The sequence below is a fragment of the Euprymna scolopes genome, chromosome 27 (genome assembly GCF_053919585.1).
Source record: "Euprymna scolopes isolate OS-2025 chromosome 27, ASM5391958v1, whole genome shotgun sequence".
NCBI lineage: Eukaryota > Metazoa > Mollusca > Cephalopoda > Sepiida > Sepiolidae > Euprymna > Euprymna scolopes.
The window spans coordinates 70,357,975-70,427,974 of NC_136508.1; the positions used below are offsets into that span (position 1 = coordinate 70,357,975).

Sequence of the window (70,000 nt, forward strand, 5' to 3'; positions counted from 1 at the left end):
TGTTATCAAAGGCAAGATAAGTTACTTTTCTACCTAACTGGATATCTTTTTTGTGTTTTTATTCAATGTAATATATTTATTAAGCTCGAAAAACATACAGTGTTTACCGATGTGTTGGAAAATTCAAGATGGCGTCTCACACCCTCTTTAACACCGTAAGTTTGGGAAAAGGTGTTATAAATAAGAAACTATACAAAATACTATTAAAAACCCGCCGAATATATGTCAACCTATGTCACAGTAACATATATTGAGCGAGTTTTTAACAGTATTTTAACCGGTTTTTTATTTATTACACCTTTTTCCAAACTTACCGTGTTAAAGAGAGAATCGGCCGCCATCTTGAATTTTCCAATACATCGGTAAACACTGTATGCTTTTCGAGCTGAATAAACATGTTAAATTGAATAAAAACACGAAAAATTTGCTTTTGATAACATTTATTTGTTATATATTTGTTTTTTTGCAACTTATTCGAATCTATGTGTACAGTAATACAAACCCGAAATGAATTTAAGACCACGAGTGAAATGAGAAAAAGAAGTCAGCGGGGTTGGTTGCCATAACAACGTGACGGTAGTGAACGTGTGTGTGTGCGTGTGTGCGCGTATTTCGTGTAGTTTAGTTTCGTATAATAGTTTCGTATTTTTTTAATTTGTTAATAACAAGTTATTAAAAAATTAAACCCTTCCAAGATGGACAATAAATAAAGCCATAATATTTTATGGTAAAGGTAAGAACGTAGAAACGATTGTTTTTTAGGAGATGTGATTATTGGATTAACCAATCAGAAATCGTCTGTGGCACACACACATCTCTGTTTTTATAGATATATAGAAGATAGATATAGATATAGATATAGATATAGATAGATAGAAGATAGAAGATAGATTAAATGTTAAATAGATTTTGTAAATAGTACAGTTGAAATGATTAGAATATTTCCAATATGTAATAAGGTCGAGGTAATTAGTTAAAGAGATTTAATATAATGTGATATGCAAATGAGCATAAGTCATTCGATATGGGGGTGGTTTGTAGAATAGTATATAAAGAAATTAGGCAAATATTCTTATGTCTCCTATAACAGAAACATCCTAAAATGGGTTCTAATGTTTCTCTACCAGGAGAGATCTACCCTCTTACCTCCTTTATATTTCGTTGATGGTGGAGAGCTGTACACACAGACAGAAACACACGAACCCTATTACTTTATAAAAATATATATATATATATATATATATATATATATATATATAGTAATCTACATAAATTACTGTTTCGCTGTATCACAGCTCATCAGTACGGCTAGACAGGCAACTACCTCAAGCCAGGATTTAAACCCGACCGCCCGTACGACAGTCAAGGCTGCTAACCATTACTCTAATTGGCTGCTGCTGTGCGGACTGTGAATTAACAGTATTTTGACATCGTCCGAAACACCTAAGATCGATTTGTTTACACAAAGAGCATCGCTTAATACGCTAATGGTAATTCGTGTATCATTCCCCAATATGCTCAACTCAAGATGAGGAGCATTTTAGTCATGCACATGCAGTACTGTTTCTCTGTATCAAAGCTCATCAGTGAGGCTAGACAGGCAACTACCTCAAGCCAGGATATATATATATATATATATATATATATATATATATATATATATATATATATATATAACTACTTTATTTACTCACATAAATTAATATACGAAAGTATAGATTTATGCGTACACTTTAAGTATTTACTTCAAAAGTGCTCAATACGTAGGTAGAGCTAGTTAGTAATTTATATATATAATATATATATATATATATATATATATATAATTGAGGAGAGAGAATAAATGCTGTCAATTCTCCTTCAGTTTATCTCTGGTCTCTTGTCAGAATCATGGAGATGTTAAGAACGAATTTCGTTTCTATCACAATAACTACTAAGAATATTTTGTAGCGTATTTTTCCCGCTGTTTAGTTTCATCTTCGCATTCAAAAAAAGTTTTACTTTTTCCATTTTTCTTATTTTCTTCCTCCCACGCGACATGCCATTTAAAATCTTTTCCTGGCGTTACAATGCACACATGGCGGCGACTTACTCGCATGGAGGTCGTTGATTGGGGGAAATCCCGATACAACCAGAGTTATCTAGAGACAATTAGACGCCACTTACACCTGGGAGACGGGACATTAGCACCTGGTGATTAAACGATAAGTGGGTCATCAAGCCATTCCCCTGACATTATTAGTTTACCCTCATTCATCCATAACTGTGCTTTCTAAAGTGATCGGAAGTGGACCTAGTTTGTTACAATAGCTTATCGACAAATCATTGAATTTAAACGACATCCGTACATACGTGAGTCACTCCTTGAATATATGAAGTGTCGCAAGAAAATGTGTTTCCCACGTGTATTCGCATACGAATCGGTAAGAGATTAGGTTATTGTCACAGCTTAAGGTCATCCACTTGGCTTAACTTTATCTTCATTCATTCGTCACTATATATATTTTTTTAAGTGAGAGGAAGTTTTAAAACCGCTTATTGGCGGGGGTGTTTTCGATTAATTTACCTTGACACATGCGGCAGATCATCGAATTTCCATGACATTAGTACTTATGTGTGTGTGGGGGGGACTCCTTTGATATATTAAACTGTGTAAGAAAAACATTACCCATGTATATTTGGATATATAATCCGCAACTGACAAGGGTCCTCCCATAGTTTCAGATCATTTGTTCCGCTTAAAACGAGTGTTTTATGTTTAAAAAAAAAAAAAAACAAAAAAAACAAAAAAAAACAACAAAAAGAAAAACAATATGTTAGTCATATCACTTGCGATGAGAATAAATATCAGTTAAATACGAGGCACCTTAATTAAGTTTCCAGACTTTTAATGTACAGGCATTTATATGTGTCGTAGACTCTTGAAAAGACAGTCTGTTATTGCTATAAATCATGAGATGACTGAGCAACTTTTATGATTTCAGGTTCAATGAACATCTACAGCAGAAATTAGAATACACCCTACTAAAGCCTGATTGTCACATCTGGTGAATTTAAAAACATATAATATGGACCTGAAAACACCGTAGAAGAACGATATGCAATGAAATTCTGTTTTAAACGCGAAGAAAATGTCGTAGAAACGTATGAAATGTTTCGGATTGCTTTTGGACCATCTTGCATTAATCATTAGTTTTTGAGTAGCATAAGAGTTTCAAAAAAAGGAAGAGAGTCTGTGAGGGATGATAAGAGGTGTGGGAGTAGTAATAACGTCAGAACACCAGAGTTGATTGGTCAAATAAAGACTTTCATGGATACGTACCGTCGTGTGTCTATAGAGACAATAAATGCACAGTTTGATGTCAATGTGCTAACCGAACACACGAGGAACTGAAAATGCAGAAGATTTGAGCGAAGTTCGTCGTAAGGGCGCTCAGAGATGATCAGAAAGAAAAACGTTGTGATTGGTATCAAGAATGTTCCTCTCTCTCTCTGTTTATAGTATAGACGTCGCTCCCTGTAACTTTTGGTTATTCCTTAAACTGAAGGAAAACCTTAGAGACCGTCAATATAAGACAAGTGATGAGATGAAAGAGGCTGTGATGAGGGTCACTGACACACTTACCCAAGAAGACTTGAATGTGTCTTTCCAGAAGTTGTTGGAACGGTACGACAGGTGCCTTGTAGTTGAAGGACATTACTTCGAAGGGCACTAGAGATTCATGGGTGTAATATCAAATAAAATGCCCATACGAAAAAAACTGTGGGAACTTATTTACGGTTACATCGTAATTTAAATGAAATCATGTGACGTCGATGCGCAATTTTACTGATATATTTTTTGTGGATAATTAATATTCACTAGAATTTACTTTTGTTTAAAATAATCTCTTGCTATATATATATATATATATATATATATATATATATATATATATATATATATATATAAAGCTGAATATCTGTGTGTGTGTTTGTGTGTCTGTCTGGTCACGAATAGGCTCTTATATGGTTGACTATTTTAAAAAACTGATTACATATAATGACAGAAGATGTATCGAGACAGAGGAATGGGTATGTTTGATCTGGCAGAACGGTGGTTCATTAAAATTGTGGGATCTGCGTTCACGCCTGGTCCACAAAGTATGGAAAAAAATTAAAAAAAAACGTTTACAAGTGTTTTTGATATACATGTACATAACAATATTTTAATAAGTATGTTTTATCTTAAATAGGGATTGTATGATAAAATTGTGGGGTCCGGGTTCGCGCCTGGCCTCCACCAAATGGAAATAGGCACAAACTTTAATGAAGACTTTTCATATCTATCTGCGTAAGTATACTTTGATAATTATGTTTCAGTTTGAAGAAATATGGTATAATAAAATTATGGGGTGTTCGTTCGCACCTGACCTCCATAAAATGGAAATATGTCACAAAGTTTAACAAGGTTTTTTTAATATAGATCCACAGAATATTGTGATAAGTATTTCAGTGTGATCAGGTATGGTATAATAAATTATGGGGGGTTATCTATTTTATTTTTACTTTCATCATATTTTGCATTGGTTTTGGTACCCCTAAATTCAACCCAAATTTACAAACCTTCCTTTTCATAACCCATCATACTTTCATAAATCAGTCCATTTTCTGTAGGCTGTTTTTGAACCCAGTCAACGACGGGTACTTTTGCTAGTATATATAAATATATATATATATATATATATATATATATATATATATATAAAGGAGAGGGAAAGATATATATATATATATATATATATATATATATAGAGAGAGAGAGAGACAGAACGAAAGAGTGTGTGAGTGAGACAGAGAGAATGAATAGGGTGAAATAAGTACTTTTACTTTACTAGTAATGTCTTAGAATACAAAGTCGACGATGATGTTGTGTACGATCCTTTCGCAGACCATTACTAACTATTTTTATTTTCCTATGCTTATGCATATATATATATATATATATATATATATATATATATATATATATATATATATATGAATGAAAATAATTGAAATAGTATTCCGACAAAATAGAGAAATGAAAAGGAACAAACCGTGTTATGTATTCATTAAAGTGTCATCTTTATTTTGAGAGGAAGTCTCGAAATAAAGACGAAACGTTGATGAGCATATAGCACGGTTTGTTCCTTTTGATTTCTCTCTCTCTCTCTCTCTCTCTCTCTCTCTCTATATATATATATATATATACATATATATATGTATATGTATATGTATACATATATATATATATATATATATATATATATATATATATATATATATATATATATATATATATATATAATTGTCTTCTCCAGCTTCTTTTATTGATGTTTTTGTATAAACATAAACATTTTTACTTATTTTACATTATATATATATACTGTTTTAGTAATATATGTTTTTTTCAATTATATTTCACATTTTGTACATCCAATTCCTTTTGTTTAGAAGCTCAATGTATGTTAAATATAAAAACAGAGCATATATAATAAAAGAATAACAGTGTAGTTATATTTCTGAGATTAAAATATATATTTTCAGTCATTTTCTATTTGTTTCAGGTTTAGATGACATGCTTTCTCGTGATGTCTCTCCCATAATAAACGCCATGGTTGACGGTCTGCTCTCCACAAACCCTAAACCTGTGTACTACATAGGCTCGTCTATTATCTTTCCTCTATCTCGACCTGCCCGGCATACTCTGTGAGCAAGTTCTGTATGTTCTGGCTGACTGGTTCGTGTTCAAACCCGTTTGTTTAGAATCGTAAAACACGATTATGTCTGTGAAATATTTCCCTGTTCATTGTCCATCAAATTGTTTAATGCCCCCTTTTTGTTGAAGAGGTGATATTGTTGGTATTGTAATATCAGCTCCTGTGACCTGTAACACTTGAACGTTCCTCTGAAAGAGGACGTGTTTATATAGTCGAATCAATGGTGAATTGTGTTCAGATTCTATAAAAATAGAAAATTACTATTAAATATCTAATACGTTCAAAAATGAATGTACATCGTAGCTGATCTACATTATATGAGAGGAACTTTATCCGTGTGTGTATATGTGTGTGAGTTCGTTTCCTATGGAATACTAAACAGCTGGACACATTTATTTTGAAATCTCATACAAATGTATTTTATATGCCTGGCAGTGTTTTAAGGAACAGGCGATTGTGACTAAAGTCAACTCCTTATACAACCTAACATCATACGAGCATTGAAGAAGAATTTTGACAGCACAAACAGAAATTCTCAGCACATATAATCAACAGCAGGTTCTTTGATATGACAAGATGCGCCCGAAATGAATGTTTCTCTTTAGAGAACACCTGAACCATGATATTGTTACTTGCATTTCACACTTTAATTCGGATTATTGTATAAAAATCATTTTATAAAATCAACAGTACGTTCTCTACAGTGCAATACAGACTACAATGTATTGTGGACTAAGTAACTGCAGGGAGGATTTAAAAAATGGGTGATTTTTACCGATCTTCGATGTGAGTGTGAAACATTTATTGATCCTCATTTATTTCCGGGCAACGTCGAACCTCCCTGCTAGTAAATGTATAAGAACGTTTTACATAGTTTTGTAAATATTGGCATCTTTGGTTGAATTAGACTGACAAGGACAATGTAATCTATTTTTAGTAGTTTTTGTGTACTCTAATGAGTTTCTGTTTAGTTGCCTCCCAGAGCAGAGTTAGACACAAGGTCGGGTTTTAATGTGGGGAAAATTCAGCTCCCCAAAAAGGGGGACTCTGATCTATTTCATAAGATCGCCAGCTTTCGAATAACTGTGAATGCTTTCTCACTTATAAAACCCTTTCTCTCTGACAGGCTTATAAGAGTAGTCGTTGATGAGCAGAAATCAGGCACTCACTGTATTAACGCTGATGTCCCTCAGAGTTCCATCTTGGATCCAACTCTATTCCTGATCTTTATCAATGATCTCTCAAATCACATTTTTAGTTAATTGGTAAATATCTGTAAATGACACATAATCTATGGCGACACTTCAAAGGTCTACAATGACAAAGATCTTTATGATTCTCTCTCTTCTAACATTGAGAACGTAGTGCAATGGGAAAAGTGTGGTTGGTTAATGTCAATGCATTGAAAACCAGCTTATCCCTTTACTAATAATCGTTCTGATCGCCACCACACCCCACTTGAAATGAATGACTCTAATTTTGAGGGTGGGGGGCTTATCTTGTCAAGCTTCTGGGATTGACCTTCACTCCTGATCTGAAATGGAACACATTGTCAAGATCGCGAGGAAGATGGTTGGATCACTCTACCGCTCCAGTAAGTATCTCACTGTCGATGCGCTCTTCTATCTGTATAAAAGCCAGATGCGTCCTACAATGGAGTACTCTTACCACATCTTGGCAGGATCTGCTCGGCATGCCCTGTCCTGCTTGATAGAGTTCAACACCGGCTTTGAAACCTAGTGGGTGATGCCTTTTTCCTCCTTGAAACCTCTTTCCCACAAAAGGGACGTCGCGAGTTTGTCTCTGCTCTATCGCTATTTTCATAGTGTGCTCAACTGAACTTAATCTATGCCCCCCCCCCTTTGCCAAACATTCATAAAAAATACTTGATTAGCTAAAACGACTATATATGATTGCCCCAGTCTCTATATTTGCCTAAATGTGAACGCAGATTTCATGAACAAACCTTTCCCAGAACTGCCCGGCTTTGAAATACTGTTCCGCTGGTATGCTTCCCTGCTAAATAGAACACGGTAGCTTTCAAATATAATGTAAACAAGTTCATTTTAAGTCGTCCTTATAAATAATCAAATTCAACTCAATTTACATCATTAAGGAGTATTTCACTACCACCTTATATTCATTAACCTTTACCCTCGAGTGGCCGTTGGGCTTTGATAAGTGGTGACTCCAAAGTAAAAAAAAAAAAAACTCACCGGCCATAATGTTATACGTATTCTGACCCAGAGCACAACAATCCCCCTTTATCCGAAATATCGCCCACTTAATGTGAGGACTACAAGAAAAATAGAGAAAACAAGAGTTAAACCCGAGGTTCACTTGTTCTCTCGATAAGCACTTTCTTTATCATCTTATAACGCCTCATCTATACATGTGGCGTGACCATTACTCATCCGGGAATCAGTTGTTCGGTCCCCAACTAACAGAGGTAAAACACAAATATATTTATTTTATAAAAAATGAATACAAATGCGGTATTCATAAGTCAACCTTGTCTGGTATAAGGCCAATCCAATATTTTACACATGTTCATTTTTCTAGGTATTGAAGAAAATTACGAAAATGTCAAATGTTTGTCTTATGTTTGAGTCCAGCAAAGGTGCTAAGAAAACGATACCCGGATTTAAAAAGATCTGACTTTATAATTTATCGTCAGGATTTGACTGCGTTTTTGTGCGTTAAACTAAAACAATTGTTCATAGTTTCCATCCTAATAAAAAAAGCCAAACAAAGAAGATATCGTATTTGTAAAGAAAAAAGTAACAAATAAACGTATCGATGTTTATTTTCATATTAAATTGTTGTATTTAAGTTTTTGGAAAACTTGTAATTCTGTCTTTATTTTTTTGCAAAACATTTCTCTTATGGGAAGTAATAAAATGTGGAGTGAAAATTATCTGCTATTCACTTTTCTCTTCTTACTAGTCTCTGTCGTCACTCAGGTCGGTAAGTGCAAAATATTATTAAATTTCAACCAAACTACAATCAGATCGCGTTACATGTAGACCTACTGCCAAAATAAATTATGTAGGTTTATTAAACATGCACATACTGAAACAAATTCCTCAAACCAGTGCACTATCTTGAAAACAAGCGGAATACAAAGACTCTACTGACGTCACTACTCTTCAAAAATAAATCTCATATGACTCAAAACGATGATATAAAATTTTGAATAAAAAAAAAAAATCTGTATCTGGCAGCAACGTACATTCAATACATTGCCTCACTAAGAGTTAGTCTATGACTTTTATAAATCGAAATTTTCCATCAAATCAAAGGATTAAATTTCATCATATACTCCAGGCCCGTGACGTAGTGCATAGAGGCCTAGCGTTTTTACGGGTCCAGGTGAGCATTGTCTGAAGATAGCGGTTTTTATGCTACCCAGAGCAGGCCAGAGGATTATTTGGACAAAACGTGGTGAAACAACAACATAAACCATAGAAGGCAGTAATTACTGGGGATACTGAGTTACAAGACTCAATATTCCTATCCCGTCGCGGTTAACCGCCTGAAAAAGGCCAGAGGATAAGTTGGCTGAAACAACAATAATCATGGAGATCAGGATAACAGTCCGCAAAAAATGAATACACAAATTCTGAAGACTCATCTCCAGGGATTCTAAAAAATAAAACAATTGCAACACCTTTTCTGATGTAATTTGCTAGGACCCCTTTTGTCTGGAAACTTCGGCTCAGATCGTCTGTTTCTTCTCAGAGGGTCGTTACATTAAATCCTGTATGCTGAAAGCAAATACCGAAGCCGCAGACAGAAAGAAAAACAGACACGTGAAATTCTATTCTACGAGAATTAATTCACGAACTTATGTACAATGTTTTTACAAATATCGTCCAGTTCTCAGTAAGTTTTCAAAAGTTCCAATCTCTCTTCACAGACAGCGTCAGACGGGTGGAGGAGGGGAGGGGTCACGTCTCAGGGAGCGGCGTGATTACTTCGAGTTTCTCGCACAAACTCTCGCTGGAACTGCTTCGAAACTCCTTCAGAAACTGACTAATTTCGCATAAATATGAGTGTGTGTGGTCGGGTAGGAAGTTTCTCCAGCCAATCAGATCACGCCACGAAATCGGACCCCCACCCCAGGCTTTGCGGGTGTGCAATTCAGCCTGCGATCTGAGATTCAAGTCAATATTAAATTCTCATGACCTCTGAGGTCATACTGTCAGTCGGACATCTGGCTTTGAGTTCGTCAAGGCCAGATAGTGTTATGTTATTGTTCTAAGTTCCGTGTCATCAATTTTAAATGCAAAATATATCTGACTTACAAACAATATCTATTTTGACAATGAAATAAAATATATATTTATATCCCTTACTTTAAGTCTTCGGGATATCTACTATTACCTGGGATCGATTAAAGCTATCTTAGCATACCCGTCTCCCCAATGAGGGTCAATTCACTCCCTCAGGTCGATTACGTGACACAATAATGCATTAATAAATAATATATAATATACTCTCGATAGTTTAAAAGCCAGACTGTGTGATCACTAAAATAATATCTGATACAGTTAAAATAAAAACATTTCCTGCATCAGAATAATTAAACAAATTATTTTTTAATAATCTTTAAAAGTCACGGCACATGATTTAATTTGAAATTTATCAATTTACAGGGTGGATTTTATAAACAATATAAAGTAAAGTATTTAAATTGAACTCAAAATAAATTTTAAAATGATTTGTTTTCTGTCATGCACATTTTGTTGAACTTCAAAAATAAATTTATCTATTGTTTAGCAACATTTGATGTGTGGCGTTCTCACGTGCTCAGGTCAGTAACTGACCTCTAACCTCATCAGAAACTGTGGCTCGTGACGTCAACCGGGAGAGCTTCACAATGGTTCTCTGCGTCTCTGTGTTGAATTCTGATGAAAAGCAAACATAAAGCTCTTTTGCATGCACGCCAGGAAAAATGACAGACAACTCAGGGTTTTCTAGTGACGAAAAGTTAATTTAATAAAAGTTACAGATTTTTTTTTACATATGTACATCGTTCAGTTCACCAAAACATTTTAAGTCTCACAAATCTATTCTTCGTCCCCTGGGTGGCGGTCACGATGAATAGAGGATCGGGTGCAGGTTTTGGGAGCGTATTTCTTCTCGAAAATCGGCCTCAATCTGCTCCCAACTGTCTGGGCGCTTGTTTACATATTTAGGCACGGGTTGGGGTCTGGCGGTTTGCCAGACCAACCGAAATTCACGACGTAACGAGGGGAATTCCCCAGCCATTTTGCGTGTGTGCAATTCAGCAACCCGTTCGCAGTTCTGAAATCTGAGACCAAAAATGAAATCCTTTTCACACGATCGCAAGGGGTCAAACCTGTCATTCAGAGAGCCAATGTCTGAACGGGTCTGGCTTCATGTCAACATTACTCTGAAATTTCCGGTCCCTTTGTTTTCAAACAATAAAATTTATGTTTATTCTAAGTACAAGTATATCGCTTTTGATAGGTCACCCGCCGCTGTCCGGGATTCAATTAACGTTCAACAGACAATCTTAGCACATCTTAGCATATTTACTCGGCCTCCCTCAGGGGCTACGGGGTCTCAACCTCCTCAATGACGGTGACGTCACAGATGTAGATAAAAACTGCAACTGGAATATTTTTAAAAGTGCAACAGAATGTACATGACATAAAATAAAGCTATGGTAAGTTTTAGATTCAATTTATATTAAATTAAATTATTTTTAAGTAATCAATGAAAAATTAAAACTGAGGAGGGTTGTTTGGCATTACTAAAAGCAAGTTACTAGGTGCCCACCTAGAATAAAAATTATTTTTTACAGTGAGTTGTGAAAAAAAAATTAAAACTCAGGAGGCTTTCAGAGCATTACTGAAAGCAGTAAATAAAAGTAAGGAAGCCTCCACTGCACATATAAAACAAGCTTCTAACCCACTTAGAAGATAAATTATTTTTTTTAGGTAAGAACCGAAAAAATAAAAAAAAAACTACTGAAATCATTAAAGAAAAGCAGGCTGCTAGAACACTATTAAAGCCAATTTTTTACACACAACCCCTCCTAGAAGAGAAATTATATTTGTAAGTGAGTAGTGAAAAACTAATTTAGGAGACCTGGAAAGCTGTATTAGTCACACTAATTAAAATCAATAAGGCTCCAAGAGAACTTCTAAGACCACGTTTCTAACCGCCAGTACTATAAGAAAATCTATATTTTAAGTAAGCAGTGAAAAGAAAAAAAACTAGCAGGCCTCCAGAGCTCTATTGAATGCACGCATTAAAATTAAAGAAAGTATCGGGAGCACTACTAAAGCCGAGCTATAACTCGACCTTCCTTAAAGAAAATAAAAGGATAAAAGCTAATATTTGGTTAAAGTTAATCTGTAAATTGAAACTTTTAGATTTAAAATTTCTATAGTCCTCTTAAAAATAAAATAAATATATATTTATTAACAGAAGTTCAAAGAGGATCATTTCAGATGCCACTTGAGGATAAGGATTAATGAGTGTACAGTAGTCAATGGGAAACTGTCGTTAGTAGTAGCAATTTGGTACATTGGATTACTTAAGACAACGGCTTATCAAGAACTTGTTCATGTTGGACTTGAAAACAACCATTTTATAGTCAGTTGGAAAGCAGGGAAACGGAACAAAGTTCCACGGACATGCAGTTCTAAGAAACAAGCTTTGTTCATGAAATCTACGTTTAGGTTTAGGCATAGATAAAGTGTAGAGGAAATTATTGATAGTGGTTTTAAATAGACGAGTGTTTTTCGTGAAAGTAAGCTCAGGGGGACTATAGATTGGAGCGCAGACGAACACTTGCCATAAAAATAACGATAAAGCAAAGACAGGCTCGCGACATCTGTGGGGAAAGAGGTTGCAGGGAAGAGAAAAAGGCATCCCCACTAGGTTGGAAAGTTTATTTTGAACTCTATCAGTTATTTTCTTGTTTTAGAGTGATTTATCTTGCTTTTGGTAACAGTAAGACATTGCTTTAATTTGTAAGAAAAACACTTTGAAGTAAATAAAAACGCGTAAAACGTCTCCACGTCAGTCAAAAATATTTTATCTTTCATTTGATACGTAAGTACGTTATATTTTTTCATCTGAAATAAGTAGGTTTAAATGGGCACCAATCTACACAAACACCCTATTTTACTATCAATTATTTTACTATTGGATTATTTTTCGTGATATTTTGGAATTTATACTTATGTCGATATGACATGTAAGTGCATTAATATTCTTTCACCTGAAATACGTTGGTTTAAAAGATCACCTATTTTTTCTACTGGATCAAACATCCCCCCCTTAAAATATAAGAAACGGATGATAGTATCCTTGTAAAGCGAAAGCGGATATTGGATCAGATAGACAGAAGGAATAAAAACAGTTCGTGTCCTGGCGCTTTGGCGTGGGGAACATACAAATAAAAGCCAATCTAGTTTACGATATGATTTAAGCTGATACATTAATACATTATTTTTACCAAACAATTTTTACTATTTATTTATTCATTATAATTTCTCATGTGGATGATTTCCTGATATGTGTTTTGTTGGCAAACTTACTAACAACAAGGAGTTTGGCTGTCAATCTAAACATTTTCAAATCCACCCGGAGTGAGCAATTTTAGTTTATTGATTAAAGAAACAAAAATACTATTTACAAAATTGAATTTATTTCGTAAAAAAACGTGAATTATAGTTGTATGTAAAACATACCAGTCATCTTAATAATTTACTTTGTGAAATCTAATCGAGTTGCAAGGCATGTTCGGATCTACAAAGACTGGTATATATAGTTATAGTAAAAGATAATACCAATCTTTTATTTCTGGATGCAGCCATTTTTATCTTAAAATATTTCGCCCTATAATAAATATATGTCAAATGAGTTATTAGATAAAACGATGTAGATTATAAAGTCAGTAAACATGAAATACAATGATTTCAGTGATCACTTGGGCTGATAAGGAAAATAGTTTTGTAGAATTTGATAATAACGTTTCAACAATTTCATATGTTATATCACATTGCATCTTTATTTTTTCAACGTTGTTTTTTTTTTTTCATTAACGTGAACATTTTTTTATTAACTGTTTCATAGGATATGAAAAAGACATCCAGTAAATCAAAGACATTGAAAGATCACTTACAATAGGTTTTGTAGTTCGGCATGTATATCAATAAAAAGATCGAGACTCCGTAATACGATCAAACCGAACTAATTCGACAAACATTTGACTCTTGATTGACACAAATAAAAATTGACTTGATGTAAAAGGATTTCTCCTTCACTTAACCGAGGAGAAAAAAGATGAAGTGTATTTTTGTGCGTTTTTCTTTTTTTTTTTGTTGTATTTTTTGTTTACTAAGTTTTACTTTATCAAGGGGTAAACCCCATTTGAGGACAAGGGTTCAATAATTGTCATGGAGATGGTGAAACAACGCAATGATGATTGGTGATGATGGTGATTAGGTAGAATCTGATTTTTCAAGAAGTTCACATAATAAGAATTTGTTTCGTATTATTTGGTTTATTCAGACTACTGTTCGCATCTTGAGTGTTATTCACTCAACCCATGAGAGCACGCTACCCATATGGGTTTATTAGATACGGCATAATCACGTTGACACACCGGTTCCCGCTGGATCACCGAAGTTAAGCAACGTTGAATCTGGTCAGCACTAAATGGGTGACCATTTGGGACTTTCAGGTGCTGCATGTGCTCTCCGCTTATCTCGGCATTGTTTCCAGTCGTCCCGGTCTTCTTGCCACTGGACTTAAACAGTGCTGATTCAGGAGAGGTGTGATTTGTAATTGCGCAACCCTTGCTTCACAATTACACGCGCTACTGCCCCTAAGGGGTATCCTTTGTCTTTCAAGACTGAACGGAAGCATGGGATTAGAGAGTTCCGTCCAGATTTCAGAGTTAAACAGAAGGATCCTGTAATTCGCCGAGAGAAACCTGTGTATAAATATAAGATTTATTTGTCCCTGACAATAGGAGGAAACAAAAGTTATCTCCCCTGGACAAACCAAAGTAACCTACCCTGCTTTCTATAAATACCGTAAACACGAGCTGCGATATCTGTATTTTGTATTGAGCTCACTATAAGCTGGAAGGATACAATATCCAGCTTTACTCAACTCTTATATGGCGCTACGGGCAGATTTTGCATGAGGATTGGGTCGAAAGGAACATGACAAGCGGTATTCGGATCAGACAACACACCCGGTTTCTATTCGTCGCAAACGGCATTAAAAGATGTGGACCTTTTGCCTTCCGATTTCCCAACATTGTTTTCACAGAACAGCTCTGCGAGAACAAAGGAAACAGCGTCTTTCGAATACCTGCACAGAACACCGGTTCCGAAGAAACCAGAGAGGACCCCATTCAAGCCAACAGAAACCAACATACAGAAATTGGAAGAATGGCTACAGGTAGACTTCAATTCAAGCATGTTCATTATATGTCCACCTCAACCACTACAAACAATGGAGTGTAAACACTTACAAATAAAATTCCTCCTAGATGTGACACCAACAGCAGTCCACACGACGATATCTGTTCCTCATCACTGGAATGAAAAAGCAAAGCAGGACATAGACAGAGACATCGCACTGGGGATAACTGAACCGGTACCAGTAGGTACGCCGACTATTTGGTGCACAGGAATAGAGGTCACGCAAAAAATGGATGGCTCCTCAAAGCGGACTGTGGATATACGGTTGATTGATGCTACCATGAGGGAAACGCATCACGCCTCATCCCCATTTAATCAGGTCTCGGCGATACCAGCACACACAGAAAAACGGTACTAGACGCGTGGCATAGGTACTGCAGTCTGCCACTATCTCCAGCCCCATAGGATGGCACTACGCTCATTACTAAGTGGGGTCGATATAGATAGTGTCGAGCCGCTCACGGATTCCATGGATCACGAAATGGTTACACTCGGCAGTTTGATCACATCATCATGGGCATGTATAGATGACAGCCTTCTATGGGACGACTAATGTTACTGTTATTCGTGGCAATCCAGCGATACATTTTGAGAGTGCTGGTTATGGTCCTGTTGTCATAACTTGGATCGGTAAAGAGCATGAGTTGTACAGCGGCGCATCACCGATCTCGCTCGTTGAACATTTTGTCACTTTCGGATATGATAAAGGGCCCTTATCGCACTTGACATTTGTACATAACTGGCCAACTAGTAGATGGTCTGCATCAGAACAAGAGAACCGGTTTTCATCAAACGGGAATGAAATCATGTCGTCTTTTCTAGGACGACAATTTTATTGTTCCGCCCTGTAGAAAGAGAGAACGATAAAAAGACAGAACGAAAACAATAGAACGAAAAAAGAGAGAACTAACAAATGAGAACGAAAAAGAGAAGGAAACGGAGGGGACGAAAAAGAGAAGGAAACAGAGGGGACGAAAAAGAGACCATGAAGAAGAAGAAGGAACGAAAGAAAAGAAACAACTATAGAAAACGAAAAAAATAAGAACGAAGGAAAAGGTGGTGTAAAAAGAGAATAGAAAAAAAGGAGGAAAATAGAGAAAGATGAATGAAAGAGAATAGAAACAAGAGAAAAAAGAAATAAGAGTGAACGAATAAAGTGAGAATGAAAAATACAGAAAAAAAAACAATAGAAGAAAAAAAAGAACAAAAATGTGAACGATGAAACTGAGACCGAAAAGGAGAACGATAAAGAGAGAGCGAAAAATATGGGAGCGTTGAAAGTTAGAACGGAAATGAATGAACGATGAAATGGAATGAGACGAAAATTAGAAAACTAAATAAAAAGAAGAAAAACGAAAAAAACTAAGAAGATAAAAAGAAAACATAGAAAGATAGAACAGAAAACAAAAGAATGAAAACGATAGACGGAAAAAGGAGATAAGAAAAGAAAAAGAACAAAAAATAGACAACGATATAAAAAGAAGGAAGAAAAGAGAAATCATAGCAGCAACACAAAAAAAGAGGGAACGAATAAAAAGAAAAAAGATAACAGAGAAAGTTAGAACGAAAAACGAAAGAACGAAAAAAGGGAGAACGAATAAAAGGGGGGAGGAAAGGGTGACCAAATAAAATTCAACAAATGGGAACGAAAGAGAGAGGTTATAGAAAGAGAGAAGGTAAAGGAAAATAACAAAAAAAAAAAAAGGAAGCGAAAGAAAGCAGAACGAAGAAAGAGAGACGAAAAAAATCGTGAACAGACAAAAAAGAGAACATAGACAGAAGCAACGAAAAAGAAAAGAGAACATAGACAGAAGCAAGGAAAAAGAAAAGAGAGACGAAAAAAAAATCGTGAACAGACAAAAAAAGAGAACATAGACAGAAGCAAGGAAAAAGAAAAGAGAGAACGAAAAAAGAAAGTCAAGAAAAAAGAACTAAAACAAAGAACGAATCCAAAAGGAAAAAAAAAACGAAAATGAGAACATAGAAAGACAGAACAATACATACATACATACATCAAGTCTGTTGCCAAGGTCGCTAGTAAGATGGTGGGATCCTTCTACCGCTCCAGAAGATATCTCACTACTGTTGCAATTCTCTATATAAAAGCCAAGTACGTATAAGGATGGAATACTGCTGCCATATCTGGGCAGGAGCTGCCAAAAACAGCCTATCCTGCCTTGACAGAGTACAAAATAGGCTTCGTGGCTTAGTGGGGAATGCCCTTTTCTCTTCCCTGCAACCTCTCTCCCACAGAAGAGACGTTGCGAGCCTATCCTTGTTTTATCGTTATTTCCATGGCAGGTGCTCGTCTGAACTCTAATCTCTGGTCCCCCCTCGCCAATCTTTTACGAAAAACACCCGTCTAGCTGAATCCACTGTCAGAAATTTTCTCCACTCTTTATCTGTGCCTAAATCAAAACCTAGATTCCATGAACAAAGCTTCTTTGTTAGAACTGCACACCTGTTGAACACTGTTCCGTCTGCCTGCTTCCCACCTGACTACAACCTGGATGTCTTCAAGTCCAATGTAAACAAATTCCTGGTGAACCGCCCCCTTAAGTAGACACTTTATCAAATCTCCACGCTAACGTACTGTACTTGGAATAACCCTTATCCCTGAGTGGCTTCCGGGCCTTGATAAGTGGTGACCACCTTGTAAAAAAAAAGACGAAAGGACGAAGAAAGAGAAAACTAAAAAGAAGACAAAAGGGGAGATAACAAAAAAGCAATAAATTGAAAGAAAAAAAGAGAACACAGAAAATAGAAATAAAAACAGAGATAACGAAGAAAGAAAACGATAGAAAAAACAGAACGATGAAAAATAAAAGGAAAAATAGAGACCCCCCCCCCAAAAAAAAAAAAGAGCACAGAGGTACCGAAAAAGAAACGGGAGAACGGAGAATTAGAACAAATAACAGAGAAAAAGAAAAAAGAGAGTCAAGAAGGAGGAATAAAAGAGAAAAAGAAATACAGAGAGAACGAAAAACAAGAACGAAAAAGAAAATACAATCCGAAGAAGGAAAGTCCAGAAAGAAAGAATAAAAATGAAAAAAGGAAAAAAAAAATGAGAACGCAAAAAAGAGAACAAAAAGAGAGAACAAAGAAAGAGATAGAGTAAAACAATGAGAGCGAAAAAATTAGAACAACAAAAAGAGAATGGTAAAAAAGAAACACCAATGAAAAAGAATGGTAAAAAGAAAGACAAATGAAAGAGAATGTAAACAAAGACAAATAAAAGAGAATGGTAAAAAAGTAAGAATAATGAATAGGGATTCGTGAAAAAGAAAGATCAATGAAAGAGAATGATAAAAAAGAAAGAACAATGAAAGAGAATGATAAAAAAGAAAGAACAATGAAAGAGAATGATAAAAAAACAACAATGAAGAGAATGGTAAAAAGAAAGACAAATGAAAGAGAATGGTAAAAAAGAAAGATCAATGAAATAGGACGGTAAAAAAGAAAGAACAATGAAGAAAATGGGAAAAAGAAATAAAAATGAAAGAGAATGGTAAAAAAGAAAGACTACGGAAAGTGAATGGTAAAAAAAGAAAAATGAAAGAGATTGGTAAAAACGAAAGAACAATGAAAGTGAATGGTGAAAAAGAAAGATCAATGAAAGAGATTAGTAAAAAAATAAAGAAAAATGAAAGAGAATGGTAAAAGGAAAGTACAATGAAAAGAATGGTAAAAAGAAAGAACAATTAAAATAATGATAAAAAGAAAGAAAAATGAAAAGAATCTTAAGAAAAGAAAGAACAATGAAAAGAATGATAAAAAAGAAAGAAAAATGAACAGAATGTTAAGAAAAGAAATAACAATTAAAAAAATGATAAAAAAGAAAGAACAATAAAAAGAATGGTAAAAAAGAAAGAACAATTAAAAGAATGGTAAAAAGAAAGAAAAATGCAAGAGAATGGTTAAAAGGAAAGAACAATGAAAAGAATGGTAAAAAAGAAAGAATAATTAACAGAATGGTTAAAAAGAAAGAACAATTAAAAGAATGGTAAAAAAGAAAGAAAAATGAAAAAAATGTTAAGAAAAGAAAGAACAATGAAAAGAATGATAAAAAAGAAAGAAAAATGCAAAGGAATGGTAAAAAAGAAAGAAAAATGCAAAGGAATGGTAAAAAAGAAAGAAAAATGCAAGAGAATCGTAAATAACAAAGAACAATGAAAAAGAATGGTAAAAAAAGAAAGAACGATTAAAAGAATGGTACAAAAAGAAAGAACAATTAAAAGAATGACAAAAAAAGAAAGAACACAGAAAGAGAATGGTAAAAAGAAAGACAATTGAAAGAGAATGGTAAAAAAGAAAAGTCAGTGAAAGAAAATGGTAAAAAGAAAGACAAATGAAAGAAAATGGTAAAACAGAAAGACAAATGAAAGAGAATGGCATAAATGAATGAATAATTAATAGTCATTGGTAAAAAAAAAGAAGAATGAAGGAGAATGGTAAAAAAGAAAGAATACAGAAAGAGAATGGTAAAAAAAGAAAAATGAAAGATATTGGTAAAAAAGAAACAATAATGAATAGGGATTGGTAAAAAAGAGAGAACAATGAAGGAGAATGGTAGAAATGAAAGAATACAGAAAGAGAATGGTAAAAAATGAAAGAGATTGGTAAAAAGACAGAGAAATGAATGAGAATGGTAAAAATGAGAGAACACAGAAAGAGCTCTCAAAAATGGGGGGAGGGAACGAAAAGAGAGATGGTGTAAAAAGAGAGGACTAAATGATGGGAAGGAAAAAAATGAACGAAAAAAATGAACAAAAAAATTGAGAGTGAAATCAGAGGACTGAAAAGAGAATAGCAGATAAAATACATAATTATTAAAATAAATAAACAATATTTTATTATTTGGATTGTTCGAACTACTGTTATCATTTTAATTGTTATTCAAACAACGTGTCATCCGATATATATATATATATATATATATATATATATATATATATATATATATATATATATATATATATATATATATATTGACAATGGCTCTTATTAATACAGAACGGGGAAAAAATGATTTTCTTCTTTTATTTCTAAAAAAAAAATAATCGTTAAAATTAAACACCAATAAGAACCATTTTCAATATACACTCGGATTATGCCGAAAGTTATATCGACCGAAACTTTTTGAGACGGATAACCAAAATTATAACAGTAGTCCGAACCAATCCCAGCAATACATATCAATTCCTCATCTAAAAATCCAGAAAAAAAAATAACGCATTCATTTTAAAGATGTGTGCAGATTAAACATCTGCACGTTGTAAATACTATTTCAAACTGACGCATACCAGACCATCAGACTGACCGGTTATTCCCTGGGGCAACACCAGGTATAACAGACGCGCCTAAAACAGATGACGTAGAACACATTTTCGTTTTACGTCATATAGTAAAGACGTTTGTTTATGACTGACTTATTATTAGGTGGGGTTTGCCTACTAAACGCTTCGCGGCTGGCAAATGCCGTAAAAGAAGACGAAAAAAAAATAAGACGAAAGAACTAACAGGGAAACACTGGTGACGATTGTGGCAGAAAGGCAGAACAGATGTTTGATTGTCGCACGAAACATGAACTATGAGAAAACGCTTAGCCTAAATAAAGAGGAAGTCATCCTAAGGGACGGGCACTGACAGTGGAAGTAAGTTGTGTTTTAACAACAAAAATGAAATGAATACCTCTAAATTAAAAAGAAATACCTTCCCTAAAAAAAAAAAAAAAAAAAAAAAAAATCAGATATTTATCTGATATTAATGACAATTTATATAGAAATAAAACAATAAGTTAGTATGCGTGTTTGTCTGAAAATATTGTGTGTTTGTCTGAAAATATATATGTGTGCTTGTCTGAAAATATTAAAGCGATAAATACTTAAACTAAAAAACACATTACACTACAATTAACAGGAAATAGTAGTCATACAACCGGTGTTTTAACGATTAAAATCTTTGTTTGGATGGATTAATAACTTGTACAGACATATGTCTTCAAGATGAAATGCATTTCAACTAGAAGACATTTTTATTAGTTTTGCGCATGAGCAAATTCATTCATAGCTTGAAGTGGTTTAATTTTAAAACTTTCTTATGTATCTGTCGATAGCTTAACTGGTAGGATACGCGGCTCGAGCGCTAAATATTTTGGTTTCGATTTTAGCTGGCAGTCAGTTAAAAAAAAATAAAAATTTGATATCATTACTATATATTAGGTACAATAAAATATTCAATTGAGAATTTGCTCTGTAATAATTGACATGAAAGTTGTATGGATTAAAATATATTCAAGCATATTTTACAACCGGGCAAGTTCGGACGCCCCACCCCCGATTGTAATTAATAAGCGAATCCTAATTTATTTTATTTATTTTAAAATGACACAACAGTAAAATAAAGAACAAGATGGCTAATATTATTTTTCCGAATTGTTGAGATAAAGATTGATAATTGTAAAGAAGCATGTTCACTTATTCAAACTGGTTCCGGTTTTGAGTGTCGTATGTAAAACTATACGAAAATACCATGAGCAAAGTTTCTTTTTCAAAACTGTCCGTCTGTGGGACACGATACCATGTGGCTGCTTTCCAGCTGACTATATCATAGTCATCTTCAACTCTAATTTAAATAAGTACCTAAATGATCAAGCCCTACCCAAGTTCCACCATTACTTCTCATGCTCTCTCACCATCTGTGTAACCCTTACCCCTATATCGTAAAGTGGTTTCCGGGCCTTGACAAGTAGTGACCCCTCCCCACGTAAAAAAAGCAACGGTGTTAGTTAATTTGGACACTCGGCCGAATTACGTTGCTTTACTCAATCTGATGAGGTCCTGGATATGACCTTAAACTATATCTGATGGTGAGGCTCCAGCTTGTGGGCTTTGGGGAGTGTGGAGCTACCCTTTAATTGGCATTGCTCCCAGGTCCACTCTGACCCGGAGTGGTAGTACCTGTTAGGGTCCCAACTATGGGTTAAATAGAAACTGACTTGAAAAAACATATTCTACTAAAAAACTTTTCTTCCAAATCACTGGATTCGGCATTAAATAACATGAAAAGGGTTGATATGCCGTAAAACAAAACAACCAACAAACCAATCAATCTGATGAGCCCCTCTAATGGGTAATAGCATCTATTGTATTCGTAGTTATTATGTAGTTCCTATTTACTTGCCTCCCGACGAGGACAAAGTAAGACACGAAGGTCGGTTTTTAATATGGGGGAAAGTGTAGTATCAGAACAGATACTACACTTTGATCTTGACTCGATGTAGGTATATTATGGTTATTTTATTCCGTTTATTTTGTGTAAAATTAAATATTTAATCTATACTTGTATCGATGTTTCCTTCTCGATATTTCATTTTATTATTATATGTGAATAATTCATCTTTTTACCTATGTAGATTACCTGTTCATACAATGTGAATTACGTGTTAATCTTCCATATTTTTTATTCATTGTAAGTGGAAAATTCTTTTTTTTTATCTACGTTAAAAACTATTTATACATTTCCTTTACCATATTTTGATTTTATTCATCATATGTGAAGAATCACATTTTAATTGATGTTAAATAACTGTTCTTACATTTCATTTTCAGTATTTTATGTGAAAAATTAATATTTTATCTATGTCAAACAACTATGCATACATTTCCCTTTCAATATTTTATTTTTATATTAAATGTCAAAAATTAATATTTTTATCTGCCTTAAATAACTATTTACACATTTCGCTTTCAATGTTTTATTTTTTTATGAAATGTAAAACAATAATATTTTTTTATCTATGTTAAATAACCATGCGTACATTTCCTTTTCAGTATTTTAACTTTTTTATTAAATGTCAAAAATTAATATATTTATCTATGTTAAATGACTATTCATACATTTCCTTTTCAATATTTATTCTATATATAAAATGTGAAAAATTAATATTTTTATCTATGCTAAATAATACTTCACACATTTTCTTTTCAAATATCTAATTTAATTTATTAAATGTGAAAACTTAATATATTTTATCTACGCTAAGTAACTATTTATACATTTCCTTATCGATATTTTTATTTATTTATTATGAAATGTGAATCTTTTCTATGTAAATTGAAATGGGAATCTTTTCTATGTAAAATGAAATGTGAATCTTTTCTATGTAAATGACTTTTCATACATTTCCTTTTGAATATTATATTTTTTATTAAATGTGAAAAATTAATGTTTTTGTCTCTGTTAAACAACTATTCAGAGATTTCCTTTACCACATTATATTTTAGTTATTATATGTGAAAATGTCATATATTTTATCTATGTTAAATAATTATTCATACATTTCCTTTACAATATTTTATTTTATTTGTTAAATATGAACAATTCATATATTTTATCTATGCTAAGTAACTATTCATATATTTCTTTACCATATTTTATTCATTATATTTCAAATATTAGCGCTTCTGTGATATTAGCCAGAAATTCGAAAAATGAATTTTCATTAATAACCTATGATATCTACGGGCTTTTTTATATCAATTTCACCGAAAAGTAATATAATCTACGTAATTGTTATGTCGAAGTTCGTTAAATATTTCTGCATCATTACATAAAAGATGTATTTTAATGATATCAAGATACAAGGAATGGGCTATGTTTGTTTTCGGACATGTAACGTAAACGTAATGTGTGTAACTCATCGTTCACAATCTTCTGTAACATGAGCACAATCGAAATATTCGATTTCAATTAAAACTAATGGTATCTATTAAATTCTCATATCGAAATTACTAAAATATATAAAAATAATACGAAAAATAATAAAGCAGAAAGAATAATTATTAATACAAAGAGTTTTCAAAGAGTTCTTAGGAATTGTAATAAGGCAGGCCTCGGTTACCTCCCCTGTTAGTATGCAAAACGTTTATTATTTTTAAGTAAACTTGCAATTTATTTCGAAAGCTTTTTTTGCGGCAAAACGATTAACCATTTTAATTAAAACTTTAAATCAAATAAATTATTTTTGGTGCAATAAAGACAAATAGCAATAAAATGAATTTTAGTGTAACGAAATCAAGAAAGATACATGGCGGCCACAGATTACGACATCAAACTAAAGTATGATCTTTATGGCTTTAAAAAGTAAAATTAAAATATATTTTAGAATTAAAATAAAATTTAAGACAAATAATAACTTTTATATAAAAAAATGTGATAATAAAGCGAAATGTGTAAATATAAAATTAAACTAATTTTGAAAATTTTGAAATAAAAAAATATTTTTGCGTATATAAAAGTAAAAAAACGAGAGTAACTTGGAGGCTAAAATATTTAGCGCTTCAGCCGCGTTCCTTACCATTTAAGCTATCGGCAGAAAGATAAGTAGGATTTAAAATTAAACCATTTCAAGTAATAAATGAATTTGCGCAGGCGCAAAATTAATAAAAATATGTCGCCAAGTTGAAACGAACATCTTGCATGTAAAATTGACGAGATATTTTTGTCCGCATTATTTATCCACCCAAACAAAGATTTCACTCGTTATAAACCATCTTTGATGGAATGATACTATTTCCTGTTAATTTCAGTATTATGTTACCCGTAGTTTAAAGGTTTATTTGTTAAATATTTCTACAGAGACACGCACACATACATCTACTGTTTTATTTATATAGTTTATTTGGTGTTCTAACTTCAGAAAATAACATTACGAAATAATATTTTCAATCATGTGACCCAACTGTTCTGTGTCGCAATTTACATTGAAACCGTATAATCTTTTGATTTTTGGTCAACTCACATTCAACGTCATCGCTTAATACTACATTTTCTCCATAGAAAATCTGGAATAAACTTACAACTTTCAGACTAACTGTAATGCTATTTCAAACTAAGATATGATAATACGTAATAGAACAACGCCACTGCTTTTCCGTGTAATCTGTAAGTTTAGCACTAAAATGCGATTTCAATCCCAAGTGTGACAGATCGATACACAGACGGGGCTACAAATAAAGATTCAGAAGACGTATCTATTACTAATCTTTAAATACGAATATGGTTGTTTCCATCAATGTATAGGTTCAAACCGATCGTTTGCCAGGGGAGAGTTACTTTGTCGTGTGGAAATTTCGTAAACGTGTTGTTATGTCCTGGAAACGGAAACCAGCTCTCCCGGGTGTGAAATACAATCAAGCGATAAGCACATACCCGTTAAACTAAAGGGTTGATACGATACAAACATTCGTTACTTCAAGGGTCTAATAGCGTGATCAGGGTTGCTTTTGATGTCGGCTACATCTTCTCAAGGTCAAAGTGTATTATCTGTTCTTCAGATGTGCACTTCCATTTTTATTCTCTTTCAGTGGAGGAACAGTCCCTCGCAACTGAGACAATTTTTTTTATTTTTGGACCTTTTCTCCACATTAAAAAACGACCCTGGTGTCTAATTCTGTCCCGTGGGGAGGCATTGTAAATAGGTATATGTTCTGGCGCTTCTCTTCTTGAGGTCATCATGGGCAGTATTTTGTCGTCTTTGTTGGTAGCAGGGATCGTCTTGCTGGAATTGAACGCTTCTTCAAAATAAGCGACAAAAAATAAATAAATAAAATTTTATTTTTAACAAATAAAATGCGCATTTTTAACTGTGAAAACCATTCTCGACCGTCGGTCGTCGGCCGGCATAAAAATGCTTTGGGTGTTGCTGGTTCGTAACCGTCCTTTTCCGTGTCTTAGCCCCAACTATATAAAATAATTCGTCTGACTTTTAAAAGAGAGAGAAAGAGGGTTTTCAGAAAAGAAAGAAGGATCAATAAAAGGGAGAGAAAGTTAAAGAGATACAGATATTGCTTCACGATAAAAAAAAAATCAAAGCTACTTAAATTGTATAAAGAATGCCCACAGCCCACTTGGGAACGCTGATCATGCAGTGATAATGATTGAAATCGCCCTAAACTCTATAGCCAAAACTGAAGAGCCATTTCTCAAAACAACGAGATATTATAAAAAGGCTGATTGGTAAGCCATCAGGGATCTCATCAGAGATACCCTATTGGGAAATATCCTTTCTTTTCCTGCGGAACAGTGCGCAAATGAGACTACTGAATGGTTCAAAACGGTAATTGAAGCACATTTTCCCACGCGGAAATTTTATAGCAAGTCCCACTTTCCCCAGTCGTTTACTTCTACTTGTGCAGCTATCATTGCGCAAAGACAGCATGCAAACATAGATTTAACCGACGTAAGTCCAGCTCAAACAGACAAGTATGTAGAAGCTAGAAGTTACTGTAAGAAAGAAATAGCGACAGCTAAAAGAGAATTTACTGAAACCGCTAAAAATGCATCGAAGCACAGAAATTAGGAACCCGTGATTTCTGGATAATCTACAACAGTGTAATAAATAATGAGCAAGGAACAATTCCCCCCACTATCCAACAATCATGAGGTTGTTTGCTCAGCAACCGAGAAGGCCTCTAACTCCACACTAGACCCTGCTTACATCCCCTCCCTGACTTTCCTTTGCGGACAGACGCCACACTGGACGATCTGAAAATCACTCCTTCTCAGATGCATGCTATCATAAAAAAAAAAACCTTGAACCTTCAAAAGCATGTGGATCTGATCTCATCTCGGCTGTGCTATTAAAAAAATGTTCCACCGAAGTAACTCCAGTTCTCTCCAAACTTTACAACAAATGGCTTAATGAATCTTGTTTTCCTGACTGCTGGAACACTGCTTCTGTGGTAGCAGTTTTCAGGAATTCTGGCGAAAGAACTGACCCATTAAATCATCGCCCTATTAGCCTTTTCCCACTTTTCGCCAAAATGTTTGAGCCCATAATTTACCAAGGTCTAGTCCATCACATTACACAAGACAAATTTCTGATCGACCAACAATATGAATTTATGCAAGCCCGTTCCACAGCAGATGTCCTAACTGTAATCTCTGAAAGTATATACCATTCACGGGACAAAGCAGCGGAGGGTAGGACGGGAGCACTAGATATATGTAAGGCTTTTGATAGGGTATGATATGAAGGTCTTCTCAGGAAAATCAGATCATAAGTATCACCGGACGAATATTTAACATAATTAAATCCTTCTTAGATAAGAGAAAAAACCAGGTTGTCATCGACGTTCGTACATCTAAACAATCTATATAATTATAAAACTCAAATGACCTTGTAACGAGTGATGTAACCAAGTTGACGGTTTACGACATCCAGTTGCGCATGCACGCATAAACATTAACCCATAACAACGTAAAAAATAAACACAAATCGCTTTTTTCAGAGTTTGACCTACGCACTTAAATATTAACGTTATTATTTCGAAATTATTATTTAACATGGGAAGAATGGATGTTTTGCAACTATTCTTTATTACAACAATACTGTCGCTATTTTCTTACAACTAAACAACTTAACCCGTTGACAAACGTAAGAACAATTGTAGTAAAGTCAAGACTACTACTACTAATCTCTATCCGTCCCTTTTCCTTCCTTCCGTCCATCCTTCCTTCTTTTTTTATTTTTGTTTACATTTCTAGATACAAAATAGTTGTGTGAGAACGGTGAATTTGTTGACACATTTACTAATCTGCTTCACTATTAGTTTTATTTTATTTTATTTTATTTATTTAGGTTTTATTTTTTTTTTCAGGTTTTATTTAATTTAATTTTTTTTAGATTTTAAGCTTCTATAACTTGGTTGAAGGATTCCAATATGGGTTTTTCATTCTTATATTTCTCATTGGTAGGTTCATGTGCGTTTTTGCTGCTAAACGACTTTCGTCGGCGTTCGATTCGTAGGAAAACCATGTTTAATTTTCGATCTTTTAGCGATTATTCGGAAAAGTAGGTAACTTTACACTCATAGGGAGGATTTTTTTCACGTTTGAGTGATCCGTCCGTGATTTTTCATTTTAATATACTTTCATAGAAATGTTTCTGTTATATATATAAAAAAAAAAATTCTTTACGTTACATGTGTCACGCTCATACATGAATTCCATAGCTAATATAACGTACTGACCCAACAGATCACGGGTAGTTTAGTATGATATAAATGCGGGAGTGCCTCAGTAGTCTATCCTTGGACCTTTATTATTTCTAATATTCATGAATGACCTCACTGACAAAATTGTCTCTGATAGTTATATATGCTGATGACACCACGCTCTATAAAAGGCACGACAGAAAAACAAACTAACACATATCTAAGAAAATGGCAGAAACACTAGAGGATGACATCCTATCTGCATTGGAATGGGGACAAAAATGGATGGTCACATTCAATGCTGCCAAGGCTAAACTTGTTTCCTTCAATAATTACAAGAAAACCTCTCTATCACCAATAGCAATGACCACAGACCCATTATCTGAAAGTGCTTCTTTTAAACTCCTCAGTCTAACGTTGACAGGATAGACAAGTTGGAACAATTACATTGAGAGCATTGCCAGGACCGCCGCGAAGAAGGTAAACACTCTCTACCGTGCTAGAAAGCTACGCCCGAAAGTCTCCTGTACCTCTATAAGGTCACCATTCGCTCATGTATGGAGTATTATTGTAATATTTGGGCTGGTGCATCTGCTACTAGTCTCTCGCACTTAGACAAAGTTCAAAGGAGAGTCGCCAACCTTATAGGTCCTAAACTGTCATCTAAGCTTCAACCTCTGCTCCATCGACGAAATGTTGCATCCTTCTGCCTATTCTACAAGTATTTTAATGGTGTATGCGCCGACGATTTGAAACGAGTCATTGGCTCATAGGTTAACAATTGTTTACGAAACTGACCCGATTGCAAGCGGTGCGCCATTTTATACAGGATTTTCTGATTATTCAATATTGTTCTTATTAAGTTGAAAAAAGAACACTTTCGTTTTCCTTTCAAAGTCTTTCTAGATTATTCTAAAAATTTACGTTTATATATTTTTATTTAATTTTATTAGTTCTAACATTTATATATATTTTATTTAACTTTCTTGGTTATTATTAATTATTTATTAATTATGTTATGCATTATTATAAAACATATACTATTGCTAATTATTATATTTATTTTGTTATTATAAAATTAATAATTAATTATTTATTAATTATTTATTCTGATATTTATTATAATAATACGAATATTATATTATATTTTAATTATATTTATTATGTATGTTATATATGTAAAATAAATATTTGAATAGTTTATTCATTTGTAAATTTATGTTATGAATTATTATAACACATATAATATATTTAATTATTATATTATTATTTATTTTATTATTATGAAATTAATAATTTATTTTTAATGAATTATTTATTCTTATATTAAATATTATGATACGTATATTTTTTATTATTATGTAGGTTATTAATGTAAAATAAATATTTTAATAGTTTATTAATTTTTTAATTTATGTAATAAATTATTATAACACGTATTATATTATTGATTATTATAGTATTATTTATTGTGTTACTACAAAATGAATAATTAATTTTTTATTATTCATTAAGATACTGATTTTTATAATACGTATATTTTATTATGAATTATTATTTTATTATGTATGTTATTAATTTAAAGTAAATATTTTACTAGTTTATTATTTTTATAAAGAAAGATAAAATGTTATAACAATTTTTATAAGGGATATTCTCTCCTATGATACCTTGGTTATATGAAATTTATTTTTTTAGAAACGTGATATCAGGAGGTAATCTATGTTTCGCTTGATTTCAAAGGCGTTGATAGGTTTGGAAACATTTGTTTTAGTATATGTATATTGACCGTAACTACACATTTGACGTGGCATGATAATAGATTAGTTTAGGTTTAATCGTTTGATGTGAAATAGAGGATTTAGATCATCAGTCAGTTAAGTGTTAAGAGTGGTTAATGCTTAGCAGTCCTTCATCACGTGATAACATGGTGCACTTACCGACCCGTTACGTCAGAGAATAGAATCGATGTCGAAAATTCTCCGACACCAAAGGTAATGAATAAATCAGAGTTAGGTCTGTTATAACGGTTGCGATGTATTCCTAAATCGCGACGCCGGCTCTGCCAGGAGTCAAGAAACACAAGACTATCAGTCAAAACCGTGCGTCTGAACTCTAGTGCAGGTAACAAAATAATGTTCGCTCGGAGTATACGCCATCAGAACTTCTTCCAGCAACCAATGGAAGGAAGCAATGCCCTTAAATTACCAGTAACTGTCATACATATTCATTCACTTCCATCAGTAGTAGCAGCAGATATGTTAGAATTAAAACGTCACTATGTTTGTATAGCCTAAGGAGAATCCGATCCTCCTCCGATCTCCAACCTCCTCAAGTCAAGTAAGTTGTTTAATTTACATTTTTTATAATTTTAGTTGTATAATCTTATTTTTCAACCCTAACCAACGAGAGAGAAAAGCGAATAACAAACACAGCCAAACAGTTGCATATCATTATTTTACATAGAAGAAAAACTTTAAAAATAAAGACTAAAAACAAAAATAAAATAAAAGCAACAATTTATTATAAAAAATAGAAATACACAATGTTTTTTATTTATTTATTTATTTATTTTACAAATATAAAAGAGTTTTCTTTGTTTTTAAAAAAAATTCAGAGACAATTTGCAATAATTTCAGTTCGACAAAAAAAACAAAAAAACAAAACTTGTCAAAACCTGAAGAGAAAACCATAGGCGGACATATTTACATCCGGGTTTTTCTTTCTTTAGCACCTTTGAAAGGCACACAGATATACTCATTTGATATTTTCGTTGATTTCTGCAATCTTTAGAAACAATGGAAATATGTAAAATATTGAATGGCCTTGTACCAGACAAGGCAGATATATGAATATTGGATTTTAATTTGTTTTACAAAATAAAAATTATGGTGTTTTACCGCAGTTAGCTGAGGAAGGAACGACTGATTCTAAGATGACTAACGGTCACATCACATCTGGCTGGATCAAGGAAAGGCGATATACGATGATAAAGGATGTTTATGGAGAATAGAAATTTGAACTTGGATTTAATTTTTGCTTTCTTTATTCTGTCTTTTACTTCTCACATTCCATGAACAATGTTTGGGTGAAGAATTGCTGTTTTCTGAGTCAGGATTTATCAATGTAACACTTATAGATGCCTAAGCTTTGACTTAAGGTGTTATTATTTAAACTCATTGCATCAAGTCGCATTGTACATTGTCTGAAGAAATTTCCATGAATTTTTTCAAAAATTAACTTCAGAGCAATGCTTACCGTACACAGTATAGAAGCAACAAACGGACAACTATTTGAAAAAAAAAATAGTTAAAACCGCAGTTTAGTGGCTTGTACATGATGACTGTTAAACTTGTGTACATGCGATTAATATTGGTTTTTCTTATATTTGATACATATTAGTAAATGAGGAACCATATCGAATTAAAATCAACGCAATATTACGCATTTATTCTAAAAAAGAACAGGCTTGAAATGTGTTTTATATGCTAAGATAATCGCTAGGAAGAATGCAGTCTTCATACAAGCGAATGTTAGCGATTATTTCAACATATGTACACATTTAAAACGTATTCTTCTTAATATTACAAGTGTAATACTAAATATATTTTAACTAGAAAATAGTTCCTCATTTATTAATATTTATAAAAACCACAAGATAGAACAATATCGTTTGTACACACATTTTTATCGTATTATCTCCAAGCCATTAAATTGCGACTTTATCCATTTTTATACCGTTTTTTTTTTTCTAGCGCGATTTCTGTTCTGAATTATCCTCTTACTTATAAGTTGCAAAAATAGCACTAGATGTTTAACATATTGTCAAACAGGCAGCGTGAAATCTAATTTCAATTTCAGAATGAAATGATGAGTTTTGCAATGAATGTAGGTTGGAAGGAAAATCTTTTTAATATTAACTTTATACAAAAATCTCGTAACTCTCTTCATATAATTCATAATATACGAGTGTGAGCTGACAGTAGTCTAGTGGTGAACGACGCTGACTTACAACCTGAGTATCCAGAGTTCGAATCCAGTTCGTTACACAAAAATAACTTTCATTAGGTTAGTATGTTGGCAATCTTTCCCCCCCCCCGTAAGTATCTGACGTCTTTCTAGAAAGGATTGTTACCAAAAAATATCGGAGTAACCAATGCCAACAATAGAATCGTCGGATTCATACCATATGATGGTGATAGTAATATAAAAGTAAAGATCTTTTTTTCTATAAAAAATATGTTTTTACATGGAATAAAAAATACATATATTTTCCATTAACGTATCATTATCGTAATTAAATCATATGATGGCTAAGGGGTTTATTACACAGCCTAAAAACCTGGGTTTACCAAGTTCGACCCCAGGTCTTTCCACAGAAACACTTTCATCAAACCCACACGTGATCTTATGTCTAACTCCATGAAAAAGAGTTAAACATAACCTTTTTTTTAATTTAAATAAAATGTTATAGAATATATATTTAAAAAAATACAAAATATAAATATATATATAAATAGTTTATCAAAAATATACGTCAGGAGTAAAAATTATTCTACATAAATATTTTCATACAAAACTGACAATGGCGACCGGGACAGTCGAAAGAGCTAGGATACATGGATTGTAGACATTAAATATGAACTAAAATAAATGCTCATTTATCAGTAATAAAAAATAACTAATGGAAGTAAAAAAAAAAAACCTAAAAAATAGATTACATCGTTCTCATTAATCTAATACAACGAAAGATATCAATATTTACAAAGGAGTGTTAACGTTCTTCTACATACATCAACCAGGATATATGATAGATTTTAAACGTGATTCTCTATTTTTATACAATCTAAACACAATCCACCATTGATCCGATTGTATAAACACGTCCTCTCTCAGAGGGCCGTATAAGTGTTACAGGTCACATGACCTGCCATAACGATACCAACAATGCCACCTCTTCAACAAGAAGGGGGGGGGCATTAAACAGTTGGGTGAATAATAAAAAGAGGGAATATTTCACAGAAATAAAAGAGAGTCCTTCTTTTAGTGTTCACGATTGGCCGACGGCTAAGCAGGATGGTTGAAACTCGAACCAGTCAGCCAGAACACCCATCACCGGTTCTCGGAGTATGCTTGGCAAATGGAGATAGAGGAAGGGTAATGAACGAGCCAGGAAACCTGTGTAGTAGACATGTTTGGGATTCGTGGAGAGCAGGCCGTCAACCATAGCGTTTATTACGGGAGACAGATCGTCGGAAAGCATATCATCTGTGTCTGGAAAAAAATTGAAAATAAAACGAAATTAATTATAAGACTATAATTTAATCGGTTATTTTCTCCGTTGAATTTGTTTATAAAAATTACTCTTTTTTGTCAGTTATCTATATATCTATAAAAGTGAATGTGTCTGTCTGTCTGTGTGTCTGTGTACATTTCCCTACGCAATAACTCTGTCAATTTTTAGTCTACAGGCTCGAAATTTGATATACAGGGTACCGAGATTTGGGAAAATCTATGTGATCGGTTTTCGGCCAGAAATTTGGCTGTTAACGGGTTAAAGTTCAACTATTTGACCTTTGAGAATACTACCGAACTCCTCCGACAATTTGGGGTCTAAACACTTGAAATTTTAGATATTGGTTCCTTGGGCATGGATCTAACTTAATAACGTAATTTGAGCCCCAAACAATAAATGTTAAGGGGGCATAATAGAGATCAAAGTTAAAAAAATTGACCTTTTTTTTACCCAGCATACACCTCCAAACACCCGGGCAACGCCGGGCACCCATGATAGTTTATTCTATAAATCTGTGTGACTATCCCACTGTCCTTTTGTCCATCTGTCACACCGTGTTTATATAAAACTAACTGCTATTAAATAAATCATTAGAAAGAGTTTACTGACAGTATTAATGTTGTTTCAGTTTTTTTTTATTTTTATTTAATATAATAATGTCGTGGGGTTTGCGTTCGCGCCAGCTAGCCAAAACACAACACATACGTTATTTTACTTTATTTATATTTTAAAAACTAGAATTGGAAATAGTAACATTAGGTGCACGGCATAATGCCGTTGACACACCGGTTCCCGTCAGATCACCGAAGTTAAGCCACGTTGAACCCAGTCATTACTAAAATGGGTGACCGCTTAGGAGGACGTCGACAGCTCCCTGCAAAATTGCAAAAACTCAACGTCGTCATCTCCCCTAACGGGGATATACATTCGACTGGGGATCGTTTGTGGATTTCGTATTCCCATGGAACTTCTTCCTTCGGAGGAAAGCGGTTGAACCCAAATAGGGTTGGTGCCGTTTCACACACACATACACACTCTAGTAACAATAACTAATTCATTTAAAGAAAAACTCCTTCAAGAAAAGAGTATCTTTTGATGTTCGATTGGGATTGGCTTGTCCTAATTAATATTGCTATTCACATTTCTACAGCATTACTGCCGATATGCGCTCTTGCGTTCTGATGGTGCGATTTTCAGTTACGGTGATGCGTATACCTTGTTTAACAATCGTATTTAAATGTGAAGGAGAATACACAAAATTCCTCATTAATTCCAACACGACAGTGGCTAAGTGATCAACTATTCAGATTGAAAACCTGGGAAAGCCAGGTTCGAATCCAGTTCGTTTCACAGAAACACATTTATCAAACTCACAACTGATCTTGTGTCTAATTCCCTAAACATTGTGTAAATAAATAATCATTAACTAGCGGGACCTGTGAAAAGTCCACAATGGACTCTTTCATATGCAATATATTGATGATCACATTCTGGTGATTTTTAACGTAAATGGAGACGCCCTGATATTATTGTAGCTCTTTTGTTAAAACCGCAAAATTATTTATCTAAACTAGCAGGGACTTCCGGCAAAGCCTTATCATAAAATACGCTTAAACATGATATTTTAATTTATGCAGATTTCATATATTTTCTTATAGAGTCAATTTTCTATCAATTATTATATATTATAACATTGTGATTTCAAAAATAATAAAAATATCAATATGTCTTGAGGGCATCAGCTATAATCGAAACCGAAACCAAAACTTATGAAGAATTCTTGTTAAAAATATTTATTTAAAAAATAGATGACTTGGTTCCTATCAATTATAATCGAAACCGAAACCAAAACTTATGAATAATTCTTTGTAAAATTATTTATTACAAGAAATGGAAGTTCATAACAATTAAACGGCAGTTACTCGGAAGAAATAAGGTGAAAGCGTGACACACAAAATAGCACACACGCTATCGTATTAATAAATAGATTCTCAAGGAAAAAAATAAATATGTGATAAACATCTGGACAGGATCAGCTAGAAGACCTATCCTGCTTTGAGTTCAAAATAAACTTCAAAATAGACTTCGCAGCCTAGTAGGAGATGCCCTTTTTCTCTTCTTTGCAACCTCTTTCCCACAGAAGAGACGTTGCGAGCCCATCTCTTCTTTATCGTTATTTTCATGGCAAGTACTTGTCTGAGTTTCAATCTATGTCCCCCCGTTGCCAAACCACTCGTCTAGTTACAACCATTATTAATAATTGTCCCCACTTTTAACCTGTACCTAATCCTAAACGTAGATTCCATGTACAAAGCTTCTTTCTCAGAACTGCATGCCTGTGGAACTTTCTTCCGTTTGCCTGCTTTCCAGCTGATTACAATGGTCGTCTTCAAATTCAACGTAAACAAGTTCTTGATGAGCCGTTTCCCTTAAGTAATCCAATTTACCAAATTTCCACTACTAACGATTACTACAATATTACCCCATTGACTATTGTACACTCATTGACCCTTATCCTCGAGTGGCCTCCGTGCTTTGATTAGTGGTGATTCCTTTGCAAAAAAAAAATAAAAAAATAAAAAAAAACACAAAACATAACCGGTCTTGAAAAACACACATGAACGAGGAAAGCACATCGGTGGAAAAGGTGTGGAAATATAGAATGTATAATTAGGAAAGTAGTGCGACGCGCTTAAAGTGAATTACTGTAATACAAATAAATACGGCAACGTGATGTATGAAACGCTATCTTGAAGTTTACTTTTTCAAATTATTAAGTGACAACTTATGAAGAGAAGTGGATATGCTAACGGGTTCTCGAGGCTATCTACACTCTTCGTTCTTCCCTTTTTTATCACATCAGAAGGAGACATGAAATAAAAGCGAAAAACGGTTCCTTACCTCCAGCTTTAGATTTGATTAGAAACGTCATGCTTCCAAAATCTTCTTGTATGACTGTTTAAGTAGGAAAATCTGTCCACGGAGGTACTCACTAATTCCGTGGAAACAAATGGAATACAGAGAAAACATAATCACTCATGAACAATGCATACGAAAAAAAAAAAAAAAAAAAAAAAAAAAGAAAGATGAACTTACATTAGCCGAAACGTTCTGAAAATATAAATATCATCGATTAGATTACCAGTCCTGGAATAACGTAAAGTGAAACCATTTGTGAAACATTGTAAATCTTTTTGAGACATGATTCTAAAATGGATTCTTCAGAACTGGTTATATTATCGCGATATGGTGAATATCTTCAGTCTTCTAGTGCTGTTCCTTTTTATCGCATCAGAAATAGACTGGACAAAAGTGGCAAACAAATAAACAAACAAACAAACAAACAAACAAACAAAGACTTATTACCCCCAGCTTTAGATCTGATTAGAAAGGCTTTTCTTCCAAAATCTTCCTGAACAACTTTTGATGTCTGGGCCCACCATTTTTCGGCCATCTTTTCTTTGTCATAAGCGATGATTCCTGCAAAACAAAAATCAATTTCAAATTACTCTTATGCTGAAGGGAAATAACTGAACAAAATCTTACGCCATATCAACCAATGTTGTTGTTTTTTTATTATTTAATATTAAATCTACATTGAATAATTACTATAAAAGATATAATCTACCTAAAAAACAAAAATAAACAAAAACAAACAAACAAACAAAAACATAGGAACCAAGGATTTGCATAAGAAAATGAATTAAAAACAAACAAAAAAAACTTACCAGTTTTGTATCCGCTTGGTATGATGGCCGACACGTTCACACCCCACCGTTCGTTCTCAGCTCGAAGCACCTCGGAATACATGAACAGGGCCGATTTGGAACAACAGTAGAGCCCCATCAGTGGAACAGGGGCGAGGCCGGCATTGCTTGAGACGTTAACGATGCGACCACCACTCCTTCTGAGTAAGGGCAATAACTTCGTGGTGAGCAGATACGGACCGCGAAAGTTGACGTCCATGATTTTTAAGGAATCTTCCCTTGGAATCATCTCGGTATTTCCGATATAGCAAATGCCAGCGTTGTTTACCACACCCCACAAAACTGAAAACAAAGTAGAAAAGAAATCATAATGATACTACTACTACTACTACTACTACTACTCGAAAACGAAAGGCGGAAGAAGAAGGTTGGTTTGTAGAGAAGACTGTGTAAATAACCCAAAAAAGGATTAGAAAAATACATAATGCAAAATACCGAAAGAATAATTATTGCAGTAAGAGAAAACACTTGAAAATAGCTACAAACAGGAAACCTTAACAGGGAAACTGAATCACTGATAACAGCTGCACAAGATAACACAATTAGAACCAACCACATCAAAGCAAGGATCGACAAGACACAAGATAACAGCAAATGCAGACTCTGGACAAAGAGACGAAACAATAAACTACATAATAAGAGAATACAGCAAACTAATCCACACATAACAAAAAAAAAATAGATACGATCAAGTGGGGAAGGAGGTACATTGGCAATTATGCAAACAATTGCATCTCGAACACACAGACAAATGGTAGAAAGACAACCCCGGATCAGTACTGGAAAATGAAAGTAACAAAATCCTATCGGACATGAGTATACAAACTGATAAACTCATTCAAGCAAGAAGACCGGATGTCATAAGAGTTAACAAAAGAGAATTTTGTAGATTTTGCCGTTTCAGCAGACCACAGAGTGGAGATGAAGGAGACTGAAAAGTTAAACAAATATACGGAACTGGCTAAAGGACTCAAAGAGATCTGGAAAATGAAGAAAGTAAATCAGCAGGATGGCAGGGAAAATATACAAAATTTCAATAATAAAAATTGCTGAAATATTAAGGAAAACCCTTGAATGTGGAGACTAACACCACAAATAAACTACACTTACTGGACACAGAAACGCCTACAAATGCAAAACACAAAGTAACATCACATGGACGCATGAAAACGTAAACTGTATAATCGAAAAATACCGGCACCTTTTTTGTGAGTGTCACCATAAACAAGAACCATACTGAATCATGAGAGTTAAGGGAGATAGAAAGACCAAGGAGAGAAAGCACTAATAACCAGACCTCCGTTGGATGAGTGGAAAGAAAACTAGGACCTTGGGGAGGCTTAGTTCCGCCCGAATTCCATTGAAGACCAATGGTCGCCTCCGATGAGAAATCAATGGTAAGCGGCTGTTGTCATAACGCAAATTCTTTTGCAAAGGTTATCGAAAGAGGTGGAGAGTACTGGAAATCTGGGTAAAGTTGTTGTCACTTAGACTTCATGAAATACCACAAGTTGTTTTTAGAGAAATTTTTGCCCCTAGTATTAATATCATTATTATTAATTATTATTTTATTATTATTTCTTTTTTCAATTATTATTATTATTATTATTATTATTATTATTATTATTATTATTATTATTAGATAATAATAATAATAATAATAATAATAATAATAATAATAATTGAAAAAAGAAATAATAATAAAATATAATTAATAATTAAGAAAATAATAACTTCAGAAATAAATAACAATAGACTGTTTATTATAATCATTAAAAAGGGATAATGATAATGATAATAAGATTATGATTAATAATAATGATATTAATAATAATGCAAATATAAAAAGAGTTGTATAAAAAGTATTAATGCTAATCCAATTATTGTCTTTTATATTGTTGACAATTGTGATGGTGTAATGGATAGCGACAATGACTACGTGATCGCTTAACCAGACTTAAACTCATTTAGTGTCTTTTACTTTCATTAATACTGTAATCGCATGCTAATATGCGTTAACATACATAACGGTGAATATACGCGAGTAAGCCTTATACAAATCCTGCAATACCATTGTGAAAAAGCACGGTATTTGTAAGAGTCAGAGAAGGAAATGTTTGAAAGTTAACCTAGCTGGAAAAGGTTTAAAGAGAGGAACTACCGTTTACAATTGATTTCCACACACACACACACACACACACACACACACACACATATATATATATATATATATATATATATATATATATATATATATAGAGAGAGAGAGAGAGAGAGAGAGAGGGAGACCCAACGTTGCCGGGGAATGCATGAGGATTAACGAATGTTTCACTCTCCCATATTTTATTGTCATCGAAATCGGTAAAATTGCCAATTTTTCAATCCTCCACGCAATTACTTAGTCCACAATAAATTGTAGTCTACCTTTCGCTGTAAAGAACCCACTGTTGATTTTATAAAATTATTTTATGTAATGGATTGAATTAAAGTTTCAAATGCAAATATCAAGTATCATGGTTCAGTTGTGTTTAAAAAAAAGAAACATTGATTTCGAACGCGCTCCTGTCATAGCAAAGAACCTACTATTGATGTTATATGCCAGGCCTTTCTGTCTGTGCAGTTTTAACACTCCTCAAATCCATTTGTGATGTTAGACTGCATAAGGCGTTAACTTAAGTCAAACCTGCCTGTTCCTTTTTTTCATCGGATTTCTTCGATTATCGATACTAATCGAAGCCATTCCGATACAAAATCTATTTAAAATAACTGCGAGGTTCATAAAGTACATTTGTGTGAAATTCAAAAAGAATCTGCCCAGCCGTTTCGGAATCCATAGAAAATGAACTCGCACAACATTTCCTTATATATATATATATATATATATATATATATATATATATATATATATATATATATATATATATATATATACTAGCATGGGTGCCCGGCGTTGCCTGGGTGTTTGGAGGTGTGTGTTGAGCAAAAAAAAAAAATGATAGTAGGAAAGAAGGTTCGAACCTGTACCGCGAAGGAGGAAAATAACGGGGAAAAAACGTTACATCTTTTTAGTTACAACCACCGCCAAGCCAATAGTGCCGTAGGTTTAAATTAAGGCCAGTCGATCGAAAATAAGGAACGACTTTTGAAAATATCGGCGAAAAAAGCGACCTCTCCCTGTAGAAAAGTGCCCAGTTGAGGGTGAAGAAATTAAGTTTTTTAGCCAATTTTTTGGTATTAGTCGTCTGAAGAGTCGAGCTTAAAAACAATACTGATTTTGTGAAAATCCATCGCCTCTGCCAAAAGCTTTAGGCAGACATGCAAATATACATACACACATTTATATATTGGTAGCTCAAATTTTCGACCCATCCGATTAAAAAGCTTGCCCTATCTCTGAATACCCTTTATGTAAAATGTCAAATGTTTAGACCAGAAATTATCTAGGTAATTTGACAGATATTATTTCCATTCAATGTTACCAACAAAATATTAATTTTGCACATGATCCACCTGGTGTTTACATTTGGGGAAAGGAAATTCCATCCCAACGTTGTTACAAGTCGGCCATCATAGGTACTGTGTAAACCAACATTTCTGTTATAAACCGTAATTTCGTATTTTTTAATTTTTTATTTTAGTTTTAATTTCCAAATTTTTTTCCTATTATTTATTCTTTCCTATTTTTTACATAATTTTTATTTCTACATTTATGCGTGTTTATTCCAATATTCATTTTCTTTGGTTTCGAATTCTAGTCGTCTGTTTAATAATTTTTCTTCTGATATTAGTATATGGTATGCTTCTAGTATGCAAAGGTTGCGCCTGTATGATTTGCTTGCTTTATATTTTTCACTCTCTCTACTATGGGCCATCTTAATTTATGTTTAATTTTATTTTTCTTTAATTCCTTAACCCATAATGCTAATATGGTTGAGTTTTTCTTTTTTTTCTGGTTCTTTTTGTTATTTCTATTGGTTGTGTTGCTATCTTCTTATTGTGATTGCCTCTATCATTGTTATCATCTATTCTATTTTTTTTCATTTTTATTTCCACCGTTGAAGAAAAACTAAACCACATTAGCAGTATGGGTTAAGGAATCAAAGAAAAAGAAAATTGAATATAAATTAAGATAATCATCTACCTATCCATGAAGTGAGTTATTGCGCACCAACCTGGTAATTTTCCACCGCGCAGATATATATATATATATATATATATATATATATATATATATACTTACAAAAGTACGAACATTTGAAAGAGGAAAAAAACGCATAGTTCCGTCAAGCATCAAAGAATTGGTTGATAACAAATAGTGTTTTTCATCGTTTCACACACACACACACACACACACACACACACACACACACACACATATATATATATGTGTGTGTGTGTGTGTGTGTGTGTGTGTGTGTGTGTGTGTCTGTATACAAATATAGGGAAAGAGAAATATGTAATTATATATATACATATACACAAAGATATATCTGTGTGCTCATTTATATAATTTCTACGATAAATTAAAAGTCATATTCTAAACTATCTTCATATTTGTTGTCGATTTTCATTGTGAAAGTAATAAATCACCTGTAAACATTTTTCTTTAGATCGAAAGGCTAAATTTTTATTAAAATTTTATTGTACGTGTAGATTTGATTTCAATTTAAAATAACACTTACCGTCATTTCCCAAATTTTCTTTGATGGTGATGAAAGCCGAGTCGACTTGTTGCGGGTCGCACACGTCTAATTGTAGAACGTGTAGACGGTCCGAACATTTTGCTTTCAAAGCTTCGGCGCCTGCACCTCCCTTGAAAAGGCAGCCGGCGAACACCGTAAAACCCATCTGATCAAGCCGAATGGCGAGGGCATGACCAAATCCACGATCACAACCTAATGGACAGAGTTTAAAAAAAAGGAAATATTAAAGATTCTCCGTTTGTTTGAGAATATCAACGAAAACCAAATCTTATAATAAGTCGAATATTTTACTTTGAATGCATTAAGTTTAATTTTTTAATACTTTTTCACACAAACAGGGTACTTACGAAGACAAAAGACCACTCACGGAGAAGGATTTATGTGATTGTTACTTGGCTAATGAAAATGCTGCAGTCCTCTGGGAAACAGCTCTGCGATATTATGTTCTAAGCACGAAATAGCGTAGACCTAATGTTCTACTGTTGACAGCTCTCATGCCAGGATATTATACCCAATCCGGATATAATACCAGATTTACATTTATTCGTTTTTAGATATAAACAAGTTTACACATAACATTTTCAGTTAATGTAATATATATATATATTAACCTATCTATCTGCATATGTATATGTGTGTAAAATAAGTTAAAGTGTGCATGTTTGAATGGACTTTCATTTAGAATCTTAATATAAGGCACCGAAGAAGCGATACATTGGAATGCACCCTCACACACACACACACACACACACACACACACACACACACACACACACACACACACACACACACACACACACATATATATATATGTAAGTACATCAAATTAATTCTTAATAGTCTCTGAAATGATCGCACTCCGACCATTGTTGATTTTAAATTCTCCGAAGTGTAAAAATAAATAATAGTGCAACACTATTCATAATTATTCTTATATATATATATATATATATATATATATATATATATATATATATATGTATGTATATATATTTATATATATATATATATAACTATTCATATATATATAATTTAATATATATATATACATAATTTAATATATGTATACATGTATATATATATAAGTATTCACATATATATATAATTTAATATATATATATATATATATATATATATACATAATTTAATATATGTATATATATATTCATATATATATAATTTAATATATATATATACATAATTTAATATATGGATATATATATTCATATATATAATTTAATATATATATATACATAATTTAATATATGTATATATATAATTATTCATATATATAATTTATATATATATATATATACATAATTTAATATATGTATGTATATATATAATATATGTATATATATATATAATTATTCATATATATATAATTTTATATATATACATAATTTAATATATATATATATTTATATATATATATATATATATATATATATATATATATGATGGGAACTGTTGTAGTTCGTTTAAAACATTGTACGTAGTGTGAAAAGAGCTTTGTTTGAAAAGTTATGACAATGCTGTCTGGGAGGGAAACACCATTGGCACGAGTCAATGAAGTAAAAGAATATTGAAATATTAAAGGAATTTTAATAATTTTCAATTATAATATATCTATTTACGTACATAATTCATCGCACAACATGGTACGTATTGTGAATTCTCCAAATTTTCGAGATATATGTCTTCGTCAAAAGAGAAAAAAGAAGAATTAATTTTCAAAATATGGGTCTTGATAAGTCTTGTTAGAAATTCTTATAATATGTTCTTTATTAATAGTCAACGTTATTGCGTATTTCGCTTTTAATTGTTAACTTACAAATGTTTAATACGCTTCCTTGTATTTGCGAAGTGTTTATATGTATCTAGTTTAATATAAATATTCTAAGGGAAGTAACTCCGTAAGTGAGTTATTTCGCTTGGGTAGTTCTCTGAATATGCGTCCGTATATATAAATGCGCACAATATTCACACAAACAGGTATATTATATCATCCCTCACATTCTGAAATGTCTATTACCAATAGTTCGCTAGATTAGTAAGTTGATATCGTCCCAACAAGTGTAAAATTCCTACTTGTGAGACAGCGGCTTGGGTTTTAGTTGGTTGGATGACCACACCCTATGTTCGGGACGAAATAAGTCCATTCCATAGTCGGATTTCACCGCGGTTTGATTTATCTATGTTAATTAACATCCCTCGTTGTGTGAAAAGCGGTTAAACAAGTGTCAGAGTACTCGCCTTGCATACAAGAGATTAGAGTTTCGAATCACGAGTTCGGATGTATTCAAATGATGTGTTACACAGATGGGCGAAAATGAGGACGAAACTAAAAAATACCAGTTTCAAGCGTAGCATGTGCCTTGAAACTGTTAACAGGACGATAGTCTCGCTGATTTTCTATCCAAAGGGCAGCGTCTGTTCTTAGACAACTTCCTATATCCAAGGACTCACCCACGTAAGTACTAATACCCCTTGAATTGGATGATCTGGCGCTAAGCGATGTGCTAATGCAAATCATCCATAAACAACTACGTCAATAAGCAGTTTTAACAAAGGTGATTCACTTCAGACCACTTTAAAAACACAGTGACGGATGAATAAAAAAAACCCTGACAATGTCGAAGGAATGCCTTGGTGGCCTTCTTATAAGTTAACTAGCCTGAGTGCCCGGCGTTGCCCGTGTGTTTGGAGGTTTATGTTGAGCAAAAAAAAAAAAAAAAAAGTGGTAGTTGGCAGGCAGGCTCGAACCTGTACCTTTAACCTGTACCTTGAAAGGAGGAAAAGAACAACAACAACAACAACAACAACAACAACAACAAAAACCGTTGCGTCCATCGCAAAATGGGAAGTGACGAACGTTTAAATTAAGGCTAGTCAATCGAAAAGAAGGGACGACTTTCGAAAATATCGGCAAAAAAAGCCAACACTCCTCGTAGGAAAGTGCCTACTTCAGGGTGAAGGAATCAACGTTTTTAACCAATTTTTCGATATTTGTGTCCGAAGGGTCGGGCTTCAAAACGATACCGATCCTGTGAAAACCCGTCGCCTCTGTCAAAAGTTTTTGGCAGATATACATGCATACATTTAAACAGACAGGTGAGATTTATATTATAGAAGATAACCAGATGGTAATATCGCGGACACTGACGGAATCCAATAATGAAATTAACTAGAATATGTGTCTTAAAACTGTGACAGGATGTTAGAATATCGCCGATTATATATCAATCTACACATGAGTAACTTCTATTTTTATACAACTTTATATATTTTTCTTTATTTGAAGATTTTAATGCTGCGTGTGGGCAGCTAAACCAGCTGCCAACATTGCCCTGCTTTTTGATTGAAACCAACCGAGAGCTCTTTTTAGTATCCTCGCTGTTCCCTTAAGTGCAATTGTCTGGATTTCTTTTGCACTTGGTTCACCAGGAATATTAGTTAGGTAGGACTTCAGGTTCTTCTTCATAAGCCCTGTGACACCTATAACAACTGGTATGATTGATATCTCCCTAAGATTCCAGGTTTTTTCATATCATACATGAGACCTTGGTATTTGGTCTGTTTCTCTCTTTTAACTCTGTTCAGACCGCTATCATTAGGAACACTCACTTCAATCAGGGTTGCAACTCTCTTTGACTTATTCCATATGACTATGTCAGGTTTTACATCAGCATTTTCAAGATAGGTTATTTACGTGGTCGTAAAGTATTGTATATAAGTAATTTCCAACTGTTCTTTGAGGTTGATGTTCCCTGGACTTGCTGCTAGACTGGATGTTTAATTTTTTTTACTGATGATCCAGTAGTAGTCACCCACGTAAGTATTAATACGGTTTGAATTTGATTTTCTGTCGCTGGGCGATGTATAAATCAGCCATAAACACCTCCGCCAATAACCAGTTATAACAAAGAATGTTCACGCCTAATCTCTTTGAAAAAATAGTAACGGATGAATAAAGACATCTAACAATGCAGGGGGAATGACTTGATGACCCAGTTCGGAGTTAATCACCAGGTGCTAATTCTCGGGCTCACACGTGTAACTGGCGTCTAATTGTCACTAGATAACTGGTTGTATCGGGGTTTTCCCCAGTCATCGTCAACGACCTTCATTAAGTAATTCAACAGCAGTCGCCGTCAATTGCTCGTACTATCGTCAGGATCTTTTTTTTTTTCTTTAATGTCGCGTGGAAGAAAGGAGAGAAGAACATAAGAAATGGAGGAAAAGTAAAGTTCTGTTGACTGAGAAGACAAAACGAAATAAATGGCAAATGATATTTTTTGATTGTGCATTTTGTCCTGATTCTGACAAATTAAAGGAGAAGGAAGAATGGGCAATCGACAGCGCGTTTTCTTTTTCGAAACGTGAAGCTTTATAACTTTAATGAATACAAGAAACTATAACACGTAAGAAAGACTATTTTATTTGTTTTCGTTATATAATTATTTCACCTCATTTTCTAACGTAGATAGATAATAATGAATATATAACACAAAAGTCACATTATATATATATATATATATATATATATATATATAATTTAATAAAAACCAAGACATCAAAGAATGTGTTGATAACAACAAATAGTGTTTTTCATCGTTTCACACACACAAACACACACACACACACACACACACACACACACACACACACACACATATATATCTATATCTATAATGTGATTATATACATACATAAAGTGCGATTATATATATATATATATATATATATATATATATATATATATATATATATCAGTAAGAAGTAGATGTACATATATACAGCCTTTGAGATTTGAAAAAAAGCATCACTCGACCGCCGGTCAAGTGTGAGGAAAAATTTACTCGCCCCAAAATATTTTTACTCGTCGGACTTTATGTCTTTGTTTCAGTCTATAATAGGAAATAATTTTACAACAATTCAAGAAATTACCGTGTGTATAATCTAACAAGAAAATATTTGGTAACTCTTGTAAATCAACTATTTTATTACTACAAACATTTCATTCAACAAAACGTTAAAATACAACCCCAGTTTCTTTATATAGCATCAATCATATTGTTCCATAGAAATAAGAATCATTTCTTAGGATGCTTGACGGAACTATGCGTTTTTTTTCCTCTTTCAAATGTTCGTCTTTACTTTTTAAGCATAAAGTGTATGTAGTTGTGGCGTCGAAGAATTTTTTCCCAAATGAATTTAAAAATCAGAGAGCTAAATGAAGGTGGCATTTTGACTACACGCCTAATGTGTAAATTTGACCTCTTGTTAACCTTTAGCGTGACCACTATTTTTTCAATACATTATTCCAACAGTCTCACAGCTCGAGATTAAAGAATTCACAAATTATGAGACATAGGTCATTCTAAGTCACTGCATATTTGCCGGTCGTAAAATAAATGAGTTTTTCCCGTTTCTTTATTTAAAGAAATTTTATCGACTGGTGGGCGAGTGATTTACGACTTTTAGTCGCCACAAGAAATTTTCAATCGACTGTGGCGACAGGTCGTGTAAAGTCTCAAAGACTGCATATATATACATACATACATACATATATCAATAAGAAGTATATGTACATATATACATACATACATACATACATACATATATACATATACACACGCATGTACATGCGTGTGTATATATATGTATGTATATATATATGCACATCTGCTTCTTACTGGAGATCTATATTTCCACGTATATGTATGTAGGTAGGTGTGTGTATATATATATGTATGCATATGTGTCCATGTATATATGTATGTATATGTTTATAAGAGTTGTGTGTATGTGTGTGTATGTCTGCATATAGATCCATGTATGTCTGCATATACATTGTTTATATATATGAGTGTGCGCCTATGTTTCTGTATATGGATGTGTAGAAATGTACATATGTATGTATATGTATGTATGCGTATTTTCGCGTGCGTTAGCGTATGTATTAACTCCTAACTGCCTAAAAAACAACCCATTGTAAACTGAAGCTTAACAAGTCGACTTATAGCGACTACGAAAATTTTTAATGGAACCCTGTACTTATCAAACACATGACATCTACACTAACCTTTCCCCCCCTCTTTTCCCCTCTCTTTCTTTCTCTCTCTCTCCTTCTCTTTCTCTCTCATCTACTTAATATACCTTCCTGAACAAGCAAAAACCAGTCAAAATTTAAAACCTAAAAATTGAACTCTTCCTCCTCCCCTCTTTCCCCTCTATTTTTTTACCATCCTCTCTCCACCTCTCCCTCCCTATATCTATATATCTCCACCCACGCCTACCTGAATCTTCTACCTCCACCACACACAATACAATCTAAATTATTTTAACCTTAAAAACTGAAATATTGTCAATACCCGTCCCCTCATTATCTTCTACCCCACCTTTTTTTCCTGTTTTAGTATTTCTTCTAAAACACTTCTTCCTAATACTAACCATCATTTCTGTAAGGTCTGACGATGCTGTTGGATCGTAAACATGGTCCAACATCCGAAACATATGTAACCAAATAGATAAAACGGTAATAAAAAATAAAACATATATATATATATATATATATATATGTATATAATCAAAAATTGCATAAGCGCTCAAAACAGTAAGTCATGTTACATTTTTCTACAGTCAAATGCAATTGTATATAATGCTTGTTGATATTTTAAAAAGCTCGAAACATGTATATAGCATTAATTTATTTTAATTACTTTGTGTGGCATTAAGAAAGAAAATCCTTTTTAAATTAGAATACTTTTTTTAATCAACACAAGTAAGAATTAATTTTTATCTTGAAAACCTCACATATAACTCGGCGTATATTTTAATTAATACTACTTTAAAATTATTGATGACGCCGGTTTATTAATATTTTTGCTTAAAATTTAAAATAAAACTTTCATAAAATGTTGTTAAAATTTGTTATGTTTTCAATACGAGCTGAACCAGCATCAACATTTGCAATTACATTACTTGATTTCATCTTAAATTCTGTCATTCATAAAAAACTAAGCTAACGCAATTATTTTATAATGATTAAATATAATAAAAATCTGAAAAAAAACCCTGGTTATTTATTAATGTGAATTATATATTCGATTTCTAAGCTGTTCTATCCAGCCATACTCCGATTAAATTCATCATCAGTAGAAATTATTAAATATTGAAAATTATTGTTAGTGGCTTGTGACCTCAATTTTTTTTTCTATTCAAAATTATAAAAGAAAATATGGCGATGTTTACTATTTCATGCGTATTAGGGAAATATAAGAATATCACATTTAATATTTTCTTTGAAAACCATTATCATCGAACTGTTATCACATGGTACGTTTTTTGCAATTATCTTATATTTGGGTGAAAATATTGTATAACATTGTTTAATTTTGTAATAATATCATTTATTCTGAAAATTAATATTTTTGAGCTGTATTGATTGCATTAACACGGACGTTAAGTGCTTCTTACGTAGTATATTTGAAATATCAAGAATAGAGGTGTTTAAAAAAAGCTAAAGGATAAATTCATGCGGGAATTTCTTTTCAAAAATATAACTTTAGTAAAAAGGTTTTGTTTACATAAAATAATATATGTTGACTAACATTAATTTTTTTTTAATTAAAATAATAATAATAATAATAATAATAATAATAATAATAATAACCCGCGATCAGTGATTAATAAATACTGAAAATTGTGCGGTGATAATGACTTGAAATTAAATTTAAAATGGAAAATTTCAAGTTTCATGATGCCGTTGCGCTTTAAACAGAAACATTCATTTCGAACGCGCTCCTGTCATATCAAACAACCTGCTGTTGATTTTTTATGTCAGGCCTTTCGATTTTTTTGCTAATAAAACTTGTCGAATTCAGTTTTGATGAAGGTGTTAACTTTAGTCAAAATCGCATGTTTCTTCTTTCATCGGATTGTTTCGATTATCGATACTTATCGAAGACATTCCGATACAAAACCTAGCTAAGAACAAGACCAGGCACATGAAGTACCCCCGTGTAAAATTTCCAAAAGTATTTCCTGGCGTTTTCGAGTCCATAGGGAACGAACTCACATAGACACACACACAGATACACAGACAATGTTATTTTTATATAATAGTAAAGATATACATAAATATACAGCAGGTCCTCGATCTTTATTGGTGACACAAGGTGTCCCATTCAGAGATTCGCAGGAGAACTGGAGTTGCCCCTCTAGAGTCAACTTCGCTGTTTGGGTCACGTCATCAAGATGCCCTCAAACAGACTACCTCGAAGAGTTCGCCGGTCAGCTCACTCACGGCCGACGAAACTTCGGCTGCTCGAAAAAAAAATAAACTGCATAGACCGCATCAAGCTCACCCTCAAGCGTTGCAATATCCCCTTCAACCTTTTGGAGATTTGGCAGCGGACAGACATACTTGGCGCTCCACATGTGATAGCAGAGTAGCCTTCTTCAATAACGAAACGTTGTACACTGAGACACCGACGAGCGGCTGCCACTCACCATCAAAACATAAATCCTGTCTTCCTGTGCTGTATCTGTGCAAATCAATGTATTAATAGATCACGCATCGCGCTTCACAGTCATCAACAGAGTCACAGATTCCATAAAAAATATGGCGAAGAAGACGTCGTCATCCACATTGATGGACTGCTGTTACATGATAAGGGCTGTCCCCTTTTCATGTAAGTATAAAAATAGAGAGATTAGTTAAAATGAAAATGAAATAGTAATAGACGAAATTCGAACCTCGTAATTTAGGTTTAGAAATAGATTACGTGTGAGAATTAAAAAAAAAGGAATGTAAAACAAACGATTGTTTAGAATAGAGATAAAATATTTCAAGAAAAGAATGTGCACTGTCAAGTTTGTTATGAAAAATTAATTGAAAGAATGCAGCTATAAGATAATGTTTTTAACATATTGGAAAAATAGGTTACTGAGTATAGGTTAAAATTCCTTTTGTAGAAAAAGGAAAAGTTTTGGACACGCATGTCCAGAACACGTGAAAGAAGGCACATGTTTTAACATGTGTATGACGTCATGGAAAATAGAAAATTCTAGGGATAGAGAAAAAGTCTAGAGTTAAAAAAGACAGAAAACTGGGAGAAACTCAGAGAGGGTCTAGGAATTCGAACGTCTAGGAAGCGAGACGATCACTTTGAAACTAAAATGTGAAGCTTTGAATTCTTAATGAAGAAATCACGGCCGGTCGTGAAGAAATAAAATCATCATGTGTTTTGTGATAAAGCTCATCTTTGTGTTTGTGATTCTTACAAAAAGGTAAAGTGAAAATTGTATTATATATCTGTGTTATAAAATGTCATTACATACACGTCTCGACATCTCATGTCTACACAATGTCTGAACAGTGAACACTATCTCATCATTCTAAGAGCTTTCTTCTTCTACACGTCTAAGGAATGAACATTTAAAATATAGGAATCGTAATAACATGAACAATCTCTCATAACACGAACACGGAACGAACAATCTCTCTAAGTCTCTTACAACAACATCTCTCTTCTCCTTCTTCAACAGCATCACTTATAATAAGACCATTTAATGAAACAAAATATAACACTGCCATAAATAACAAACAAAATAATACATGTAGTGTATTGTTATAATAAAAGGAATATTGATACCTCTGTACGCATTGATTCCGCTTGGTTCTGGTCTAAGAAATTGATTTTCATGTGCGGTAGTGTGTGTTTCTCTATCTCTTGCTCCGTCTCTCTCTCTCTCTCTCTCTCTCTTTGTAAAGTATATGCAAAGATTCAACCCTTTTTTAAGGTGGTGTTTTCTATGTCAGTTCTCTTTAATGCATTTTATTTTCTCGTTTTCAAGCTTACAGATTTCAGAGAATATGTACTTATTTTCGTTTTTATACTGTCAACGGAATTTATGATTTAAAGTAGCCCGTTACAAGACAATTGCACCCAGAAAAAGCATTCAATAACAAATCATACTTAGTATAAGTGTGCCCAGTGAGTACAACAATCAATTAAATTATAAATTATGATTCGAGAATGTGCGACACAAAAGCTAATTCTTTAGAAAAAGACGAACATTACATTTTGGCGGAGGGGGGGGGCTTCTTGACATGTATGACTTTTGCTGAATTCCTGTACATTTTTACCAAACAAACAAGATTACTGAAATATTAAATACACTTTTTAAAATGTACAAAAACTGTGCCACCAAAGAAAAAACACAATTAAATATATCGCTATGCTTACATTCTTTGAGAAATTTATGTGATTATCAATTTTTTAGAAACCGTTATAAATACTGTGTCCATTCATTCTTAAGAATCACCGAAAAGATAATAGAAAAAGAATTTCATATAAAAAAAAGGATTTCATATTTAAATAAATGGGTGCTAATGCAGAGAGTGATTCGCGCTATTTTTTAAATCGTATTTCCAAGTTTAATTAAAGTTTTATACGTTTTTTGATTCAATCCTAAGGTTAAAGTACAGAATAGGTACAAAACATCCTTCCCTCCTTATGTTAAAAAATGGCTTCTTAAATAATAACGTTATTATTTCAGCACGGATCACTCTCTGCATGACTACCTAAAATAAATAGATTTCATATTAAAAAAATGAATAACATGTTAAAAAAATGAATTACATATTAAAACAAATAAATTTCATATTAAAAGTAAATGAATTTAATATTAAAATAAATAATTTTGATATTAAAATAATTTCATATTTTTAAAAAATGAGCTTTACATATGTCCAGACAATAGTCTGTAGCCGGCTATACTTCCAGCCAAAATCGATATCTATTTATACATCAAGTTTTAGATTGTGCCGAGCATCGAATATTCTGTAAATGATCGCATATTTAAGTACTAACCAGGTCATCATACACTTAACTTTGGTAATCTTAGTAGAGCCGGTGTGTTTACGTGATGTATACATGCGCTCACTTACAGACATGCAGAGGGAGGGCTGTCTAGGGTGTCCAAGCACCTGCTCTTTTAATTCCTGTTTTAAAATTGCCCTTTTGCAAAAGAATGGTTTATAGGCCTGTGCCTCAGAATTACTATATTTTATCCGTTTTTCTTTTCATTTGAGCATCTGCAAAGAAAAGAAAGTTCTCTCCACGTCACTGCACTCTTTCATAGAACAGATCCAAACGTTGAGCATGGATAAAATTAGACAACATGAAGAGTATTCGTATTTCGATAGAACGTTAATAGTAGGAAGTAAATTAGTGGTGCGACGATTAATCAGAATCGAAATCGGGAACCGGAAAAATCGCAGCTTTTTGGTGTATTGGACTCGGTATCGGAATCGGAAAAAATATTAACCTATTTTCCCATGCCAAAACCAAATTATCTTTATTATTTGATTTTGGTTTAAGAAACATCTTCCACTGCTTGTAGTAATAATAAAAATAATTAATATTTTAAACTTCCAGTAAGACTAAAATCTCTAGATCCCCCCATAAGTGAGTTTTTACGTTTGAAAAATATAGGCACATTTTAGATGTGTTTTTACGGTAATCGGGACAAAATATTCATTTTTATGGTTAAATATTTAGAGATTTATAAAAAAAAAAAAAAAAAAAAAAAAACGGTAATTGTATCCAGATCGGAAATTTAGTACGGAATCGGAAATTTAGTACGGAATCGGGAAAAATATCAAATTAAAATAGTAAATTAAAAAGAAAGTTTCCTTTACCTGTAATAATCACAGCCTTGTTAAGGACCGGTAGATGAGGACTACGTAAGCATTTATGTACCAAGACCAACGTAGAGATGAAGATGATAATACCATAGTTATTCGGTTCGTGCGAATTGGGATATGTTAGTGCCCAATATATGACAGAGAGCGTAATCAGTTTGAAGAGAGGCGACCAGGAGATTTTCACGTCGTGTTTATACAACTGCACGGCAAGGTAGAGCATGTAGACGCCGCTGATAAGCTGGGTGTAAAACCCGCTTGATGATGACTCTAAGGCGGGACCGTTAGTTGAACCGTCATCCACCTTTTCAGCAGGCACGGATCCAGCTTGCGTTAAATCTATGAGAGAGAGCATGCTGGTAATGAGTGTTGGCGAATTTCCTCGTGAGTTTTTTTTTTTTAAATTATCTTATTATAAATAGAAAAAAAAAAACGCGTGCTGTATATGCTTATGTGTGAGCGTTTATAACTTGTATCTTTTTACGGCTTTTTTTTTGTTGTGTATGTGTTAGCTTTTCTAAGTATTTTTCTAAATATACATTAGACTAACAAATAACTACAAGTTCTTTGAATAAATATGTGATGAGAAATGTCCGTAACAATTATTTGTTTCGTCCTTTAAAGTATATATAGTTATAATAATAATATAAATATAATAAATAAGTTTGTGCATGTGCGTGTTTTAAAGTGTTTAAATTATTCTATCTTTTTTTTGTTGATGTTATTTTTTTTTTAAACTGATCTCCGCCGCAATTTTTTCGTGTTATCCCGTCAAACAGAAGCTGATGAATTAATCGCTAAGTTCGACACACACCTTATTTATGTGTGGCCGTATTTATAGGTGTGTGATTTCCCGTTGCCGCCCCTCCCATTGTCTTCCTCTCTACCTCTCACCGCCTCTCGATACAAAGTGTACTTTCTTTCTTCTTAGATATCCGGGTTTCCCACTTTTACTTCATTGCCTCAAGAAACAAGTGTTTAGCGCCTGCTGACGTTGATGATAATAATAAATGGTTTCTACCGTAAACAAAGAATGCGATTCATGACTTCATTTCCCAGCGCTTAGTTTCCTCGGAATATACTTGAGAAGAAGAAATATCGCTGGAAAATTTTCATAATGCATATATCCTTGAGTGGGTTTTAAAGGAAAAATTTAACATCTAGCTTTAAAATATTGACTTAAATTGGATAATAAATTATATCCTTTTTCTTGGAAATATCGTCGTAAGGACCAACCTAGAATTCTACTAAATAATCAAATGTTGTATTTATTTGCTTCTCTACGAGAGCAAATTTGGTACAAGGCTGATTTTTTTTAATGTCGAGGGAGGGGAAAGGTGGACCAACTCCCCCGACCCAGGGGGAACTGGTAGTGACAATTGGTATGAAGGTTTCCCTGATTGCTACAAGAGCAATGGTCTGATATGTGGGGTTGCCCCCCCCCCACATATAACTTTTAATGCAACATTTGTCGGAAGAGATACTACACTTTCAAATGTTTCCTTGCTGCCCCGTTTTAGTTTATACACGTGATCCATTTTGTAACTATTGTTTTATATTAAGTGCTTTTGATTGACGCCACATAGAGAATCGATTCCGCCTCCCCCCTTCATTTCATTTGCTTATTGCTGTTCGGTTGAGAGAAAAAAATGTTCTTTACTACAACCGGCGACGTTTGGCCCAGTAGGCAGACGCCGGTGAAGCTTCACAACACTCTCTAATGTCATTGCTGCACCAAAAGAAGGTTATGCTGGCTTTTTGCTGGTCTGCGACCGTTCTCATCCATTACTGCTTTTTTGAATGCAGAAGACACCATTACGGCGAAGTACTCTCAACAAATGGATGAAATGCATAAGAAACTTCGGTATTATTTTAGATTAGGTCCACCTCCACAATTTTCTTTTAAATGACGACTTGTATATGTTTTCGACTAGGCTGAATACGGAAATCGCATTGAAATTTTGCACAAATAAGTAGTTAGCGAGATATAAAAAGTTGTAGTATGCATTGTATTTTTTGGCGGCCATCTTTGTTATGCGCGTAGATTCGTTTATGGCGCGCGCCATAGCGCGTAACAAAGATGGCCGCCAAAAATACAATGCATAATACAACTTTTTATATCCCGCTAACTACCTATTTCTGCAAAATTCCAATGCGATTGCCGTATTCAGCATAGTCGAAAACCTATTCAAGTCGTCATTTAAAAGAAAATTTTGGAGGTGGACCTAATCTAAAAATTTACCAAAACTTCGACAACAACACCTAGCATTAGTCAACAAAAAAAAAATCAATCTTCCTTCACGATAATACCTGACTGCGCGTTGATAACCTCACCCTGTAGAAAGTGGATGAATTTGGCTACAAAACTGTCTCATCCGCCGTACTCTCCAGACCTCTCGCATACCGACTACCACTTTTCAACCATCTCGACAACTTACTACGTGGTGAATGCTTTAAAAACCTAAGCCATATCAAAAACGCCTTCAACGACTTCATCGCCACCAGAAAGCAAGATTTTTATGTTACTGGCATAAATACACGTGTTTTGCATTGACAAAATCATACATTTTTATCAGTAAAAACTTGCGTCACATGATTTAACGACGACGTTTTAACCTCGCTAGTTGTTTGGTGGAGATATTAGTTGGGAAAATCATTGGTATCAAAATCAAAACTTAGTAATATTATTAATTTATCCATTGCATATTATTATTCTCATCTTTTTTAAGTTTTTTTCACGACCATATTCCTCTGGCCTTCGTCAGATGGTAACCGCGACGGGATAGGAACTCTGAACCTCCTAACTATATTCTCACAATTACTGCCATCCATAGTTGTTGTCGTTTCACCACGTTTTGGCCAAGTAAGCATCTGGCCGGCTTTGGATAGGATTAAAACCGCTATCTTCAGACAATTCTCATCTGAAAGCGTGCAGATTCAATGTTTCTATCCACTGTGCCACGGGCCCCGAAGGGTGAGACGACAACAACTATGGATGGCAGTAATTGCTAAGAATCTAGTTAGGAGATTCAAAGTTCTTATCCCTTCGCGGTTACCACCTGACGAAGGCCAAAGTAATATTTGGCCGAAACGTCGTGAAACAACTAAGAAAAGATGAGGATAACAGTCCGCAATAAATAAATTAATAAATAATACTCATCTCAATAATGAATTCGAATTAAATAATATATATTTAGTAATATTATTTGTAAATTCCATCAGTTAATATGGGATTATTCTGTATCTGATGGCCGGTTCCAACAGGCTATTTTTTAGACAGATTGTTCCCGGTTGACTGAGTAGTTTCCTGTCCAGTGCAATTCTAGAAATTCCACTCTCCCAGGCGTTGCTTTATCAACCTTTTAGAAGGGGTAAGTTTATTACTAATCGCCTGAGGCGTTCCTCGCAGGAAATAGCTACGGGAGTTTTCTAGGGTTACCTTGTGTCGTATCTTCCTGCCATGGGAGGAAGATGATGCTCACCGGACGATGCACTATGCTAGTTTTCTTCTGATAGACTTCGTAAAAATATAGCGGTTCAGTTTCCATCAATATTTCACTATTTAAAAGGGTAAAGCGCATCGAAGTTTCCATCAATATTTCACTATCTAAAACGGTAAAGCGTATCGAAATTTCTCGGGTTGATTTAATCTTACGATGAGTATTTTTGTTCTTAATATAACACACACATTTGTCGTATGCTGTGAGAGCTTTATTCATTGCATAGATCTTAATACTGCCAGTTAGTGAATGTGAAGTGTCGGCGTTCACTGAATGGTCCGTTTTTAATAGGATTGATCCAATTGTATTTTCACTGTTGTCTCTTTCTATGATTCACTTATTACTGGGGTTTGCATAAAGGAAATTTAGCTTGAATTTTCTAACCGCGTTCATATGAATCGTTAGCGATGTTGCGCATGGTCAATACTTCAATTTTTATCATTTGAGAATAGAGAACACTCTAAAGGATCGACTGCGCATCAGTTTTCTTAATAATAAAGCGACATACAAGTATTCTGTTATTGTTGAATATGAGGACGTGGCGACGCTGAGGAAAGCAAAAGTGTACACACACATTACATGTGGATTTTGATCTACATTCTTGTGTCTCATAAAAATGACCAGAATTGTAATTATAACGAAAACAAAAAATCGTTTACTTTACAGGTTGTGAGTCTATATTGCACAATGCAAAATAGAAAAAATAAAAGAATGTAATATCTTAATATTTCCATTCCCAGGAATGTTGATTGATGTCTATATAAGAGATAACATAAACAAAAGGAGAGAGAGAAGAGAGCAGACTGACAGCGGTCGATCATGATTATATCCCTCCGACGTCGTGCCACACACCAACAAACCCCTAAAACTAAAGTTTCTCTCTTTGTCGGTGGGGGAAAAGCTTGATCGTAAATAAAATTTGTATGTCGATAAATTCGTCTCTGTGTTGATTTAGAGAATAACGACAAAAAATTGTCAGGTGTATATATGATCTTAGCAAATATTTGAAAAATGCAAGCTAGAAAATTATGTATAAATTCAACAACGCAACACATTTAGCTCGGTTCATTTAATCCGTTTACGCTATAGGGACAGTGATAAACATAGAAATGAAAGGACTTTTAGGCTACGAAGTGAACTATCAGTAACCATTAATTATAGAAAGAAATTCATTTTTCATCTTTACTTTTCTGTTGTATATCATGGGATCTCTCTCAGGACGTTATTCTTATCAAATGCCTTATTAGCTGATCGGATTGTGCATCCAGAAAAAAATCGCTTGTAGCCATATTCTTGAAAATTGCATTAAAACACCAAGCTACAACCATTGCCAACAAGTTTCCCCACTCTTTATAACTACCTGAATCTAAGCACAAATTCCATGAACAAAGTTTCTTTCCTAGTTACCCGTCTTTGGAACTCAGTTCTACTAAGCTGCTTCCCAGATGAATGAAAACTTGTCGTCTTAAAGTCTAATGTGAACAACTTTTTGCTATCCTACCTCTTTAAATAGTCCATTTATGCCCAATCCCCACAAAAAACGATCACAGAGCTGTTATTTTAGTAACCACCTTGCATGCATTAACATTTATACTGCACCTTGATAAGTGGTGACTCTTTAATAAAAAAAATGCCAGTCACCATATTTGTGCAAAGCTGAAAACCACTGGAGTATTTAAAAATTCGTTCTCTATATGTCAGTCGACTAAAATTTACAAAAATTATCTGTAGTGATGACTCATGATCTAGACAACAACTAACCTCAGGTATATCTGAGTCATACATTTTCCTTAAATTTCAGTAACGTAAATCAATTTTAAAAAAATTGAGTATTTCTTAGATCAAGGGATCTCTCCCGAACACACATGGCCATCCGAGCGTCACTGAAAACCAATATTCATTATATTTCAAAATTAAGAACCCCACCCCATCACCAAAGACTAAACCTACGCATCTGATTCCACAACCGTAAGTAAAGCATTAAAGTAATTTATTACAATGCTTCTTGTCAAACAGGTTCCATCTATTCATTAATAAAATCCACGCAGGCGAAATTAAAGTAAATGCTTTAATCTATCTAATTACACCCATGTAATATACTAGCTAACCCGTGTCCTTACGTTGCCGTAGAAAGTAGATTAAATAAAGTCATTCGAATCCCCGACCTTGAACTATTGAATTACTGGCAGGAAGACCCGACGTTGCTTGGGATTGAATGATCATCATCGAATGTTTCACACAAGTCTATTGCCATCGAAATCAGCGAAATCGCCTCTTTTTCAATCAAATCGATTGAATGCCTACTTTAGTTGGGGACCCATCGCGGTGCAGCTGTAAGACGCTTCACATGCCTTCCCGCGGTTACTTAGTTCACAATACATTGTAGTCTACGTTGCAATGTAAAGAGCATTCTGTTGATTTTATAAAATATATTTTTATACAATAATGGCTAGAATAAAAGCCTAACATGGGGAAAGTCAAGCACCATGGTTCAGTTGTGATCTAAACAGAAACATTCATTTCGAACGCGCCCCTGTCATATCAAAGAACCTGCTATTGAATTTATAAGCCAGACACATTTGTTTGTGCGGTGATAAAACCTCTCAAATGCACTTCTGATGCTTGCCTGTATAAAAGTGGGAACTTTGGTACAAAATCAGACTAATCCATCTTCAACATTTTTCGATTATCGATATTCGATAATTATCGGGAATCCTATCTAAGCACGCTCACAGACACATAAGGTACATTTGTGTAAAGTTTTAAAAACATCGGCCCAACCGTTTTCGAATTCATTGGGAACGAACTCACATACACACAGAGGCACAAAGTTCCTTTTATATAACAGTAGAGATTGTTGCTTATTTTTGTCAACAAGAACGGAGGTGGGAGGGGAGGGGGGGAAACATGGTGTGGATGCAAAAAAAAAAAAAAAAAAAGCTGGCAACGTGGATATGGGAAACGTTTTATTGCTAACCCGTGTTTAAAATTTCGGTTTAGGGGAAGTTAATCCTCCACACAAAGAAAAAAAAAATATAGCGAAACAAATTCATTTGATATGAAGATTGATAATTTACATTATTTAAATTATTCGAACTATTGGTTGAGCGTTATGTTCCCAACTTTTCAGCCGATGAAACCTCCAACCTTATTCAGATGTCTTTTGTCAGAAATAAGGAATCTTTCTGTTGAACTCGTGAATCTGTGCTGAATTTCGAACGGAACTCTCTATTTAAAAGACGGGGAGGTAAGCAGGCACTTAGTCCGTCAGCCATGAATGTAGAAATCTTTAGTAATTCACGATGCTATTGAACTAGATGTACGCCCGGCGTTGCCCGGTCGAACAATACGCTTAAACATGATATTTTAATTTATAAAGATTGCATATGCATTATTATAGAATTAATCATATATTGAATATTTTATATTACGAGGAATAATTTGCCCGATGCACTACTTCGCAAAAAATATATAACATACTAATGATAATGCCGTTCATCAAATTCCGTCTGTATTTGTTTACAGTATCACGTCAGCTGATGTTTGAGCTTGACGACGAATGCCCTCGAAAATTCACTTCTGATTAATGTTTACTTTTAAAATATGCAAACGAAGAATAGTTTGCAGCGATTTTAAATGGTACCTATCTTTTAACATAAATTGAAATCATTGATAAGAAACAATTAAAATAAAATGATGAGCTACACCCGGCCATTCGATCTGTAGTCGAATGCTCTACCACTCAGCTATTTCTCCAGATGACAGTAGTTTGGCTTTTTTTTTTAAAGAAGAAATCATTTGCTGAGAATTATCTCCCTTTATTTGCTGAGAATTATCTCCCTTGGTCGGTGCAACGTAAAATATTACTCTGTAAAATGTCTTTTGAATCTATAAGAAAGAAAGACTATTTTTAGAATCGGATTTTTTTGATTTTCGATAACTTATCTGTGTTACTTAATAGACGTTCTTGCGTGTGTGTGTCAAGTGGCAGAGTACTCGCCTCGCATGCATGTGCAAGAGATTCGGGTTTCAGGGTGAAACTCTAGCCTTGGACTTCCGGTTTGTTGGCTATCATGGCTCATGTTGGTTGCCTCGTTGTTTGACTGTCTTTGGATTTTGATTTCGATCTCAACTCGAGTATTTTTTTTTTTTTTTTGCTTACTAGAAAAGAACTTTTTTTTTTTTACATAGGCGTCACCACATTATTAAGGCCGATAGGCCACTCAAGGATAAGGGTTAAAGAGTGTAGAGTAGTCAAAAGGACAATATAGTAATGGATAGTAATGGAAGTTCGGTAAATGTGTTAACTTAAGTGGAACGGCTCATTAGAAACTTGTTCACGTTTGACTTGAAGACCACCATATTATAGACAGCTGGAAAGCAGGAAAACGGAAGACAATTTCACAGGCGTGCAGTTCTAAGAAAGAAGCTTTGATCATGGAATCTATGTTTAGGTTTAGGCACAGATAAAGAGTGGGGAAAATTATTGATAATGTTTTCAGCTAGTCTAGTGTTTCTTGTGAAAGTTTGGCGAGGGGGAACCATTTAAAAAACACAATACTCGCATGCACATGCCTCAGCTTCTTTCCGTTTTTTTTACTTCATTTCTTTTTTAAAGGAATTCATCGTTACGCCAGTATTATATATAGTTGTTCAGTATTTCTATATACTATCGTTCAATTACACACACACACACCCACACACGCGCAACGCGCGCACGAGCGCATAGGAGTGCGTGCTTATTTCCACTATTTAGTACAACCCATAGAAGTATTGGATTAAATTCAATTATCAATTAACAGGCAGTATATTATCTATTTGTTGGTTTCGAGTACTAAATTCCCGGGCATTACTTTCTCCTTTAAGATTGTAGCCTAGTATATGTTCGTTCACAATACAATTATCCCAAGCATTATTTCATCTTTTAGAGTTTGTGCAATATATGTTCATGTACTATCTCAATATTCAGGACATTATTACATTTATGTGAGCATAGTGTTGTATATGTTCATTCAAAAGATCCTCTCAAGCATTGCTATTCGATATTTGAGAGTGCAGTTTAATATCTGTTCGTGCAGGGCATCATTCTACCAGGCATTATTTCTTCTTTTGTGGATATAGTTTAGTATATGTTTGTTCATGAGACAAACCTTCCTTTCATTACAACCTCCTTTGAGAGTGCAGTGTGGTATATGTTCGTTTACAAAATTATCCTATTGATATTAGTTTATTTTTTTTTAGTATTTTATAATATATATTTTTTATATATATTTGTTATATATATTTGTAATGTATATTTGTAATATATATTGCAATATATATTTGTTATATATTTGTTACATATATTTATTATATATATTTGTAATATATATTTGTAAAATATATTTGTTATATATATTTGTTATATATATATATTTGTAATATATATTTGTAATATACATATTTGTAATATATATGTTATATATATATATTTTATATATATTTGTTATATATATGTTTGTAATATATATTTGTAACATATATTTGTAATATGTATTTGTAATATATATTTGTAATATAAATTTGTTATATATATTTGTAATATATATTTTGTAATATAAATTTGTTATATATATTTGTAATATATATTTTGTAATATATATTTGTAATATATATTTGTTATATATTTGTAATATATATAAATGTGTTATATATATTTGTAATAGATATTTTGTAATATATATTTGTAATATATATTTTTTATATATTTGTAATATATATTTGTTATATAAATTTGTTATATATATGTTTAATATATATTTGTAAGATACGTTTGTAATATATATTTGTTATATATATTTGTAATATATATTTTGTAATATATATTTGTAATATACATTTGAATATATATGTTTGTTATATATATTTGTTATATAAATTTGTTATATATATTTGTAATATATATTTGTAATATATATTTGTTATATATTTTTAATATATATTTGTTATATATATATTTATTATATATATTTGTAATATATATTTATAATATATATTTGCTCATGACACTATCGTTCCCGGCTTTATTTCCTCATATTTGAGTGTAGTGTAGTATATGTTCGTTTACAGACCAATCCTGTTAGGCATTACCTTATTATTTTCTCGTGTACTGTAATATATATATTCCTTCATTATACAATACTCCCCGGCATTACTTCCCCATTTATTAGTGTAGTGCATGTTTGTTCACAAGTCTAACTATTTTATTTTGCTTTGATAGTGTAATATTATATATGCTCGGTTACAGGCATTAGTTCCTCCTTTTTGGGGGCAGTGTAGTATAGGTTCATTCACAACATCAACTTTCCGAGCATCACTTTTTTTTGTGAAAGTTGTTATTGTATTATCTGCTGCCTTATCATGAGACTATTTTTCGAGTCGTCAGTTCTTCTTTTCAAACATGCGAGTTAAGGTACGTCAACAATACATTTTTTATAATTGTACTGGAAAAAATAATTACATTTTATATATTAGCGTTCATTTTTGCTGGTTTGTTTTCATGGGAAATAATTGATGAATTGAACAAGTGTTTCAGTACTTGATGATCCCAGCATGATCCGCATTTGACCCTTTCAATGCTGTGTTACAAACGCTCCATACAAGTGTTCGTATTATTTAGCTAAGCCGATAAAAAAAGAGATAGAACGAGATTTCTTGATTTAATTAGGTTCGCTGAGTTCGACGTCAAGAGGGTTAAAGATGTGTCAAAGAAAAGAGGCCAATGTATATATTCACATATATATATATATATATATATATATATATATATATATATATATATATATATATATATATATTAAAAAACAATATGTGTGCCGCTCCCCATGTGGGGGTACCAAGTTTGTTAAAGGGAAAATTATTCCCAACGCGCATTTAGGTAAAAATGCACTTTCGATAATAACTGAATTCATTCAAAACGTATCACAAAAACACAAACAAATAACACACACACACACACACACACACACACACACACACACACATATATATATATATATATATATATATATATATATATATATATATACGTTTTATTTTTTATTACCGTATTTTTCTGTTAAGTTACATTATAGTTTCGGCTACACGACCGTTTTTTGGCCAAAAAAAAAAAAAAAACGGTCGTGTAGCCGAAACAAAAATGTAACTTAACAGAAAAATACAGTAATAAAAAATAAAACGCATATTTGCTCTACAACAGTATTGAGCACTTTCTTCAGGTTTTTATTAATTACCATTTCTACTAAAATATATATAGGTATATATATATATATATATATATATATATATATATATATATAAAGCTGAATGTCTGTGTGTGTGTGTCTGGTCACAAATAGGCTCCTATATGGTTAACTATTTAAAAAAAAAACTGATTACATATAACGATAGAAGATGTATGGATACACAGGAATGGGTATGTTTGATCTAGCAGAACGATGGTTCATTAAAATTGTGAGATCTGCATTCGCGCCTGGTCCACAAAGTATGGAAATAAAAAATTGAAAAAATAAAAAAGAACGTTTGCAAGTGTTTCTGATATAGATGTACATAATACTTTGATAAGTATGTTTTAACTTAAATAGGGATGGTATAATAACATTGTGGGGTATGCGTTCGCGCCTGGCATCCATGGAATGAAAATAAGCACGAACTTTAATCAAGACTTTTCATATCTATCTGCGTAAGTATACTTTGATAATTATGTTTCAGTTTGAAGAAATATGGTATAATAAAATTATGGGGGTTCGTTCGCACCTGACCTCCATAGAATGGAAATATGTCACAAAGTTTAACAAGGTTTTTTAATATAGATCCACAGAATATTGTGATAAGTGTTTCAGTGTGAACAGGTGTGGTATAATAAATTATGGGGTTTATCTATTTTATTTTACTTTCATCATATTTTGCTTTGGTTTTGATACCCCCAAATTCGAAGCTATCTCCTTACACCCCTTCCTTTTCATAACCTATCATACTTTCATAAATCAGAGTCTATTTTCTGTAGGCTGATTTTGAACCCAGTCAACGACGGGTACTTTTGCTAATATATATATATATATATATATATATAATATTAATACATATGAGTCCAGTTTGTCAAATAATTTACACATCAGATTAAATTATTAACATTATTTTTTTTTCGAAGCCTGTCTCTTAGTCTATTGTTCTTTGTCTCTCCGATCCACTTTTTATCGGAAACAACATGGCCGATCAGGCTGAATTTTTGAATGGACATGTGTTGTGTTAAACTACCGCCAAGTAAGTACCATGATATCATTTTAATGCGCAGAAATTGATTAATAGGGACTAGCGGAACCTGTGGAAATTTTACAGCCGCGTCTTTCATATGTAATGTATTGCTGCTGGACATTCTATAGACGTTGAGCATGAATAGAGACCCTACTGTAGGCACCGCCAAAAATGGCCGCAAAATCAAGTTGTTGTTGTTTTTTAAAACTAAATTACATTTATTAAAATCCATTATTTCTGAGTAACTTTTTTTTTCCAGAAAGATAAAACCCCGAATTTTATCATATAGAAAACAGAATAATGTAAAACTTTTTCTACTATTTTTAATTCAATTTTAAATGTTAAATTTTCCCAAAAAGTTAACAATTGACATTTTTTGTCTTGCACAAAAAACGTACATAAATATTTAAAAAAAAGGTTTTTGAAATAATTAATTAATTTATTTATTGTCTAACTAAGATTTAGGATGATTTTCTAAGAGAATATGCAAAAATATTATAATATAAGTACCTGAATTTCAAATAATTCCACTTATTCATATAGCTAACCAGATATTTCGCGTCGATTTCGCGACTCTGTTTACGTTTGCGTCTGATAAGGAGAAAACTATGGAAGACCAAACAGGCCAAAAAAACTTATTTTTCAGTGACGAAAATTTCAATGTATTATTAAGCTGAGGCTGGCCAGTACCAGATGGGTGACCATTTGTATGAGTTTGGTTTTTAATGTGTATGTGTGTGGGGGCCAGGCTCCCCAAAATGGGGTGGGGGGCAATTTAAAGCAGAATAAAAAAAAATTATTTCAGCGCGTTTGGTCCACCGTAGTCGAAAGGCGGCAAACGTTTTCAAACGGGATAAAAAAAAAATGATGCTATTTTTAACACAAAGGGCACAATATTTATCGAATTTTTTTTTTGTATCGATTATTCAAAGCATGCCCTGTTTAATAATGGTCATGCATTATTCGGCTCGCTAAAAAAAAATTGTTAATTTATTTATCAAAAATTTTAAAATGGCTTTTTTCGTATAAATATTAAAAAAATTTTTTTTTTTGTTTTGCTTAACTTAAATTCATTATTTTACTTAACATATTCACCGAATTTCACACTTCAAAACTCAAAAGCGGGATAATTAAACACAATCGAAGTTCTGATATTCAGACGTCAAAATAAGGTATGCCAACAAGTTTTTTTTTTTTAAATCTATAATTCTGTCCCTTACAACAACACAATATGTTTTGTTCAGTTTCAGATGATTATTTTAAGCATATTTGTTCCCACTTCAAAACAAGGGGGGGTTTTGTAAGCAAAAAAAAAAAATATATATAAATATCGTTTATGAAAAATAAGTACACTGTTATAAAGTTCATACTTCTCCTAATAATCGCTGAAAATTTTGTATTGATCGGATAATTACCTGATTTTTGGTAGATTTTTAAAAAGACGGTCCGTCAAAAAGTACTGACCTGCCCCCCCAGTTTTGGCGGTGCCTACCCTACTGTAACTCTTGTTTAAATTGTAAAAATATTTATCTGATTAATCTGGTTAATATAGCGTCAGAATATATCTGGTTATTACGGTTTATCTCCAATACACTTATAGCAGTGTGAAATATTTCCATAATATGGACACTCGGTAGGAAAGGAAACCCTATGATATCATTAAACCATCTTTAGACAGAACAGATACTACTCTTGGATCCTAACTAGTAGACCAAGAAGGTATATTTTAGGTTCACGTATTGCCCAAAAGCGGCACCATTTATTTTATTTTATTTTATTTTTTACGTTGCGTTATCGATCATCGGGAGATCCTATTTATTATAAAGGAAGATAGGAGGTGAGAACGTACGACGAACATTAAATTAGCATCTCTCTATATTAATTTAATGTTCATAATATGTTATCACCTTCCATCCTCCCGATCAATAATTTATAATCCCGTGACACATGTACATACGTACGTATGTTAAAGGTACTACAGTATTAATATATAGATTAGTCACCGCAATACTACATTTACTCTAGATGTTCTCTCTGAAACTACTGGACCAATCTATCTGAAATTCTGTTAGGAACTTTTGTTATGATATGTTTTTGCAGCGAAGTAAGTATCATTCAAACACTACCGTTTGAATATATGATTAAGTGTTAGTTTTAATTATTTAGAACTGCTTTAAATTTCACCGCTCACTCATTTTGCGACCAAATTTCAAACAATTTTTACAATTCATAGTTCACCTACTCAGCTATATTTTAAAATAAAAATAAAAAAAATTTGTTCATTAAAACAAAAGTTATACTAAAATTACTGGTATTCAAAAGTCTTCAAAATAAATAAGCAACGTGAGAGACTGTTTCTCCTGGTTGATTGTTAGTTACCATAGCATCATTTTTAACATTGACGTTTTAGAGACGATTTATTCTGATTGGCTGTTAGTTACAGCCAATCTGAATAAATTAGATTTTTTTTTAACGTCGACACCTTCGTAAATCATAGCGAGAATGTCGATCGCATGCCATCTTATTTAGGTTACATAGAGAGAGTTAATAAAAAGTTATGCTTTTTGCCGTGCTAGAGCTGATAGTCTTTCGCTTACGACGTCGCCCGTTGATTCTGTTTCTCTCTTTTGTCTCGTCTTTCTGTTTATTTACTTAATTACGTCTTTTATTTGATTTCTTTATTCAGTCAACTTAAGAAGTTGAAGATATCTTTTATTGATTGTTAAAAATGCGTATTATATTGACCACTAAAAGAAAATATTATTTCAAAGCAAACCTGGATAAATCATGGATTACATAGTTTCATGCAAGCATGAAAAGTAATATGGTTACTATCTTTTTAATTAATAGTTTAATCTTAAATATTACTTTTCATAAAATAAAAGACTAGTTATTATAACTGGACAAGACAAATACGAGATATTCTAGTAAAAAAATATAATACATTTATAACTTAAAATATTGCAGCATTAAGAAAAAAAATCAATATAACATTATATATAAATTCTTAATGCTGCAATTTTTTAAATTATAAATTAATTATATTTTTTACTAAAATATCTTGTCTTTTTCTTTTCCAGTTTTAACAACTACTCCTTTACTTTTCTAAGTTCAATCTTAACCATATTACTTTTCATGCTAACATTTTTCTGTGTAATTATAATATCCGTTTGATGCACAGGTTATGATTAATAGGGATTGATCGTAATTAGAATTTAAGTTCCACATTTTCTCAGAAACTACTGAACGGATCTAGCTGTAATTTTCCGATCTGAAGTGGCACTCATCCTCGACGGGTTGATAAAGTGCAGCGAACTAAGTATTATGGTATCCGTTCGGTACACAGTAAAGCATTAATAGGGATTAGGATTTAATGGAAAATTGGCGCAAATTTAACGATATTCAGCCATCAATTTTGACTTAAGACTGCTATAATGTGTGTCCGTGGGCTAAAAACATTTGAGTACATAATTTCCCATAAACAATCCCAGAAAACACCAGAAATGTATAGTAGTAGCTATCTAAAGATTTATCTGTTTAAACCACACTCATCCCAAAAAAAACCTCACTATTACCGACAGTATAATAATGCGCTTGACGGTCACCTATTTCTCAGCCGTTTAGATTTGCGTCAGTTTTTAGTGTGCAATTTCCACTCCAAACCAAACACATAAAATTCTTAAAACAGCAGAAAAAAAAAACTATCGTAAACAAATAATCCTACCATGTAGCAATGCCGTGCAGTAAAAATGTTGACATTTTCTCAGCTGTTTAGAGTTGCATCAAGATTTCAAGTTTTACCTCAGTCAGCTGGTAGTTAATGACGTTGTGAGTTAGCGAGTGCAGATCCGATTTCAACCATTTACGCCATGGAATCAGGAATGGCCTTCTTTATAAGTGCCTCCCTTTTTTTTTATTTTAACTTTTACGTTCAGACGAATTCAAACAACAACTTCAGTTGTCTTCATTGACGTCGACAGTAGAAAAGGATTTCTTACATCACATTTACCACAGACAAAATGATCGCCTGAGGTACTGGCATTCTTTTCGAAATGAAGAATCAGCTTTATTTTATCGTATACTAGTAGAGTAATCCGATGTTTCTCGGGCCTAGGATAATAACGTAGACACGTAAAAACATGGAATCTATTATTAAACCCTTTTCTCTCTAGCTCTTTCCGTCAATCTCTACATTTGCCTAGTTTTTTTTTAAATTCTTTCCCGGCCTCTCTCTCTCTCCCTCTCTCTCTCTCTCTCTCTGTCTCTCTCTCTCTCTCTCTCACTCACTCTTTCTCGCTCTCTCTCGTACGCGCTCTCTTTTTATCTCCGTTGCCATTAGTTCAATAACTTAGATATAAGAGGAAATATTTTTTTATGGCATATCAACCACAATTCTTCCCCCTCTCTCTTTAGTTCTTCTTACAACTGCTTCTTTTTCTTCCTCATCGCTTCTTTCTCTCTCCTTCCAACAATGCCCATTGCCTCTCTTTGATAACTGGTTCATCATA

General features: G+C 33.2%; 1 protein-coding gene across 1 annotated transcript; it reads right to left on the reverse strand.

The window, feature by feature from the left end:
• Nucleotides 1-30,720: 30,720 nt before the first annotated feature.
• LOC145248913 (retinol dehydrogenase 7-like) lies at nucleotides 30,721-54,490 on the reverse strand. Its single transcript, XM_080110696.1, has 5 exons — nucleotides 53,698-54,490; nucleotides 41,964-42,176; nucleotides 37,243-37,563; nucleotides 36,881-36,994; nucleotides 30,721-33,492 (listed from the first exon to the last, which is right to left on the reverse strand). The coding sequence occupies exons 1-5, from the start codon at nucleotides 54,053-54,055 to the stop codon at nucleotides 33,269-33,271; spliced, it is 1,230 nt and encodes a 409-aa protein (XP_079966822.1). The 5' UTR covers nucleotides 54,056-54,490; the 3' UTR covers nucleotides 30,721-33,268.
• Between the last annotated feature and the right edge of the window lie 15,510 nt (nucleotides 54,491-70,000).

Excerpts from the sequence above, each read along its gene's own strand:
- LOC145248913 (XM_080110696.1), bottom strand. The coding sequence starts at position 54,055 with ATGCTCTCTCTCATAGATTTAACGCAAGCTGGATCCGTGCCTGCTGAA. Across the intron at positions 42,177-53,697 it reads CAAGGCTGTGATTATTACAG|GTTGTGATCGTGGATTTGGT; the intron begins GTAAAGGAAACT and ends TCTGTCCATTAG. Across the intron at positions 37,564-41,963 it reads AGAAAATTTGGGAAATGACG|TTTTGTGGGGTGTGGTAAAC; the intron begins GTAAGTGTTATT and ends CTTTGTTTTCAG.